Raw genomic sequence first — 52,291 nt, 5'->3', positions numbered from 1 at the left:
TACACAGCATGTTTGTTACAATGAATGTTTTATTATATCTTTCAGAGTGGAATCCTCGGGGATGATAATATTGATGTTAAAGAAGAGTATAAAGAGGAGGATGAGGAGTATGGAGTGATGGAGGAGTTTTCAGAAGGACACAAGGATATGATGGAGCCACCTAATACCAGGAACCCACCAGAGAGATGTCCCCGTCCTCTGTATTCCCGGGATTCCACACAGGAAGGTCACACCATCCCTCACTATTGCAAGGTTGGTGGGGTGGAGAATCTAGAACATGGACTTGTAGAGACTATGGGCTCCAATCACAAAGCGGTATCTTCCCGTATCCCAGTATGTAGTAAGATGCTGCATTCTGTTTTTTAGTAGTGAATCCTGCGGGGAATTTACCACTGGTGTCCATAGCAACACTTGTAAATAGCTTGTTGTTAAGGAGAGGGCAGCCGCCAGTGTCCCCAACAACCAGTAAACAAGGAGCGGATGGCCGCCAAGTTCCCCACTGACAGCTGTGACAGGTCTGGTATGGATTTTGAGGGAATCCCCCAATGCCAAAACAATAAAAAAAAATGGCGTGGGTTTCTCTCCAAAATCAATACCAGCCCCTTAGTGAGTGCCCACCTTCCTCCTGAACCATATCAGACCACATACTCTCAACATGAGGTGGGTGCTTCAGGGCAGCGGCACTCTGCCACCCCAAAAGCACCTTGTCCCCATGTCGATGGGGAAAAGGGTCCCTTACCCACATCCCTGGCCAGTGGTTGTGGGGGGCTGTGGGTGGGGGACTTATTGAAATCTGGAAGCCTCCTTTAACATGGAGGCCCCCAGATGCCAGCCCCCCCACAATGTGAATGAGTATAGATTACATAGTACCCCTATTCATTTACCAAAAAAGGGTAAAAAAAAACTGTAAGAAAGTTTTGACAAAACAAAAATAAAGAACAATATCCCCCTGATGTAGATCCATCGATGATCCAATCACAATACTCGCTGTCATTGCTGGCTGGAAGAAAAAACAAAGCTCCACTCCTGCCATCTGACAGCTCCGCCGCCTTCCACTTCTGAAAACACGAAGGACTGCTACTACCCTGTGACATCACTGGGGAGCCTTGCCCTCTTGTGACATCACCAATACAACATGCCCTGGTCAATGACGTCACCGAGTGACACCGTCCCTTAGTATATTTAGTGGCAGGAGGCAGCAGAGCTGTCAGACAGAGGGGAGTCTTCATTGGGAGCGGAGCTTTTCTTTCTGAGTCAGCGGTGACAGCGAGCATCGTGATTGATGATGGATCTACACCTGCCTGCTGTCTATATAACAGAATACTTTGTTGGGGTGAATAATTAGGGGTACCACGTACCCCATACTCATTCACATGGGGTGAAGGATCTGAGGGCCTCCTTGTTAAATTTTGTAAGTCCTCTTCCCGCAAACCCCCACAGCCACTAGCCTGGGTTGTTGGGAAGAGTCCCTTGTCCCCATCAACATGGACAAGGTGCTTTGGGTGAGCAAAGCCCCCCCGCCCCAGAGCATGCACTCTATGTTAAGAGCATGTGGCCTGGTATGTTTAAGGAGGGGGGGTCACTTGCTCATCCCCCGTTTACTGACCTGCGAGGCTGCATGCTCAGATAGGGGTCTGGTATGTATTTCTTTCATTTTGGCAAGGGGTCCCCCTCAAAATTCATACCAGACCCGAGGGGGGGACCCCACGCCATTTTCTTAATTTTTCATTGCCGATAATTCTTTTTTTCAGATTTATCGGTTGGTTAGGACGCGGCACCCGCTCACTCCCTAACAACCATGTTGTTTACTGGTTGTTAACCACCTCCCGTCCGGCTGTTCTATATAAACGGCTGGATGGTGGCACTGCAGGGTAGGGTGGCTGTTTATAAATGGTCTCCCCACCCCCTGCTTGTGCGCACTCCCTGGGAGCATGCAGCACCACGATCCGGTGCCTGCTGTGTCCTCCGGACACAGTGAAACACCGGTCGTTGGATGGGACCTCTGTACGAGGTCCCGATCATCTGATCACTGATTGGCCAATCAGTGATCACATCCAGAGTAGTAAGCAAGATGACATTTGTGACTTCATTGCTTACTACGTGTGAAATCTGTGAATGATCACAGAGGTCACATGGTACAGGGCTATTCACAACAGCCTTGTACCATGTGACAAGCTGTGACCAATCACAGCTCACACAGTATTTCTCAATGGCTGCAAGAATGCAGACAGAGAGAAAGAGAAATGATTGCTTTTACATCCTATATGGGTGTAAAAAGCAATCAATGTAAAAAAAGAAAAAAAAAAATCTTCATCACCTCCCACAAGTAGTACAGTGTCACCATGGTGACACTGTACTGCTAGGGTGACAGTATGTAAAATAAATAAATAATAATATAAAAAAATAAAATAAAAATTAAAAAAAATTGTTTACAAATTATAATTTTTGGTTATAAACTAATTTGGCTTATTTTTTTTTTACTAAAAAGATACATTTTGGCCAAGATTTATGATGAAATATTATTTATTTGCAAAATTTTATAAGAAAAACACTTTTTTTTCAAAATTTTTGGACTTTTTCATTTACATTGCAAAAAAAATAAAAATCCCAGCGGTGAATAAATACCACAAAAATAAAGTTTTATCTGTCTAAAAAAAATGGTAAAAAATTCATATGGGTACAGTGTTGCATGACCGCGCAATTGTCATTCAAAGTGTGATAGCGCTGAAAGCTGAAAATTGTCCGGGGCAGGAAGGGGGTGAAAGTGTCCGGACTGGAAGGGGGTGAAAGTGTCCGGACTGGAAGGGGGTGAAATTGTCCGGACTGGAAGGGGGTGAAATTGTCCGGACTGGAAGGGGGTGAAATTGTCCGGACTGGAAGGGGGTGAAAGTGTCCGGACTGGAAGGGGGTGAAAGTGTCCGGACTGGAAGTGGTTAAGGATGCCAGTGGCCGCCCACTCTTTACCAAGCAGTACACATTTCCTGAATGCCGCATGTCTCCACCAAATTAATGACCGCATGCATTTCATTCTTTATTTCCTTCTGTGAATGTAACGCCTGTTCATGCGGTATTTACTGAGCGTGTTCAGTGTTTGTGGTCAATACCGCAACACGGGATAGGAAATGGACAGTTTCAGGATGGCATGCGGTATTTAGGGGAAATGTACCCACATATCACATGTGATCTGCTTCTGTGAAGGGAGACAATGTGTGGATTTTGTGTGTGATGTCACAATCATAAATCTTACATTTTACAGATGATATTTTCTCTCATTTCCTTGATTTAGAGTGGAGATCCAATCGATATAGAATTTGAGGTGAAAGCAGAAGAAGAAGAGGCGTATGTGAGGGATGATCAGCAGTCTATGGAGGAGGATGGAATAACGGGGACATTTATAGAGGAGGACACTCCTACAGAGATCAGCACAGGTGGGTCATGAACACTAAATCCATTCCTCCACCCATACTGCTCACTGATTGGTCCAGAGTAGGGCGGGGACTGGGTGATATCAGCCTGTAATCCCCTGGTCACTTTCCTGAGCTGTGTTCCCCGTCCTGTATTCCTGGATTTCTCTCGGATAATCTTCCTTCTCTGTGCTGCAGACACAATTTATGTATCTAGACTGGATTTATGGAGGTTCTGGGGTTCAGCTGGCAGAAAAATGTTGATTTTTACTCTAAGCATTGCATAATGTAGGCACCCAGGACATGTGACTGGGGTCTCCTGCCTTGTGCCTGACTCCTCCAGGGGACCTTCTCTGTTATCTGCTGGCTGTGCCGGGTGGAGGGATATGTCTGTAGTGTCTCAGACCCAAGTCACTGAGTGCAGTCTCAGGAGATGGGAGGCAGCGGTGTGGGACCAGTAATCTCCAGTAAACATTTAGATTAAAATTGATTACTGAATGCCAATATTATGAGTAGAGATGAGCGAAGTATTCAAAAATTCGATTCGGCTGATTCGGCGAATTTCAGGAAGAAATTCGATTCGATGCGAATTTATTCGCTACGAAATTAACTTATAAAAAGGGTTTCTAGGCTTCAGAGAGCCTTTAAATTAGTGCAGAACACTGTACCTTTAATTTAAATGCCCTTGGAGATGAGGAAGGAGAAGGATGAGAAGAAGGAGAAGGAGAAGGATGAGAAGAAGGAGAAGGATGAGAAGAAGGAGAAGGATGAGAAGAAGGAGAAGGATGAGAAGAAGGAGAAGGATGAGAAGAAGGAGAAGGATGAGAAGAAGGAGAAGGATGAGAAGAAGGATGAGAAGAAGGAGAAGGATGAGAAGAAGGAGAAGGATGAGAAGAAGGATGAGAAGAAGGAGAAGGATGAGAAGAAGGAGAAGGATGAGAAGAAGGAGAAGGATGAGTAGAAGGAGAAGGATGAGAAGAAGGAGAAGGATGAGAAGAAGGAGAAGGATGAGAAGAAGGAGAAGGATGAGAAGAAGGAGAAGGATGAGAAGAAGGATGAGAAGAAGGAGAAGGATGAGAAGAAGGAGAAGAAGGAGAAGGATGAGAAGGAGAAGGATGAGAAGAAGGAGAAGGAGAAGGATGAGAAGAAGGAGAAGGATGAGAAGAAGGAGAAGGATGAGAAGAAGGAGAAGGAGAAGGATGAGAAGAAGGAGAAGGAGAAGGATGAGAAGAAGGAGAAGGATGAGAAGAAGGAGAAGGATGAGAAGAAGGAGAAGGATGAGAAGAAGAAGAAGGATGAGAAGAAGGATGAGAAGAAGGAGAAGGATGAGAAGAAGGAGAAGGATGAGAAGAAGGAGAAGGATGAGAAGAAGGAGAAGGATGAGAAGAAGGAGAAGGATGAGAAGAAGGACAGTTCTGTGACAGTTTCTGTCTATTTCTGACAGTTCTGTGACATTCACTCCATACAGCGGTTGAAACATTGTATCTATTTGTTTCCATAAATGACATTCTGCAGATACACTTAGAGGAGCTCTGCAGATACACTTTTTGCCGGCTTGGAATTATTCTTATTTTCATCCTACTTCTTCTTCTTCTTCATCCTCATCCTCTTCTTCTTCTGAGGATGAGGATGAAGAAGAAGAAGAAGAAGTAGGATGAAAATAAGAATTCCAAACCGGCAAAAAGTGTATCTGCATAGTTCCTCTATTTCTGACAGTTCTCTGACAGCTCCTTCACATGTACAGCGGTTGAAACATCTGTTTCCGAATAAAAACATCTGTATCCTAAATGGAAACTAATAGATACAATGTTTCAACCTCTGTACATGTGAAGGAACTGTCAGAGAACTGTCAGAAATAGCGGAGCTCTCTGCAGGGACACTTTTGCCGGCTGATCGGAAAAATCCGATTCGCGCACCCGAAGTAGGCGAATCAAATTTTTCCTGAAATTCGTATCGAATTCCGGTTCGCCTGGTTCGATTCGCTCATCTCTAATTATGAGGCCTGACCTTTACACTATATAATTGATATTATACATTACATACTCCTGACCCCTGCACTATATACTCTATGTTGTACATTACATACTCCTGACTTCTTCTCTCCCCCTCCCCCCACTGCTATATATACACATAATATGGATTCTCTTATTACACCCATTTCCTCCCAGCTGGACATTTTATATCGGATGATGTGATTGGAGCACAGACTTTTACATGGTGGTAATGAGGGAGGAGTCAATACCCCAATGATGGTGGTCTTCAGGATCAGTCCAGTCTTCATCTTGGTTGTTCTCCCCCCATCCTCACTCTCTGACCTCTGGTGGGGCTCAGCCCCGCTGTTCTTCATGACTAAATCATGGACTAAATAAGGAAGTGCAGTACTTCTTGTGTTGGGAAGATGGCGATGAGTGATAGAGGGGGTGGGGACCCTCGTCCTATAAACCCCTCATCACTGTCCCTCCTATAAAAGACAGTTCTGGTTGTTTCCTCACTCTGACTAAGGTCCATGAATAAAGAAATGACCTGGTAGGAGATCAGAGGAGCCATTTCCTAGTTCCCTTGAGGGTGGAATTGTAAGCTCCTCAGAGACCAAGCTGCCTGATGTGGGCGGAGTCCTGGTTTGGGGGAACCAATCAGCTCCTGTCTAGTAATCCTCTTTGTCTTTGTATTTTAGTCCATGGCCGGGAGATGAGGAAAACCTCCGAGGATTGTCTCACTTTGTCTCCAGACTGGAAAGTAGAAGATGAGGACATCACACAGTATAGTCCAGGAGAAAACCTGGCTCCCTCCAATGTCCATCCGGCACCACCCAGTGTAGATGGACCATCAGATTCCTCGTATCCTGAGGAACCTCAGACTGTGCGGGACCGGGCCGGCCTTCCAACAGAGAAGAGCTTCTCCTGTACTGAGTGCGGGAAGGGTTTGCGTTCTAAACATGGTCTTAATGTGCATAAAAGATTTCACATGGGGGAGAAGCCGTATTCCTGTCCTGAGTGTGGAAACTGTTTTTCACATATGTCCAATCTTTACAGACATCAAAGATCTCACACGGGGGAGAAGCCATATTCCTGTCCTGAGTGCGAGAAATGTTTTTTAGAAAAGTTCAATCTTCACATACATCAGAGATCTCACAGGAGGGAAAAGCAATATTCCTGTCCTGAGTGTGGAAAATGTTTTTCAGTGAAGTCCAGTCTTTACAGACATCAGAGATCTCACACAGGAGAGAAGCCGTATTCCTGTCCTGAGTGCGGGAAATGTTTTTTAAGGAAGTCCAATCTTTACAGACACCAGAGATCTCACACAGGGGAGAAGCCGTATTCCTGTCCTGAGTGTGGGAAATGTTTTTCAGACAAGTCCTGTCTATACAAACATCAGAGATCTCACATGGAGGAGAAGCCGTATTCCTGTTCTGAGTGTGGGAAATGTTTTTCAGACAAGTCCTATCTTCACACACATCAGAGATCTCACACGGGGGAGAAGCCATATTCCTGTTCTGAGTGTGGGAAATGTTTTTCAGACAAGTCCTATCTTCACACACATCAGAGATCTCACACGGGGGAGAAGCCGTATTCCTGTCCTGAGTGTGGGAAATGTTTTTCACAGAAGTCCAGTCTTTCCAAACATCAGAGATCTCACACGGAGGAGAAGCCGTATTCCTGTCCTGAGTGTGAGAAATTTTTTGCAGACAAGTCTTATCTTCACACACATCAGAGATCTCACACGGGGGAGAAGCCGTATTCCTGTCCTGAGTGTGGGAAATGTTTTTCAGCAAAGTCCTATCTTCACGCACATAAGAGATCTCATACAGGGGAGAAGCCGTATTCCTGTCCTGAGTGTGGAAAATGTTTTTCATGGAAGTCCCATCTTTCCAGACATCAGAGATGTCACACGGGGGAGAAGCCACTTTCCTGTCCTAAGTGAGGGAAATGTTCCTCACTGAAGTCCTGTCTTCCTGTACATCAGGGGTCCCACACAACCCTGGAGGTGTATTAGTGCCTTGAGTGCGGGAAATGTCTTCTAGATGAATGTTGCTGGACATCCCAGCTCTCATGTGGGGAAGAAGCACACCCTGATATACACCTCAGATATACTCCATGGCTGACCTTCATCATGGAAGAAACAGTTGATAAGGAGATCAGAGGCCCCCAAAGACATGGATGAAGTGCAGTAAATGTCGGGGTGCAGAGTGGTCAGTAGATCCTGGAAATGAAGGACACAACTTCAGCCCTTCTTGGGTGTCGGAGTTGCGTTTCCTGATAATGATATAGCGGGTTACAGAGCTAGAAGCCGGGAGAGCCCAGATCTCGTTATCGGGGAACTTTACACAGACAACAAGAACTTCTGAAGTTGATGTCCTTCATTTCAAGGCTCTACAGAACAGTGGTGACCCCGAAGCGTCTCTCTGTCTTCAGTCCATCCTTCTCCCATCCCCCAACAGGACGGAAGGAGAACTATTATGTGTGGTTTGTAAAAGGGTTGGCCCAATAGATACCACCCCACTTAGAGAATAGATGAACTAATATGACCAGCATTCATTCAGCCATGTCACATGGTGTTACTATGATCATTGAATTATGTAAAGATTACTTGTGAGCCACTGGAGTGTGTTCTGGATTTTTATGCAAAAGAAATTTGTAGTGTATAAAATAAATTATAAAAAATATTAATATGGGCGCTGGCTTCCTTTCTCACCCTCATAAATGTGAGTCAAATATTGACAAAAATGAATATACTATAAGGTACTGCGCTCTATTTAGGACTAATGGTTGCTTACTCACTTGTGGTGGTGACTATGTCCTCTCTACAGTATAGTCAGGAACAGTTTATAATATGATGAAATGAGATAATAATACTAAAGAAACTAATATATTAATTATTGTGATAGTATCTGTGGAAAACAGAAGAAATAAATGTATTCACCTAATTAATTTTGAAAAATTCAAATTGTGTGCGCTACTTGAAAATATAAACTCATTAATTATAAATGATAAATTAGACAAAAATATATTATAATGATGAAAATATATTGTGAATATAAGTTTCAATGAAAAAAAAATGTTTCAAATGAAAAGAAAGTCTTAACCAACTTTGTGCAGAGTTCAATGAAATAGTTAGTGCGATGTGCTCTCTTCCCAAGCAGCCTGCTGATTTATGGGTGTAGTCTGTGTAGAGAAGATACTTCAGTGACAGGCAGACAGACCTCTCCCTCCTTGGAGCGCTCCTTATTCCTGCTCTCCGTTATTCCTCATTTCAGCCATGTAAGAAAAATGACATAGTGTCCTATCATAAACAGTGGATTTTATTAAGTGCCCAATATGCTCTCACATTTGAAAGGATAAATCACGCTTTGTATAAAAAGCCGCTGCAAGCGGTGATAACCAGCCTCTTTAGTGTGTCAGCACACACTGACAATACTCGCCGTGTGGGTAGTCGGATCACTGGTGACGTCTCTGCTCCTCCCCTACGCGTTACGTTACACGGACTCGTAGCTTCATCTGAGGGATGTAGTGAAACAAGCACCTTAGCTGGACTCCTTCAATAGCCATACGGTGCCATTTTCTTGAAGACGTAATATATTCTGCCATCTTTATGGGGTTGAGCTCTCTATTCCTAGGGAGATGACACTGACATGTTGTGCATTTAGATAATAATGATACAATTTAAACAATGTTGCATAATGGATACATTGTATGCCCCAGTGTCCTGCGGTTGATGTGTCCGTGAGTGTGATGGACACTACTAGGGAGGTCTGGTATAATAGATAAAACAAATTTAAAAACATAAATATACATTGTATTACTGTTTCATTATAACTATAAACTGCCCTAAACCACAGAGCCAATTTAATATCAGAGTAGGGTAGTCATATTACAAATAATAAATATATATAAAATAAAGATAAAAATAATATAATATATTATAAAAAACTAATTGTACAAATACAAGGAAACGCCCAATATAAATTCTAGTTATATTCCTGTATCCTGTTAAATGAATATATGATTGATAATAGATATTCTTATGTGATATACTAATATTTAATCAATTCCTAACCCACCATGGCCGGGAATCCCAGGAATAGAAAATCACAACAGAGAGAATGCAGAAAGAGAGGAAAAAGGGGAGGAAGAAAACACAAACAAAAAAAGGAGAAGAAATTAGAAGGGATTTAAAATTTAAGTGGAATATAGGAAGAAATATATGTACTGGACCAAGGTTTAAAATTTGCCCCAACAAAGGGACTCAACAAGTTTGAAACATATGTCAGTTTACAAAAATTGATTAGAAAATTACACATCAAAAAATATTCTGCTCAAAATCCGTTTGGAAATAGTAACCCAAACCAATCGTCTACATTCTTACACAGCAATTTAAGGAATAAATCCACCTTTTGTCCTAATTTTGATAGTTCATATATAAATACATTCAAAAAATTGGTTATTAAAGATCTGGATAGTCTTAAAATAAAAACATTTAAAGAATATCCCAATATAAAGAAAGGTTTTAAAAGCCTTAATGACAGAAATAATATTGTAGTCAGACCAGCTGACAAGGGGGGGGGGGGATTGTAGTTCTATTCAAAACATTTTATGAAGAATCTATGATTAATATGTTAAATGATAAAAGTACTTACCAGGTGCTGAACACTAACCCAACAAGAATATATAAAAAAGAATTAGAGAAACTAATAGAGTATGGCAATAAAAAACATATATTGAATGATAAAGAGACTAAATACCTTGTACTGTCTGTCTGCAAACTACCAATTATATACTCTGTACCCAAAATGCATAAAGACCCTATCAACCCTCCGATAAGACCCATTATTAATGGCATTGATTCGCTCACAGCACGGTTAGGGGAATACATAGACCAATATCTCCAGCCATTAGTGGAACAGACCAAAGCTTCTTTGAAGGACACAAGACACATCATTCAACTTACACAGAATTTATATATTAATGAAAATATCTTATTAAGCACGGCAGATGTGTCCTCGTTTTATACAAACATAGATCATGAAGGAGCAATTAAAGCAGCTAAATGGGCTCTTGAGAAATATTCTACTTTACACAAAAAACAACAAAAATTTCTTATAAAATGCCTTATGTTTTGTCTCAACTGCAACTACTTTTGGTATCAAAACACGTACTATTTACAAATAAAGGGGGTAGCTATGGGTGCTCTGTTCACCCCTAGTATAGCTAACCTCTACATGGCTAAGTGGGAGGAGGAAAGTGTATTTTGTAATCAAAGACAAGAATTATTATTATATTATAGATTTCTAGATGACATAATACTAATATGGAATGGAGATAAGTCATTGTCTGATTTTTACTAGAATTTAAATATCAATGATCAAAATATAGCACTCAGCTGGAATATTAGCAGCAAGGAGATTAACTTTTTGGACATATGGTTAGTTAAGAAAGGATCGCAAATACACACTAAGAATCATTTTAAAAAAAAACAGGAATGCATACATTCCAACCCACAGTTGCCACTACAAGCCATAAATCAAAGTATACCGAGAGGTCAATTTATGCACTTAAGACGCAACTGTACAAATATGGTGGATTATCAGGAACAAAGTACTATTGTAGTTAAAAGATTTATTGATAAAGGGTATAAGAGTGAAATAATAGAACAAGAAAGAAAGAAAATTGAAGCACTAGATAGAAATCAACTGATTGAAAATAAGCAAACTACTAATAATAGCAAAATAAACAATTTAGCTATGATAATGCCATACAACAAGCAATTTAGAGACATACAATATATAATCAGCAAACACTGGGATATACTTAAGTTGGACAAAGATTTGAAGAATTTAGTTCCAGATAAACCTCGATTTATTTATCAAAAAGCACCCAACATTTGAGACAAGGTTGTAAAGAATATTATTAATCCGCCTAATATGAAGAAGAGTTCACTTTTTTCAAAGGACTAGGATTCTATAAATGTGGCAGATGTTTCAGCTGTGTAAGAGTTAATAGCAACCCTAGACATAGATCAGAATTCACAAATCCCACCAATGGTAAAACATAGAAGATTAAACTGTTTATTTCTTGTGATACAAAGGGAGGAATATATGCCCTCAAATGTCCTTGTAACAAAATTTACATAGAACGAAAAGGCCACTTAAAGAACGAATAAAAGAACACGTCTCAAATATCCTCAAAGGGTATAAATATCACAATGTACCATTACAACACAAAGTGTTGAAGGCCTTGAATTTTGGGGTATTGAAAGGCACAATGAACACTGGAGAGGAGACAATTTGGTTAGAGTAATTAGGAAAAAAGAATCTCACTGGATTTATGAGATGAATTGTCTGGCCCCCAAGGGCCTAAATAAAGAATTCGACCTCTTGTGCTTTCTAAGTGATTATTAAATAATATTTAGTCAGTCAATACATGTATATAGCCAGGGTATAGATCCAGTAATGTCTTAATGCACAGTACATTATTATTCCTATTGGTTACTCATGAGAGAGTCAGTACCCATGAGGTGTATTTATGTTAATAATAAATATGTGCGACGTGCGTTTGATGCATGCCATACATATAGTATGCAGATTAAATAGTTCAATAATATAGATCAATTGTTAACCATTAGTATGGGTATGGAATTAAACATATATGAGATACTGAGGAGAACACATATTATGTGTTCAATACATGCATATTATTATTATTATTATTCCCAGTGGTCACTCATGAATGAGGTGTATATATGCAAATATGTGTGACATGCGTTTGTTTTGATGCATGCCACACATGTACTATGCAGATTAATTAATATAGATTAATTGTTAACCAGTAGTATGGGTATGAAATTAAATATATGAGGTACTGAGGAGAACACATTTTATAGGAGTGGATATATTGGTGGGTTAGGAATTGATTAAATATTAGTATATCAAATAAGAATATCTATTATCAATCATATATTCATTTAACAGGATACAGGAATATAACTAGAATTTATATTGGGTTTTTCCTTCTATTTGTACAATTAGTTTTTTATAATATATTATTTTAATTTTATTTTCATCTTTATTTTATATATATTTTATTATTTGTAATATGACTACCCTACTCTGATATTAAATTGGCTCTGTGGTTTAGGGCAGTTTATAGTTATAATGAAACAGTAATACAATGTATATTTATGTTTTTAAATTTGTTTTATCTATTATACCAGACCTCCCTAGTAGTGTCCATCACACTCACGGACACATCAACCGCAGGACACTGGGGCATACAATGTATCCATTATGCAACATTGTTTAACCCCTTGCCTACCAGGCACTTATACCCCCTTCCTTACCAGGCCAATTTTCAGCTTTCAGCGCTGCCGCACTTTGATTGACAATTGCGCGGTCATGCAACATTGTACCCATATGAAATTTTGATCATTTTTTTCTCACAAATAGAGATTTCTTTTGGTGGTATTTAATTGCCACTGGGCGCTTTACTTTTTGCGCTATAAATTAAAAAAAGTGCAAAAAATTTGAAAAAAAAAAAAAAGTTTGTTTCTTTTATAAAATTTTTCAAACAGGTATTTTTTCTCCTTCACTGATTTGCGTTGATGAGGCGGCACTGATGGGCACTGATAGGCGGCACTGATAGGCAGCACTAAAGGGCACTGATAGGCAGTACTAATGAGGTGGCACGGATAGGCGGCACTGATAGACAGCACTAATTAGGGGTCACGGATAGGCGGCACTAATATGCAGCACTGATAGGCGGCACTGATAGGTGACACTGATGATGGGTACTGATAGACGGCACTGACTGGCATCACTTCTGGGCACTGACTGGCGGCACTGACTGGCACAACCCCTGGGCACTGACTGGTGGCACTGACTGGCAGCACTGTTGGGCTGCACTGGTGGGCGTCACTGGTGGGTGGCACTGGTGGGCACAGGTGGGTGGCACTGGTGGGCACAGGTGGGTGGGCACAGGTGGGTGGCACTGCTGGGCACAGGTAGGTGGCACTTCTGGGCACAGGTAGGTGGCACTGCAGAGTAGCACAGATGGGTGCACTGCTGGGCACAGGTGGGGGCACTGCTGGGCACAGGTGGGCGGGGCTAGTGGGCGCACTGCTGGGCGGAACTTGCGGGTGTCACTGCTGGGCACCGATCATCAGGGCACTGATCATCAGTGCCCTGATGATCGGTGCCGATCCCCGCTCTGACAACTGCCGGTTCTCGGCAGTACTTTCCTCACGATCTGACAGCGTGAGGAAAGTGCAGCCGAGAACCGGCACTTGCATTTCCCTGTGATCAGCATGTCATTGGACACCGCTGATCACGTGGTAAAAGGCCGGTGGGATCGGCCTTTCACCACATCACGTGATCAGCTGTGTCCGTAGGACACAGCGATCACGGAGATCGCCGGGTGCGCGCCCCCTGGGAGGAGAGCGCGTTCTGGGAGGACGTCATATGACGTCCACTCAGAACTGGCCGGCCGCGGTGAAGCCGTCATTCGGCTATGCGCGGTCGGCAAGAGGTTAAATTGTATCATTATTATCTAAACGCACAACATGTCAGCGGCATCTCCCTAGGTATAGAGAGATCAACCCCATAAAGATGGCAGAATATATTACGTCTTCAAGAAAATGGCACCGTATGGCTATTTAACCACTTGAGCTCCTGAGGATTTACCGCCCTTAATGACCACGCCTCTTTTTGCTACTTGGCACTGCACTAATTCAAGTGATAATTGCGCGGTCATGCAATGCTGCACCTAAACAAAATTTACATCCTTTTTTTTTCACACAAATAGAGCTTTCTTTTGGTGGTATTTGATCATCTGTGCGCTTTTTATTTTTCACGCTATAAACAAAAAAAGACCAAAATATTTGAAGAAAAACAATATTTTTTACTTTCAGCTATAAAAAATATATAGTAAACTCAAAGTTAGTTATAAATTTAGGCCAAAATGTATTCTGCTCCATGTTTTTGGTAACAAAAATCCCAATAAGTGTATATTGATTGCTTTGTGTGAAAGTTATAGCGTCTACAAACTATGGGAGAGATACTGCAATTTATTTATTTATGCATTTTTTGCTATACAGCGCTGCGCTAGTTTAATGGACAATTGCGCGGTCATGCAATATGGTACATAAAAGAAATTGATGTCCTTTTTTTAACACAAATAGAGCTTTCTTTTGGTGGTATTTGATCACCTGTGCACTTTTTATTTTTGGCGCTATAACCAGATAAAGTTTTGAATAAAAACATTTAAAAAAAAAAAAACAATATTTTTTCATTTTGGTCATAAAAAATATCTAAAAAAACTAAAATTTCATCATAAATTTAGGCCAAAATGTATTCTGCTACATGTTTTTGGTTACAAAAATCCCAATAAGTGTATATTGATTGCTTTGTGTGAAAGTTATATCATCTACAAACTATGGGATAGATAATGGAATTTACACAGCTTTTACTTTCTGACTGCCATCACATTTCCTGAGGTGCTAAAATACTAGAGGAGTACAAACACCCCCAAATGACCCCTTTTCGGAAATTAGACACCCTAAGCTATCTGCTGAGAGGCATATTGAGTCCATGGAAGATTTATTTTTTCCCACAAGTTTCTGGAAAATGACAAAAACTTTTTTTTTTTTACACAAAGTTGTCATTTAAATGATTTATTTCTCGCACAAGTCATGAGTATATGTGGAATTTCACCCCAAAATACATTCTGCTACTTCTACCGAGTATGGGGGTACCACATGTGAGAGACTTTTTGGGAGCCTAGCCACATGCAGGAGCCTGAAATCCAATGACCACTTTGAAAGCCTGAAGGTGCGTAACTTCCTCATTACCTACCACAGTTTCGAAGGCCTTGACATGCCAGGATAGCCCCAAACCCCCCAAAATTACCACTTTCTGGAAAGTAGACACCCCAAGGAATTTAAAAAGAGGCATGGTGAGTATTTTGCAGATCTCATTTTTTTCTCACAAGGTTTTGAAATATAAAAAAAATAGAAAAAATATGTTTTTGTTTTTTTTCTTCATTTTCCAAAAACTTGTGGCAACAAATGAGATCTGCAAAATACTTACCGTGCTTTCTATCAAATTCCTTGGGGTGTCTACTTTCCAAAAAGGGGTCATTTGGGGGGGGTTAGGTGTTATCCTGGCATTTCATGGCCTCCGAAACTGTGATAGGAAGTCTGGAAGTGTAATGAGGAAATAAAGCCCTTTAAAAGCCTGAAGGTGCTTATTGGATTTTGGGGTCCTGTATTTGGCTAGACTGCCAAAACGTCTCTCACGTGTGGTACCCCCATACTCGGGAGAAATAGCAAAATGTGTTTTGGGGAGTAATTCCACATATACCCATGGCATGTGTGAGCAATAAATCATGTAAATGACAATTTTGTGTAAAAAAAAAAAAAAAATTGTTTGTCAAACACCCTAGTGAATAAAATGGTGGGTGCTGCAATTTTTTATGTCACATACTACTAAATTTTTTTATGTCACATTGTACTCGCGCAGCAATTTTTCAAACACAATTGTTTTTAAAAAATACACTTTTTTTACTTTTAATGCACAAAAACACAATATATTGGCCAATTGTTTGGTAAAATATAAAATATGATGGTATGCTGAGTAAATAGATACCAACCATGACATTCTTTAAAACTGCACATGCCCCTTGCAATGGTGACAAACTGCATACATTTTTAATATCCATAGGCAATGCTTTAAAAGCCTTTACAAGCTACCATTTTAGATTTACAGAGGAGGTCTAGTGTTAGAATTACTGTCCTTCATCTGATGTTCGTGGTGATACCTCACATGCATGGTGCAACTGCTGTTTACATACTGGCACAGGGTCATCGCTCGCAAACGCAGATGCGGGGGGGGTGAGGGTACTTTTTTGTAAGTTATTTTGATTTTTTTAATTATTTTTACACTGTCCCTTTCATTTTTTTTATCACTTTTAATGCTATCACAGAAATTGCAAATATTCCCGATAACTTCAATGGGCATTGTCATATATTCTTTTTTGAGAAATCTGGGGTCTATCAGATTCTGGATATCTCCTCTGCCCTTACATTATCTAATCAAACCAAGATCGGTGATCAGATGCTTTCCCAATTTACAAATGGCGCTGTTTATATCCTGCAAAACTGAAGTGATGAAATGCTCGTATCTTCCGATTTCTTAGACTATAGAGATGATTGGCACCACTCTGGTCTCCAATCAGCTTTATGGTCAGCTGGCAGAAACACCGGCTGCATTCTCAGGTTCCCCCGATGGCACGGGACTGCCAAAGAAGGCCGTGGAAGGCAGCAGGGGAGAGGGGCATCATCTCCTGATGTTTGTTAAAGAAAACATGCAGCTAATTAGCCACTAGGATTGCTTTTACATGAAAACCAATCACTGGCTAAAAAAATTGATACCAGGATGAGGCCTGCAGCTGTAGGCATTATCCTGGTATAACCAAAGTCCAGTGATATACCAGTACATCGCTGGTCCTTGTTGGGTATATATACTATGTTCTTTTATTTTTGTATGCAACCTGTGGACTGAATGAAAAAAAGAGAAGAAATTTCTGCCAGAAAAAGTGTGTGGTATGCCCACCATTAGAATATACCGCCCTGCATCCACCCACTTCTAATGGCGGGCACACATTAGGTCACATGGTGCCACATGCCTCAATTCCAAGATTGTACAAATGTCTAAATAGTGGCATGCTTGAATAAAAATTATCCACGTATAAGTGGTACCCCATATGGAAAAAGGATGACACCAAGTCCCAAACTATCTTGCCACTGCTCCCCATGTAGTCTGGGCATCCAAGGGGCTCCACGTGACTATCTTTTCCTTCGTACATCTGAAACTTATAAGTATAGCCTGTTGTCCTCTCACAGGTCTTCTACATCTTGACCCCATATCTGGCACGCTTGCTGGGGAGAAATTGTTTGAATGCAAGGCGGCCAGAAAAATTAATGAGGGACTCATCAACGCAGATGTTTTGCTGGGGAGTATAGACATCTGCAAATTTTTGGTTATGGTGATTTGCGAGGGGCTGAATTTTGTGGAGCCGGTCAAATTCAGGGTCACCTCAAGGACAACTCAGTGTATTGTCATTGAAATGCATAAAACACATTATACTCTCATATCTATGCCTGGCCATGGCAGCAGAGAACACGGGCATATGATGAATCGGGTCTGTAGACCAATACAACCGCAAATCATTTTTTTTTAGTAATGCCCATGTTCAGGGTTAGGCCCAAAAATGTTTTAATCCGGAAACCGTATTGAGTTTCCATGCGACTAGTCTGGCAAGGTTTGAATTTGGGTTGGTGGCGATAAATAGTTCTGCATATAAATTGTTTTGATCCACAATCAATGCATACAGATCTTCTGAGAAAAACAGCTAAAAAAATCAAGGGGAGTTGTCAGGGTCCTGTCCGCGGCAGGAGTTCTGGAAGATCTGGAATTTCAGCCAATACTCTGCATGGCCACAGAAGTACACATCAGCCTCAGTCTGGTGCCAGACGGCCTTTATAAGGAGGCTCATCACTTCCTCTGGTTGCTGGATGATCTCTAGCTCCCCGTGCCCTGTTCCTGTATTTCTGATTTGTGATCTCCTGTTACCGACTCGGTTTGCTCCTGGACCTGTCTACTCTGATTTACCCCTGACCTGACCTCGGCTTGGCTTACGGATACTCTCTCTCTCACTCCTCTGTGAATGACCTTGGCTTTCCCATCTGACTACGTCCGCTCTGATTCCCACTTCGTACCTGACCTTGGCTTGAACCGACTACTCCGTAAACATCCAAATCCCAGAAGGGCTTGCATACCACGCACAGGCACCTCCTGTCTGCAGACCTATCTCCGTGCACCAGCTGTGCTTCTGAGTGGACCACCAACCAGCACTCCTACAGGCGACCTGTGCCACTTTGGGCCTGACTCCCGCTGTCCCACTTTCAGGGGAGTCCGGAACTTATCCGCAAGATAAGCCCTCTCTCCATAGGCCTCCATCACCAGGTACATGATAGGAGTAGTTACATTTGCTGTTTCCACCTGAATTCTGAGTTGGGCAGTGAATGGGAGAAGTACGGGTGCTGCAGAATTTGTGGGCTGCTAATCGGGATTTGCAAGCACATCTGGAAGGACACCATGGGTTCTACAGGCCTGTGTGCAACTTTGGTTGTGCTCGCCACTGCACCAGCTTGTACTGTACTTATGGGACTCGCCACATCACCAAGTGATACTGCAGTGCTGGTATGTGAAAGACCAGGATGTACTAGGCCGCTGGTGCTTGCCAGTTCACCAAAAGGTAGCGTGGCACTAGTACTGGCACTCTGCTGCACATGAGAGTCATCAAAATTTACCGGCAAGTGCTAGCAGAGATCAGGCCTGATTCTGCCAACACTGTGGTTTTGTGTGCAATGTATCAAGTGACAGTGACCTACTGACACTGCACTTGCTGGGGGAGAAGGGGGGTGAGTGTAAGGGCTAAACGCAGGTGCCAGGGCTGATCCCGCTAACGCTGCATTTTTGGGGACACTATACTAATGTGAACGCTGGTATAGTGCTGATCTGATCAAAAATATTGATCCGTTCAGACACTATATTAGCAATGGAGGTTTATTGTGCATGAGCGTCTTCCTAGCAATCAAGGGGTTAAATGTGATGACTGGTGTACTAACGGGCAATCTGATGCCATCTGGGAGGGGCATGAAAACCACGGGAGCACGAATCATGTGTATATATATATATATATATATGTGATTTTGCGCACTTGTGCTGCCCTGTAGCAGTATTTCTGCTATAGGGCGGTCAGGAAGCCGTTACAGAAGCGGTTTGTTTTACGGCGCTTCATTAATTTAACTGACAATTGCACGGTCATGCAATGCTGCACCAAAATGAAATTTACTTCATTTTTTTTCCACATGAATTGGGTTTTTGTTTTGGTGGTATTTGATTGCCTGTGAAGTTTATATTTTTTGCGCTATAAAAAAAAAAGACTGACAATTTTGAGGAAAAAAAACTATATTTTGGACTGTTTGCTATAAAAAATGTCCAGTAAAAAAATTTAAAAATTAAATTTTGTCAAATTTGGGCCAAAATGTATTCTGCTCCTTGTCTTTGCTAAAAAAAAAATCCCAATACGTGTAAATTAATTGGTTTACGTGAAAGTTATAGCGTTTAGAAATGGCGGTATAGATACTGGATTGTTTTTTATTTTTATACTAATAGCTGCGATCAGCGACTTATGGCGGGACTGCGGCGGACATTCTGACGGGGGGGGGGGGAAATTACTTGGGATCACTGACATCCTGAGTGACACCAATACAGTGATCAGTGCAAATTAAAAAGCACTGACACTGTACTAATGGCACTGGGGAGGAGGGGGTTAACATTTTTAGGCAATCAAAGGGTTAACTGTGTGAGGGGAGTGTTTTACTAGTGGGCGGGGAGAGGTGTGCTTCACAGGGACACACTGATCTGGAAAACTGAAAGCTGCTCTCCGGAACAGTGTGCTGGAAACTGACAGGGATGAGAGCTGCATTGAAAACAATGCAGCCTTCCTGCCTGTGAGTGTTTGCCGGGCTCTGGCGAGTAATCACTGGTCAGGACCCGCTGATTGACACCCGTGGCCATGATCGGTGCCGCAGGTAGGACGGTTGCATGCCGCGCGCGCCCCTAGCAAGTAAATAGGACGACGGTTATAAACGTGATCCTGCACACAGAGGCCACTTTGTGGCAGTATATGTACTGTGGGCCGTCCCCTAGTGGAGTGATCAGTGATAATCCCATACACTGTCACTGGACTAATGACACTGGCTGGGAAGGGGTTAACATGTAGGACCATGAAGAGGATCCATGTGTGTAATTATGTGTAACGTGTGTACAGCGTGCTGCCTTTACTAACTCATCTCTCATTGAAGGAGAGAAACTTGCTGAATCTGGGCTTTACTTCCCTTAGCCCCTCCCCACAGAACCAGCCCAGGGTTGATGGCCCTCCTCCCCCGCTTTCACCTCTGTGGTCCCCCCCTCTTCAAAGAAGAAGAAACCTGCTACTCCACGTTAGGTCCCTTGAGGACCCTGCTGGCTACTAGTTGATTTCTATTGGGCGGGGACCTCTACACGGTCTTGTTATGGGACATTGGCCTCCACCCTTGTTCTTCTTTGAATTGTTATTGCAAATATTATGTTTTTTAATTTTATTGCTTTTTACCTGTTTACTGACTAGATTGGATATATGTCAGGTATTCTATTTCTCTGGGGTTAGGAACCTTTCTTATACATGTCTTTTACAGACCCCATGGTGCCGGGAAGCGTCTATGTGCTCTTCCTAATTGGGAGACTCTCCCCACTGCTATGCTTTGGTGGAGACTCTTCCAGTCCTTGACCTTGTGTCTGGGTTATTTGGTGTTTTACTGTTTTATGCTGCATATCGTTGTTTTACCACTTGAACTGATGCCAGCCATTTTCTGGGCTCGGTGTCTTTTGTCTCTCCCCTATTTCTTCCTTTTTTTCCCTCACTTTTTTAATTGTTTTTCTTTGAGGGTCATCTCGGGAATTTTCATTTGGTCCTGGATTCTCGATCTCCCCTACGGGGATGTGTGGGTCTCCCCATCGCTGTCTTGCATTTTTCTATGTCCACCTTAAGACCTAATAGTGGCATTGTTCCCTTACTCTCCCATAATGTGCAGGTTTGGGATCCCCCTCTAAGCATCTCAAGGTTTTTTCTCATTATCCTCGCCGACTCTTCTCCACCTTCAACTCTCTACTCTCGCCACCCCCACCTCCACCCAGCACCTCACTCACTGCCCTTGAGATTGCCAATCACTTCAAAAACAAGATTGACACAATTCGCAAGGACATCGCCGCAACTCACACACTCTCTCAACCCGTCCCCTCTCACACAGCTTCCCCCTCATCCCCCCTCTCCCTCGACATAACCCGCAGGGACTTCATCGCTGCTTAAACTCCCTCCAACCCCGTTCCCCCTCACTCAGCTACCCCCTCATCACCCCTCTCCCACGGCCCCACCACTGCTCTGACCTCCACTTCCACCCCACCCTGCATTCCTCATACTGAAGCCCCCCCAACACTTCACACCTTTGACCTTACTACCATCGAGGAAGTCTCCAAGATCCTCTCTGATGCCCGCCTCACCACATGCCCTCTCGACCCTATCCCCTCACAACTCCTATGACCTCCCTCCCCCTCCATCCTACGCTCCCTCATCCACATCTTTAATCTCTCCCTCTCCTCCGGCACTTTCCCCTCCCCTCTGAAACATGCACATATAACCCCCATACTTAAAAAGCCCTCCCTGGACCCCAATGACCCGAACAACCTCAGACCCATCTCCCTGCTCCCATTTACATCTAAACTCCTCGAGCGCCTAGTCTACACCCGCCTATGATCTCACCTCAATGACAACAACCTCCTTGATCCCCTACAGTCCGGCTTCCGTCCCCTACACTCCACCGAAACTGCCTTACTAAAACTCTCCAACGACCTGCTAACCGCCAAAGCTAATGGCCACTACTCAGTGCTCCTACTCCTTGACCTCTCTGCGGCCTTCAACACAGTCGACCACCCCCTCCTCCTCAAAAAACTACACTCCCTCGGCCTCAGAGATTCTGCTCTCTCCTGGCTCTCATCCTACCTATCACAACGCTCTTTCAGCGTTACCTATAATGCTACCACCTTCCCCTCGCTCCCCCTCTGTTGGGGTCCCTCAAGGCTCTGTCCTCGGACCCCTTCTCTTCTTCATCTACACCTCCTCCCTTGGCCAACTCATACACTCTCACGGCTTCAACTACCACCTCTATGCCGACGACACACAAATCTATCTCTCAACCCCCCACCTCACCACCTCGGTCTCTGCCCGAATCACACACCTACTGAGCGACATATCAGACTGGATGTCGCTCCACTTCCTTAAACTGAACCTCTCCAAAGCCGAGTTTCTTGTCTTCCCCCCAGCCCAGACACCACCCCCTATTGACTTCTCCATCACATCCAACAACGCCACCATCAAACCCGCCCCGCAGGCCAGAGTAGTTGGTGTCATTCTGGACTCCAACCTATCCTTCCAGCCCCAAGTCCAATCTTTAACAAACTCGTGCAGACTCCACCTCCGCAACATCGCCAAAATCCGCACGTTCCTAACCCCAGAAACCACTAAACAGCTCATCCACTCCCTCATCATATGATGACTCGACTACTGCAGCTCCCTCCTCACTGGCCTGCCTCACCACAGGCTATCCCCGCTTCAGTCCATCCTGAATACGGCTGCCAGACTCATTCACCTTTCCAACCGCTCTATTTCTGCCACCCCCCTCTGCCAATCCCTCCACTGGCATCCGATTGTGCAACGGATCAAATTCAAAATCCTAACACTGACGTACAAAGCTGTCCACCATACTGCCCCGAACTACATCACCGACCTAATATCCAAGTACCGCCCAGCACGCACACTCCGCTCCTCACAAGACCTCCTTCTCTCTAGTTCCCTGGTCTCCTCCTCCCATGCCCGCCTCCAGGACTTCTCCAGGGTGTCACCCATCCTCTGGAACTCCCTGCCCCAACCCATCAGATTATCACCTACTCTCCTCACCTTTAGGCGCACCCTGAAAACCCATCTCTTCAGGGAAGCCTACCCCATCCCCTGCCGACCTCCTCCACTCTTCCCACCACTCCATCCCCCACCTCCTAGATTGTAAGCTCGAAAGAGCAGGGCCCTCGATCCCCTCATGTTTTGCATTGTATTGGTATTGTTCTGTCACATGTTCTGTCCCCCTTTGTAATGTACAGCGCTGAGCAAACTATTGGCGCTTTATAAATACTGTATAATAATAATAATAATTATAAGTCCCTGGAAGCTGATATAGTTGCTCTGCAGGAAACCCATTTTGTCTCCTCTTTCACACCACGTTATATTCATAGAGATTTCCCTGTGTGCTTTTTGCTAATGCATCTTAGAAAGAATGAGGGGTAGCGCTCTGTTTGGCCCGGCGGTTATCCTTTACTGAATCTAAAGTGATACGAGACAAGGAAAGGCGATATCTATTGGTTAAAGGCCACTTGGGGGGAACCTTAGTGACTTTCCTGATTTACTACGCCCCTAATGTGAATCAATTAGACTTTTTTCGATCCCTGTTTCAATCTTTAGCTCCGGAACTGGAAGGCGATGTCATTTTAGTGGGGGATTCGAATTTGGCTTTAGATCAAACGCTTGATAAATCTCATGCAACCAAACTTGCATCCCCCGAAACAAAGTCACAAATTTGCTCAACCTTTATATCGCTATAATTTGGTGGATGCATGGAGAGAGGCCAATCCTACTTCTAGAGACTACTCTCATTTCTCTAGAGCTCACAACCATAAAGCTTCTATCAGAGGTTTTTGTATCCAACGAGCCTCTAGACTGAAACAATCTCGTGAAGAGTTGATCTCTGCCAAAACTAAAGAATATGAGGCTTTACTGGCCCAACGTAAAATGACTCCAACCCCCGACTTGTTACTTAAGATACAACAGGCTCGTTTGGAGCTTAATCTTTGTCTCGCCACAAAAACGGAAAAACAGCTACGATGGAGGAATCATAAATTCTTCACATGGCGAGACAAACAGGAGTGTTGAGAGAGACTTGTTGGAGGGCTGCCCATGTGCTGGGAGCTGCCAAGTAGCCAGAGATGAACTGGGCTAAACTTGGGGATGATGGAGTCATGAGATGTTTGCCTAAGGATTGGAACCCTGTCTGTTACATACTGGAGTGACAGTCCAGGGAGTGACAACACTGGAGTGAGAGTCCGGGGAGGGACTACAACACTGGAGTGACAGTCCAGGGAGTGACAACACTGGAGTGACAGTCCAGGGAGTGACTACAACACTGGAGTGACAGTCCAGGGAGTGACTACAACACTGGAGTGACAGTCCAGGGAGCGACTACAACGCTGGAGTGACAGTCCAGGGAGCGACTACAACGCTGGAGTGACAGTCCAGGGAGCGACTACAACGCTGGAGTGACAGTCCAGGGAGCGACTACAACGCTGGAGTGACAGTCCGGGGAGCGACTACAACGCTGGAGTGACAGTCCGGGGAGCGACTACAACGCTGGAGTGACAGTCCGGGGAGCGACTACAACGCTGGAGTGACAGTCCGGGGAGCGACTACAACGCTGGAGTGACAGTCCGGGGAGCGACTACAACACTGGAGTGACAGTCCGGGGAGCGACTACAACACTGGAGTGAGAGTTCGGGGAGCGACTACAACACTGGAGTGACAGTCCGGGGAGCGACTACAACACTGGAGTGACAGTCCGGGGAGCGACTACAACGCTGGAGTGACAGTCCGGGGAGCGACTACAACACTGGAGTGACAGTCCGGGGAGCGACTACAACACTGGAGTGAGAGTTCGGGGAGCGACTACAACACTGGAGTGACAGTCCGGGGAGCGACTACAACACTGGAGTGACAGTCCGGGGAGCGACTACAACACTGGAGTGACAGTCCGGGGAGCGACTACAACACTGGAGTGACAGTCCGGGGAGCGACTACAACACTGGAGCGACAGTCCGGGGAGCGACTACAACACTGGAGTGACAGTCCGGGGAGCGACTACAACACTGGAGCGACAGTCCGGGGAGCGACTACAACACTGGAGCGACAGTCCGGGGAGCGACTACAACACTGGAGCGACAGTCCGGGGAGCGACTACAACACTGGAGTGACAGTCCGGGGAGCGACTACAACACTGGAGCGACAGTCCGGGGAGCGACTACAACACTGGAGTGACAGTCCAGGGAGCGACTACAACACTGGAGTGACAGTCCGGGGAGCGACTACAACACTGGAGTGACAGTCCAGGGAGCGACTACAACACTGGAGTGACAGTCCGGGGAGCGACTACAACACTGGAGTGACAGTCCGGGGAGCGACTACAACACTGGAGTGACAGTCCGGGGAGCGACTACAACACTGGAGTGACAGTCCGGGGAGCGACTACAACACTGGAGTGACAGTCCGGGGAGCGACTACAACACTGGAGTGACAGTCCAGGGTGTACTCTTTAAAGGCTCGCTATTACTCTAATGAGGGTAATTGTATGCATTTCAGCTATTTAGAAGTGTTCACAATTTATATCATTTTATTTATTTATTTCCTTTATTTTATTTATTTATTTTAATTTTATTTATTTTTTTGTTTTATGAGTGTACACTGATTGTTCACATTTATATATATTTATAGTGTACACGGAGTGATTTCACGATTCACGTGTTGCTCACGATTTGAATCTTGTTTTTATTTTGTGCATATTTTGTTAAGTATATATTTTTGTTGGTAAAGTTATACCAGATGATATTGAAGGTAATACACTATTTTTAGTTTTTCCATTTTTTTTGAGGTACACATCTTATCTGGATTTATGGGGAGGTTGAAGTTGGACACGGAGGATTCATTTATTTGGACTATAATTTTGGATTTTAAACATTGACTGGCACAAATAAGATTTTTGTATAATGTCTGATAGTTACTAGATTTTGGATCCACATGTTTAACCTTATGTACAGGGTGATGGGGGTTAATGTTGGTAGGGCCCCGGAATCGGCCCTCTTCCATAAATGTCCACTTACAGTACCAAAAGAAGACCCTTAACCACTTGCCAACTGCATATAGCCAAATGATGGCTTCACTGTGGCCGGCCAGTTCTGGGAGTGTCATATGACGTCCTCCCAGAACACGCCCTCCCGCATGCCCTTGGAGGCATGCACTCTGTGATCTCCATGATCGCTGTGTCCTACGGACACAGCTGATCATGTGATGTGGTAAAAGGCCAATCATAGCGGCCTATAACCACGTGATCAGCTGTGTCCAATGACACAGCAGATCACCGGGAAATGTAGTTGCCAGTTATTGGCTGCACTTTCCTCACACTGTCACAGCATGAGGAAAGTACTGCTGATAACTAGCAATTGTACCCTCCCCTCTCCTTCCCTTCCCTCCCCTCCCCTCTTCTCTCCTCTACCCTGTCCCCTGCGCTCCCCTCCTTTCCCCTCTCCTCTCCTCTCCCCTCCTCTCCCCTCTCCTCTCCCCTCCCCTCTCCCATCCCCATCCCCTCCCCTCTCCCTTCTCCTCTCCCCTTCCCTCTCCCTTCTCCTCTCCCCTTCCCTCTCCTCTTCCCTTCCCTCTCATCCTCCTCCCCCTCCTCTCTTCTCTTCTCCTCTCCTCTCCTCCTCCCCTCTTCTCTCCTCTCCTCCTCCCCCTCTCCTCTCCCCTGCCCTCCCCTCTCCTCTCCCCTCCCCTGTCCCTTCTCCTCCCCTCTCCTCCTCCTCTCCTCTCCTCTCCTCTTCTCCTCTTCTATCCTCCTCCCCTCTCCTCCTCCTCTCCTCCTCCTCTCCTCTCATTACTGTTACCCTCTTTTCTTCCTTTCTGCTGTCTCTTTTATTTTCCCATGTTCTGGTGCTAGTTGAGTTCCATGTTGTATGTGTTGTGCACTATGTGTGGTGTGTATGATGAATGCTCTGTGTGATCCATATGTCTCCTATTATTGCTTCCCCTGTACAAGGTGGACTTAATGCTGGGAATGTTCTATGTGACGTCTCCAGTCATTATTGCACACATTTCCTGCTTCCCTGCGGGATGTCTGTTGTTTATTCATCCGCCTGTTTGTTGGGGATATTTCATACCTTATATTATAACATGACACTTGTCTGTTACATTTTCTGTAACTTGAAAAATTTCAATAAAAATATTAGAAAATAAATAGTTGGTTGCATAAGAGCTAGATTTATTTTTTCTCAGTTATTTTTTAGTTATTTTTGATCTTTCATGGAAACCACAGGAATGGATATTTTAATGTTTCTCGGGGCTGCAGTTCCTCTGAACTCCACAAGGTGGTGATCTCACTTCTATCCAGAAAGGAAGTTATTATAGAACACAGACAGGAAGTGATGTCAGGTAAAGACAGGAAGTCATCTGCAATAAAGACAGGAAGTTCCATACCATAAGAAGAAGTGAGGAGACAGTGGTCAAAGTAGCAGCAGAGGAGGTAATAAGATGTTATTTTATATTTACACCCAGTAACTCCCCATCATGTCCATCCTCCTCCTCCATAGTCATGTCCGTCCTCTTCCTCCATAGTCACATCTGTCCTCTTCCTCCATAGTCACGTCCATCCTCTTCCTCCATAGTCACATCCGTCCTCTTCCTCCATAGTCACGTCCGTCCTCTTCCTCCATAGTCACGTCCGTCCTCTTCCTCCATAGTCACGTCCGTCCTCTTCCTCCATAGTCACGTCCGTCCTCTTCCTCCATAGTCACGTCTGTCCTCTTCCTCCATAGTCACGTCCGTCCTCTTCCTCCATAGTCACGTCCGTCCTCTTCCTCCATAGTCACGTCCCTCCTCTTCCTCCATAGTCACGTCCCTCCTCTTCCTCCATAGTCACGTCCCTCCTCTTCCTCCATCATCATGTCCGTCCTCTTCCTCCATCATCATGTCCGTCCTCTTCCTCCATAGTCATGTCCGTCCTCTTCCTCCATAGTCACGTCTGTCCTCTTCCTCCATAGTCACGTCCGTCCTCTTCCTCCATAGTCACTGTGATGTCTTTTATCTCCAGCAGATGATGATACACACATATATAGTGTGGGAACCCAGATGAACCCCTTCAGGGGCAGAACATTCCCCCACTTCCGGGGCCGGAACATTCTCCTCATTGTGGAGATAAATTCTAGTAATATGGTCCTCTAAACAAACAGCACTGACAATAAATAGACAAGACAAGGACCATCCTGACCATACATGGCCTACAAAGGGCAATGATGACACTACACAGGCAGCCAATGGGCAATCATTACACTATGCAGCCAACACAATGATGGAGTGCCGGGGTCAGGAGTATGGAGCATAGAGCCCCTTACATTGCTGGGAAGGAGGAAGAAAACATTCCCCAGCCGGCCATGAAGAACATGTTCCATCATTGGTGTCAGAGGGAGAGAAATACTGAGGGGTCTGAGGGAAGTAGTGGAGCTGAGGGGTCTCTCAGGGATTACTGAGGATGAGAGACTTTGGGGCCCCTTAGGGGGCAGTGGAGTTCAAGGGTTTTGAGGGGGTAGAGTAGCTGAAGGGATCTGGGTCTTTGATAGGGTTGGCGGGGAGCAGGGCTCTGAGGAAAGAGAAGTTTTTCAGGCTCAGGGGGACACTGAGGCAGGGAGGGGGGCTCTTGGTCTCTAATTGTCCTCTTACCTGCACTTACTTTCCAGACCTTCTTACAGAACTCCTACCAGGAAAGGAAGACAACCTTCACCTTCTTACCATCTCACTGGTCAAATAATGTATTCCAAGATACCAAATGGAATGCAGAAGGACAATCCTTCACCCCTTGGTGGGCACCTGTTCTTTGAGGAGGTCTGTTGGTGCATTGTTTACTAAAAGGTAGTCAGGGGTCAGTGCTGAACATCTTCAGGAGACACTCCAATACCTTCCCATGACACAGGCTCTGGCAGTGCCCGGTGCTGGAATTCAGAGCCCCAGGAACCCACCGCCACTCTGTACAATGTCCTGGATATTACAGTATACTTGGGAACCAAACAGCTCCCCCCTGCTGTCCTCCTTCTACCCACACTAGGCTGTCATTGGAGGGAAGAGAATAGGCTCCTTCCTCACAGCTCTATACTCAACCAGCACCATCCTCCTGCTATCCCATCCAATCCCTTCTCTTACTGCAGAGAGTGACAGTGACATCACTCCTGTCAGTCAGCAGGCTGCCACAGATTGGAACCTTGCAGCCGGAGTTCTGCCAATTGTCCTGATTAGGCAGCAACTCTGGCCAAAAGTCATCAAGTTCCCCTTCCTGGACATCATGATGAGCCGACATTGACCTCACAGCACTGCCTCAGAGCAAACAAGTCATAGGAAGGATCAGATTTATCATTCCTTGTCTGCAGATCTAAAACTCTTCAAAAATAGTTCAGAGACCAAACAAACCCAACAGAGAAAAGGGGATTTCTGATCTGGCAGGACAAGAGGGTCCTGGGACCTCCAAAATGTAGCAAATGCTAAACAGTCCAGACTACTGTCTTCCCATGGGGGAAGTAGTTCTCCAATGTCCAGCAACCCTCCTATTCCCCCCTCACATCCACATCCTATTATTGTGTGACCAATACCATCCAAATCATTCTTACTTTCATTTCCCAAAGTTATCCGTCTACAAGGAGACCTGTATAGATCACATGATGGCACCAATGAGGATGGAGGAGGACCGGAGTCACATGACTGAGAAGATACTAAACCTCACCCTGGAGATCATCTACCTGCTGACCGGAGAGGTGAGGAGGATTCTGGGAGGTCACATGACATCACTCTTATCTGTATTAATAAAACACAGACCTGACCGGAGAGGTGAGGAGGATTCTGGGAGGTCACATGACATCACTCTTATCTCTATTAATAAAACACAGACCTGACCGGAGAGGTGAGGAGGATTCTGGGAGGTCACATGACATCATTCTCATCTCTATTAATAAAACACAGACCTGATCGGAGAGGTGAGGAGGATTCTGGGAGGTCACATGACATCACTCAACTTTTTTAATAAAACACAGACCTGACCGGAGAGGTGGGCAGGATTCTGGGAGGTCACATGACATCACTCGTATCCCTTATTGAAACACAGACCTGGCTGGAGAGGTGAGGAGGATTCTGGGAAGTCACATGACATCACTCGTATCCCTTAATGAAACACAGACCTGACTGTAGAGGTGAGGAGGATTCTGGGAGGTCACATGACATCACTCACATTTCTATTAATAAAACACAGACCTGACCGGAGAGGTGAGGAGGATTCTGGGAAGTCACATGACATCACTCTCATCTCTATTAATAAAACACAGACCTGACCGGAGAGATGAGGATTCTAGGAGGTCACATGACATCCCTTTGATCTGTATTAAAAAAAACACAGACATGTCCGGAGAGGTGAGGAGGATTCTGGGAGGTCACATGACATCACTCTTATCTCTATTAATAATACACAGTGTGACGATTGTGATATCAAATCTCTGCCCCTCTCACCAGACTCGTGACCAAAGGACTAGCCAATCTAAAACCGCGATGTCAGGTGCGTAACAGTGCCACGCCCAGCTGCACCCTGCACATTGATTTTCCAGCTAATTGGACCACAAATCTATGTACCGGCATCTTGAGCACGATAGTTACTGGGTCAGGTTAATTACGCAATTAACCCTTCACACTGCCACCACCTCCTTTTTGTACAGAGAAAGAGGAAACTCGGCAATATCAGCAATAACACTAGGGTGGTTGAAATAATCATCTGTATACCACTGTCACTGCAGACAGGTTATACAGAGGGTTAAACACATACAGTAGCGCTCTTCAGTGGCAGGAAGAAGTTGCATTAAAGAGCTTTAGAAACAGTTCAACACTTTCAGAAAGTAAGTTTTATTACTAAAAGGTCAAAAGGGTGCAATAAAAATATTTACAGAAAAAAGATGTAACCAATATATATATAAATATATAGAGAGCAATAACACAGCAAAGAGATAACAGAAGTTTATGTAGATAAGTACTAGCCAAAAAGCCTTGGGTTATGCAGTTTCAAGTCTCATGAGCCAATTTCTTGGCTCTACTGCTAGTCTCGATGTTAAAAGCAGGAGACTCTTCTCTTCTCTCATCCACACTCCAAGCATAACAGCCTTTTTCTAGCAAATCCCAGCAGGGTGTCTCTTTGGAGTAGTAACCAATGGTCTCCTTTTGGGGAGGGGTGTTGGGTGGAGACCTAAGTTACAAGCAGAATCTCTCCTAGCTTATATTTTGGCTCATAACTTTTCCTAGGTACATTTGCCGGCCTGGTCACTAGTATATTAATACTCAGCCACATCTGCAGAATGGTTAGAGATGAAACATGAAATATGCACTTAAATGGTTCAAGAGATATACTTTTCTGCTTTTCTCTGTAGGTCAGCTAAGTGGTGTCACATACCAGGAGAATGGCCTCAATCTGAGCCTTCCGCATATAGGCTCCATGTTTAGGTAGTTATGTCCTACGTGAAGATATCAACTTATAAGTAAAGTGAGTTTTTAAAAGTAAGTCTGTGTTTACGACCCCTTGGAAGGTCTTTTGAAGTTCAGTGACCCTTCTCATCACTCAGGCCACATGTCACCCCACAGCGAGGGAGGGGGATGAGAGATCTACAAGATGGAGGGGGTAGCCTGCTTTGGGAGTTAGAAATGGTATAACATAGAAAATTATTAACAAAACGGAGGGCCGCGTCAGTCTCTGTGTGCACGATTCCTACACACAGACCTGACCGGAGAGGTGAGGAGGATTCTGGGAGGTCACATGACATCACACAGACCTGACCGGAGAGGTGAGGAGGATTCTGGGAGGTCACATGACATCACACAGACCTGACCTGACCGGAGAGGTGAGGAGGATTCTGGGATTCTAACATGATATTCTTATTGGTTCCTCAATACAGAGATTTCCTCTTCTGAAGTCAGGTGATCATATGACCATCACAGTGCCTCCATGTGACTCCCTAAACCCTGAGAGACACAACATGCAGAAGATTCTAGAAGTCACCAAGAAGATGATGGAGCTGCTGACAGGAGAGGTGAGCGGTGCTGGGAATTCTGGGACATTCTCCAGTAACAGACAAGGGATGTGTCTGGATGGTGACTGTATCATTGTGTGTGTCAGGTTCCTATAAGGTGTCAGGGTGTCACTGTCTATTTCTCCATGGAGGAGTGGGAGTATTTAGAAGGACACAAGGATCTCTACAAGGACGTCATGATGGACAATCAGCCGCCCCTCACATCACCGGGTAAGAGGAGACTTTATTGTAAAGGAGAGAGCAGTACGGAGGATCCACCTAGATCCCCCATCATCTGATAAACACATAGAAACAATGGATTCAGTCAGTGTGTGTGTTTCCTACAGATGGATCCAGTCATGGGAACCCACCAGAGAGATGTCCCCGTCCTCTGTATTCCCGGGATTCCACACAGGAAGGTCACACCATCCCTCACCATCATCAGGTAGATGAGGAACAATCACTGATAGTATCATTAGGATCTGTACATTATCTGCATTGTTACCATTGATGGCATTTTTATTATATATTCAGAGTGGAATCCTGAGAGAATTTGAGGTTGAAGAAGAAGAGGCGTATGTGAGGGATGATCAGCAGTCTATGGAGGAGGATGGAATAACGGGGACATTTATAGAGGAGGACACTCCTACAGAGATCAGCACAGGTGGGTCATGAACACTAAATCCATTCCTCCACCCATACTGCTCACTGATTGGTCCAGAGTAGGGCGGGGACTGGGTGATATCAGCCTGTAATCCCCTGGTCACTTTCCTGAGCTGTGTTCCCCGTCCTGTATTCCTGGATTTCTCTCGGATAATCTTCCTTCTCTGTGCTGCAGACACAATTTATGTATCTAGACTGGATTTATGGAGGTTCTGGGGTTCAGCTGGCAGCAAAATGTTCATTTTCATCATAGATGTTACTAGACCTAGGCACCTGGGGTGTGTGCTATTGATCTTCTGCTCCATGCCCGGATCTAGTAAGATCTCTGACAGGACAATTCTCCCAGGGTTCCTTGCTCTGTTATCTGCTGGCTGTGCCGGGTGGAGGGATATGTCTGTAGTGTCTCAGACCCAAGTCACTGAGTGCAGTCTCAGGAGATGGGAGGCAGCGGTGTGGGATCTCTGCAACTTGTCTACAGTAGACATTTAAAGTGGTTGTAATCCCTCCATATACTCAGTGCAGTGACTGGCCTCAGGTGATACACAGAGATAAAACAAATCCTACATATGTTGCACCTTTTTATCTGCAGCAATCTCTTCTCTACAACTGTTCAAAGCCCAGAATGTATACAGCTTGTCTGAGAAGTCAGAAAAAAAGAGACAGAGAGATAAAGTCACATTCTGCAGAGTTCAGTGAGGTGAGCTCTAAAGGTGATTGGAGGGAAGGTACACACAGCACACAGGAACAGAGCTGAGGCTGTCAATCACAGGCTGTGTGCTGGAGCTTCTCCCCTTTCACATTTTTTCTCTTGGTGTCAGGAAGACTTGTCAGAAGTGATTCATGCTGATCGCAGAGGAAGGAGACAGCAGAAAGAAATGACTCTTAGTGCTCTGGAGTGAGACAAGTACACACTGTAGAGGGATATGTTTGTTCATATTCCATGTCTGAGGGTTACAACCACTGTAAGTGATCTCTGATTACTAAACACCAATTTGATGTGATCCTTACACTATTTATTAGTGTGGCCCCCTTGTCCTGAATAGAGGTACTATGTGGGTTTAGTTTGTGGCTGGGCTGTACTTGGCTCAGGCTGATTGTATAGTTCTTCACTTGGTTTCTCCCTAAGTTTAGGTTGTCTTGTGATGTCTCACTGTGGCCAGTAGAAGTCACTGCTATCACTGGACATAGGATGAGGTGGCGGCTGCATTCCTTTTCTTTGGCTTTTTTCCCTGTTTTCTCCTGGTGATCTGGCCAGTAACACACCTTCTGTATTAGAGTGCCCCCGCTGTGGAGGCAGCAGCATGGTCAGTCTGGGGGGAGGGGAGTGTTAGATGTATTAGCAGATTTAAAACAGTAACTAATTGAAGCCAAACTCCAGCTCACACTTCATAATCAGTTTCATCAAACAGTTTTTTTCTTTTGGGATAAAAGTTTTACATGAATAAATGAAAGCTGATCATTGTAAGACCCCTGTCAGTGGTAAATGGTCTGCCTCATCCCTGGAACTGATACATTCTGCTGCAGAGTTTTTATAAAACAGATTTACTGGCTAGATCACCAGATGAATATAGAAGAAAACGAATACTGTTTAGTCCTAACTTTTGTATCCTGTATGATAAGTTGTACATTACATACAGCGAAGGAAATGTGTATTTGCTCCCCGGCTGATGGTGAATGTTCGCCCCGCACACAGAAATGATCGGTCTAACAATGGAATGTTCGCCCCTCACACAGAAATTATCGGTCTAACAATGGAATGTTCGCCCCTCACACAGAAATGATCGGTCTAACAATGGAATGTTTGCCCCTCACACAGAAATGATCGGTCTAACAATGGAATGTTCGGTGTAACACTGAGAGACAGAATACAACAACAAATTCAGCAGAAATGCGTCTAACAAATGATGACTGATCTGCATGTTCATGAGGGAAAGAAGGATTTGATCCCCTATCATTCAGCAGGATTTCTGGCTCCCAGGTGTCTTTCATACAGCTAATAAGCTGAGATTAGAAGCAGTCTCTTAAAGGGAGTGCTGCTAATCTCATTGTGTTACCTGTATAAAGACACCTGTCCACAGGAGCAATCAAACCATCAGATTCCAAACTCTCCACCATGGCAAAGACCAAAGAGCTGTCCAAGGATGTCAGGGACAAGATGGTAGACCTACACAAGGCTGGACTGGGCTACCAAACTATGGCCAAGCAGCTTGGTGAGAAGGTGACAACAGTTGGTGCAATCATTCACAAATGGAAGAAACACAAAACAAGTGTCAGTCTCCCTAGGTCTGGTGCACCATGCAAGATCTCACCTCGTGGAGTGTCAATGATCATGAGAACAGTGAGGAATCATCCCAGAACTACACGTGAGGATCTTGTCAATGATCTCCAGGCAGCTGGGACCACAGTCACCAAGAAAACAATTGGTAACACACTACGCCGACAAGGACTGAAATCCTGCAGTGCCCGCAAGGTCCCTCTGCTCAAGAAAGCCCATGTCCAGGCCCGTCTGAAGTCTGCCACTGAACATCTGAATGATGCAGAGGAGGACTGGTGGGAAGTGTTGTGGTCAGAGGAGACCAAAATCCAGCTCTTTGGCATCAACTCAACTCATTGTTTGGAGGAGGAGGAATGCTGCCTATGACCCCAAGAACACCATCCCAACTGTGAAACATGGTGGTGGAAACATTCTGCTTTGGGACAGGACAACTGCACCGCATCAAAGGGACGATGGATGGGGCAATGTACAGTCTAATCTTGGGTGAGAACCTTCTTCCCTCAGCCAGGGCATTGAAAATGGGTGGTGGATGGGTGTTCCAGCATGACAATGACCCAAAACACATGGCCAAGGCAACAAAGGAGGGGCTCAAGAAGAAGCACATTAAGGCCCTGGAGTGGCCTAGCCAGTCTCCAGACCTTCATCCGATTGAAAATCTGTGGAGGGAGCTGAAAGTTCGAGTTGTCAAACGTCATACACCAAACCTTAATGACTTGGAGAGGATCTGCCAAGAGGAGTGGGCCAAAATCCCTCCTGAGATGTGTGCGAACCTGGGGGCCAACTCCAGGAAACGTCTGACCTCTGTGATTGCCAACAAGGGATTTGCCACCAAGTACTAAGTCATGTTTTGTGAAGGGGATCCAATCCTTCTTTCCCTCATGAACATGCAGATCAGTCATCATTTGTTAGACGCATTTCTGCTGAATTTGTTGTATTCTGTCTCTCGGTGTTACACCGAACATTCAATTGTTAGACCGATCATTTCTGTGTGAGGGGCGACCATTCAACATCAGCAGGGGAGCAAATACACATTTCCTTCACTTTAGGCCTTAATTATTTTCCACCCATTTCCTCCCAGCTGGACATTTTATATCGGATGATGTGATTGGAGCACAGACTTTTACATGGTGATAATAATGTGATAACATCCTCCAACTTTGGACCCTTAAACAGAAAGTGATAATGAGGGAGGAGTCAATACCCCAATGATGGTGGTCTTCAGGATCAGTCCAGTCTTCATCTTGGTTGTTCTCCCCCCATCCTCACTCTCTGACCTCTGGTGGGGCTCAGCCCCGCTGTTCTTCATGACTAAATCATGGACTAAATAAGGAAGTGCAGTACTTCTTGTGTTGGGAAGATGGCGATGAGTGATAGAGGGGGTGGGGACCCTCATCCTATAATCCCCTCATCACTGTCCCTCCTATAAAAGACAGTTCTGGTTGTTTCCTCACTCTCTGACTAAGGTCCATGAATAAAGAAATGACCTGGTAGGAGATCAGAGGAGCCATTTCCTAGTTCCCTTGAGGGTGGAATTGTAAACTCCTCAGAGACCAAGCTGCCTGATGTGGGCGGAGTCCTGGTTTGGGGGAACCAATCAGCTCCTGTCTAGTAATCCTCTTTGTCTTTGTATTTTAGTCCATGGCCGGGAGATGAGGAAAACCTCCGAGGATTGTCTCACTTTGTCTCCAGACTGTGAAGTAGAAGATGAGGACATCACACAGTATAGTCCAGGAGAAAACCCGGCTCCCTCCAATGTCCATCCGGCACCACCCAGTGTAGATGGACCATCGGATTCCTCATATCCTGAGGAACCTCAGACTGTGCGGGACCAGGCCGGCCTTCCAATAGGGAAGAGCTTCTCCTGTACTGAGTGCGGGAAATGTTTCTGTTATAAATCCCATCTTAATGTGCATAAAAGAACTCACAGGGGGGAGAAGCCGTATTCCTGTCCTGAGTGCGGGAAATGTTTCCGTTTTAAATGTCGTCTTAATGAGCATAAAACATCTCACACAGGAGAGAAGCCACATTCCTGTCCTGAGTGCGGGAAATGTTTTTCACAGAAGTGCAATCTTTCCAGACATCAGAGATCTCACAAGGGGGAGAAGCCATTTTCTTGTCCTGAGTGTGGGAAAAGTTTTGTAGCAAAATCAGATCTTGTTAAGCATCAAAGATCTCACACAGGGAAAAGACCTTATATCTGTCCTAAGTGTAGAAAATGTTTCTCAGAGAAGTCTGATCTTTACAGACATCAGAGATCTCACACAGGGGAAAAGCCATATTCCTGTGCAGAGTGTGGGAAATGTTTTTCAGACAAGTCCAGTCTTTACAGACATCATAGATCTCACACGGGGGAGAAGCCATATGCCTGTCCTGAGTGCGGGAAATGTTTTTCAATGAGGTTCCATGTTTACAGTCATCAGAGAACTCACACAGGGGAGAAGCCACTTTCCTGTTCTGAGTGCGGGAAATGTTTTTCTGATAAGTCCAGTCTTCGTATTCATCAGAGATTGCACACGGGGGAGAAACCATTTTCCTGTCCTGAATGTGGGAAATGTTTTTCAGAGAAGTCTAATCTTCACGCACATCAAAGATCTCACACGGGGGAGAAGCCATATGCTTGTCCTGAGTGTGGGAAATGTTTTTCACAGAAATCCAATCTTTACACACATCAGAGATCTCACACGGGGGAGAAGCCGTATTCCTGTCCTGAGTGTGGGAAATGTTTTTCAGTGAAGTCCAATCTTTACAAACATCAGAGATGTCACACGGGGGAGAAGCCACTTTCCTGTCCTGAGTGAGGGAAATGTTCCTCACTGAAGTCCTGTCTTCCTGCACATCAGGGGTCCCACACAACCCTGGAGGTGTATTAGTGCCTTGAGTGCGGGAAATGTCTTCTAGATGAATGTTGCTGGACATCCCAGCTCTCATGTGGGGAAGAAGCACACCCTGATATACACCTCAGATATACTCCATGGCTGATCTTCATCATGGAAGAAACAGTTCATAAGGAGATCAGAGGTCCCCAAAGACATGGATGAAGTGTGGGACCGGGTTGGCTATTGATAGCAGCTCAGTGGTTAGCCCTTCTGCCTGGCAGTACTCGGGTCATTAGTTTGAATCCCAACCATGGCACCACCTGCCTGGAGTTTGCATGTTCTCCCTGTGCCTGCATGGGTCTCCTCCAGGTACTCTGGTTTCTTCCCACATGCCAAAGACATGCTGGTAGGTATATTGTCCCCTAGTATGTGTATGTATGAATGTGAGTTAGGGACCTTAGATTGTACGCTCCTCGGGGGCGGGGACTGATGGGAATGAACAATTTATGTATAAATGGACAGTGCTATAGAAGTACCTGTAATAAATATGGAGTCATCGCCTCTCATTGGCTGAGTATATTTATGGTGGAAGCTTTCACAAACACTTAGAGGTTTAGTAAAAAAAAAAAAAGTTAGAAGGAATGTGAGTGACATTCGCCCGGCCATGACGAATATTAGGCATACTTTATTTCACACTCTGATTCCTTTGGCTCCATCTAGTGGCCATAATGTGGTATTGTGCCATTAGTGATTGCTGTATTTCAGGAAAAATCCACTATTATGTCCAATCGATGGAGGGCAATGTTATTACCAGGCTGCAGCTAGGGGGAGCTCTAATGTCACCCCAGCAGAGTGATCCCATCTAGCCCACATTAACCCTCTCACTGCCAGAGCTGTTTCTGCATGATTTTGCACACATGAGAAAATGCAGATTTTGGTCCTGAAGATGAGATAAACCCCCAAACATCTATTCTGTGACATCAGAGGCCCTGGAGAATAAAATGGTGGTGATTGTTAAGGTGTTCCCCGTACACAGATTCCCCTTCATATCCGCCTTTATTTCCTCCTTTCCCCCATTTTCTATGTTGGGATCTTTTCTACAATACTTTGTTATAATAATGGAACACGTTGCGTATTGTATTGTACACCAATAATAATGACTCCGCCCCCACATTCCAGACAAGGGATCTTCCTGACCAATCAGATTTCTGCCTTTACTATTTCCTGATTATTTTTGTAATCTTGTTGAAAGTGAAATTACAATAAAAAATGTATTGAATGAAAACAAAATCCTGTGTGTGTGCAATGATGACAAAGCTGTGTATCCAGAAACGGCTGGTCGGTGACACTTCCATATACAGCCCAATGAAGTGACAAGGAAGCCCTAGAACCCTTTGGAGGAACCCTGGCTGAGAAAGGCTGGACTAGGCAGTCACATATCTCTGCCCCCCTTGCAGGGTTCCCAACCCTCCGGGACTTTTATTACTGACACAACATGAACATTTACTGACGGAGGACATGTTTTTCCTGACATCCTGAAAAATGAAAGACGCCTGTTAGGATTATTATTATTATACAGTATTTATATAGCAGCAAAGGGTTTGCTCAGCGCTGTACAGTAGCGGGGGGGACAGAACATGAGACAAGACAGTGACAATACACTACACGAGGGGTGCGAGGGCCCTGCTCTTTCGAGCTTACAATCTAGGAGGGAGGAGAAGGTGGTACAGGAGGAGATGGCTGTGGGGGATGGAGTGGTGGGAGGAGTGGAGGAGGTTAGTTCTTAGGTGAGGTCGGGTGTTAGGTGAGGGTGGGGTAGGCTTCCCTGAAGAGGAGGGTAGGCCACAGTCTCATGGATTGGGGTGGAGAGTTCCAGAGGATGGGGGAAGGCCTGGAGAAGTCCTCAAAAAACAAAATCTCAACATAGTATATTACCTTTTAAATCCCAGAACTAAAGTGCCACACGTGTATCATGCAAAAAAAACACTCCAGTGTCACAGCACTCATGTGAAAAAAAAAAAATATTAATAAATATCACTGCAAACAAAGTCCTTGTTGACAAAGTCCGGAAGAGACGAAACGCGTCCAGGGCACGTGACGTTCCCGGAAGTGCTGCGGCAGCCATTTTGGATTCTGGAATCCCTGTGTGTTGGAGGTCTGGAGAGTAACGGTGCACTTCAGGTGTCCCCCAGAGCTACAAAGTGATAGTGCTGGATAGGAGTAGCAAGGGGGAATTACCTGGTGATCGGGAGACCCTCTACACACGGAAAGGGGATCGTATACTGGGCATGAGGAGTTGGATGCTGTCTTGCTGATCTTATCGTTTTTATATGTAAGTGGCTACAATAAATGTTATATATGATTATAATTCACATACTGATTCCTGGTCTGTTTGTGAGGTCCTGAGGAACAAGAGGACACCAATCTAAGGACACTCTGTACATATGTGGTTGATTACAAGCTGGAATCTGTTTGTTTTAGGGTAATTATGCACTTTATATATAGTTTGCAGTGATATTTATCAATATTTTTTTTTTTTTCACATGAGTGCTGTGACACTGGAGTGTTTTTTTGCATGATACACGTGTGGCACTTTAGTTCTGGGATTTAAAAGGTAATATACTATGTTGAGATTTTGTTTTTTGAGGTATTTGAAGAGCACCTGTGATTGATTTGCATCTTCTTCAGTGGAGTAGGAAGCGTCTTCCTATCAAGAAATTGATCTTTGTTTGGACACATTATTTGGACACTTTGCATATTGGGACTTTATTTTATTTTTGTTCTTTTATATATATTTTTTATATTTTTTATTTTTGGGTAATCTCTTTGGGTCTTGATTTTTCACTATAATTGTGGGTTTTTGGGTTTAAGTCAATGAATATATGTTTTATTAGTACTTCAGGGGAAGGATATTACATTACATTACATTACATTACATTGAGTTTATATAGCGCCAAAGGGTTTGCTCAGCGCTGTACAATAGAGGGGGGGACAATACATGAAACATTACAGCAGCTACGAACAGCACACGAGGGGTAAGAGGGCCCTACTCTTTCGAGCTTACAATCTGGGAGGGAGGGGGTAGTGGTACAGGAGGAAGTGGCTGTGGGGGATGGAGTGGTAGGAGGAATGAAGGAGAGCAGCAGTTAGGTGAGGGTGGGGTAGGCTTCCCTGAAGAGGTGGGTTTTCAGGGAGCGCCTGAAGGTGAGGAGGGAAGGTGACAGTCTGATGGATTGGGGTAGTGAGTTCCAGAGGATGGGGGAGGACCTGGAGAAGTCTTGCAGACGTGCGTGTGAGGAGGAGACCAGGGAGCAAGATAGAAGGAGGTCCTGTGAAGAGCGAAGGGTACGGGTAGGGTGGTACTTGGGAATCAGGTCGGTGAGGTAGTTAGGGGCAGTGTTGTGAATGGCTTTGTAGGTCAGAGTGAGTAGTTTGAATTTGATGCGTTGGGCGATAGGGAGCCAGTGGAGGGAGAGGCAGAGGGGGGTGGCAGAGGTGGAGCGGCTGGTGAGGTGGATGAGTCTGGCAGCTGAGTTCAGGATGGTCTGAAGCGGGGAGAGTTTGCACTGGGGTAGGCCGGTGAGGAGGGAGTTGCAGTAGTCAAGGCGTGAGATAATCAGGGAGTGTACGAGTAGTTTAGTGGTGTCTGGGGTAAGGAAGGTGCGTATTTTGGCGATATTGCGGAGGTGGAGCCTGCATGTGTTTGTCAGTGATTTGACATGAGGTTGGAAGGAGAGGTTAGAGTCCAGAATGACCCCAAGGACTTTGGCTTGCGGGGCGGGATTGATGGTGGTAATGTTAGTAGTGATGGATAGGATGGGGGGGGGGGCGCGGGCAGGAGGGAAGACGAGAAGCTCGGTTTTGGAGAGGTTGAGTTTGAGGAAATGGAGCGACATCCAGTCAGAGATGTCGTTTAGGAGGTGAGTGATGCGGGCGGAGAAAGTGGAGGTGAGGTGAGGGGTGGAGAGGTAAATTTGAGTGTCATCAGCATAGAGATGGTAGTTGAAGCCGTGGGAGGGGATCTATATATAGAGGAAGAACGTGTGAGGGGATCTATATATAGAGGAAGAACGTGTGAGGGGATCTGGTTTTGCGCCATAAGCGCTCCAGCGCGCGACTGCATCGTTTGAGGCATTTTGTGTGGTCATTTTGCCAGGGTTGAAGCGGTCGGGGTCTAATGTTACGCGTGGTTAGGGGTGCCAGGGAGTCGAGGGCAGTGAGTATTGATATGACAGGCATATATTGATATGACTTTAAGGGATTTCTGAGGATTTTATATATATACGTGTGCTGATTTATACTTATTCTGGAGAAGTCCTGCAATTGGGCGTGGGAGGAGGAGACCAGGGAGCTAGAGAGCAGGAGGTCCTGTGAGGAGCGGAGGGCACGGGTAGGGTAGTATTTGGGTATCAGGTCAGTTATGTAGTTTGGGGCGGCGTTGTGAATGGCCTTGTAGGTCAGGGTTAGCAGCTTGAACTTGATGCGTTGGGCAATCGGGAGCCAATGAAGGGATTGGCAGAGGGGGGAGGCAGATGTGGAGCGGTTGGTGAGGTGGATGAGTCTTGCCGCTGAGTTCAGGATAGACTGGAGTGGGGATAGCGTTCGTTTGGGTAGGCCAGTGAGGAGAGAGTTGCAGTAGTCCAGGCGTGAGATGATGAGGGAGTGTACGAGTTGTTTGGTGGTGTCTGGGGTGAGGAATGTGCGTATCTTGGAGATGTTTCGGAGGTGGAGTCTGCATGATCTAGATAGCAGTTGGATGTGGGGTAGGAAGGAGAGGTGGGAGTCCAGGGTGACACCCAGGACTTTGGCGTGTGGGGTGGGAGTGATGGTGGCGTTGTTAGTAGTGATGGAGAAGATGGGGGGGGGGGGCACGGGGTGGGGGGGAAGACCAGGAGCTCGGTTTTGGATAGGTTAAGTTTGAGGAAATGGAGCGACATCCAGTCTGATATGTCGTTTAGGAGGTGGGCGATGCGGGCAGAGAGTGAGGGGGTGAGGTGGGGGGTGGAGAGGTAAATGTGGGTGTCGTCGGCATAGAGGTGGTAATTGAAGCCGTGGGAGTGAATAAGTTTGCCAAGGGAGGAGGTATAGATGGAGAAGAGGAGGGGCCCAAGCACAGAGCCTTGGGGGAGGGAGGGGGAGGTGGCAGTGTTGTAGGTGACGCTGAAGGAGCGTTGGGAAAGGTAGGAGGAGAACCAGGAGAGAGCAGCGTCCTTGATGCCAAGGGAGTGCAGTTTGGCAAGGAGGAGAGGGTGGTCAACAGTGTCGAAGGCCACGGAGAGGTTGAGGAGCAGAAGGATAGAATAGTGGCCATTGGCTTTGGCGGTTAGCAGGTCATTGGTGATTTTAAGTAGGGCGGTTTCGGTGGCAGTGCAAGGGACGGAAGCTGGACTGTAGGGGGTCAAGGAGGTTGTTATCAGTGAGGTGGGCGCTTAGGCGATTGTAGGCCAGTCGCTCAAGGAGCTTGGAAGTGAAGGGCAACAAGGAGATGGGTCTAAGGTTGTTAAGGTTGGTGGGGTCAAGGGAGGGTTTTTTGAGTATGGGGGTGATGTGTGCGTGCTTTAGAAGGGAGGGGAAGGTGCCAGTGGAGAGGGAGAGATTGAAGATATGAGTGAGGGAGCGAATGATGGAAGGGGGGTGAATGGAGGAGCTGTGAGGGGACAGGGTCCAGGGGGCAGGTGGTAGGGAGGGCTTCAGTGAAGACCTTAGAGACCTCCTCAGAGGTAGTTGGGCTGAGGGAGCTGAGTGTTGGGGAGGTGATGATGTGCGGGGCATTAGGTATAGTGGGGGGTAGTGCGGCTATGAGGTCAGGGGAGGGGAGGGTTGAGGGGTTGAAGGAGGGCGGGAGGCTGGGTGGAGAGGTGGATTGCAAGTTGACAATGTCCTTACGGATTGCGTCAATCTTGTTTTGGAAGTGATTGGCAATCTCGTGGGCGGTGAGTGAGGTGCTCGGTGGGGGGGGGGGGAGAGAGCAGGGATTTGAAAGTAGAGAAGAGCCGGTGAGGACAGGTGGAGAGGGTGTTGATAAGGGTTATGAAATAGGCTTGCTTGGCGGCGTGGAGGGAGGTGGTGTAGGCGAGGTAGGCGGCTTTATAGAGGAAGAACGCGTGAGGGGATCTGGTTTTGCGCCATAAGCGCTCCAGCGCGCGACTGCATCGTTTGAGGCATTTTGTGTGGTCATTTTGCCAGGGTTGAAGCGGTCGGGGTCTAATGTTACGCGTGGTTAGGGGTGCCAGGGAGTCGAGGGCAGTGAGTCGTTGTATGCAGTAGTGGCCAGGTCAGGGCATGACAGAGGGAGGATACTGTCATACAGACGGTCAGCTGCTGGGTGGAGATGGGTCAGGAGGTTGCGGGTGATGGTTAGACGCTTCGGGGGGGAGTTGAGGGAGGGGGAGATGGAGAATGTGAGGAGGTGGTGGTCAGAGAGGGGGAAGGGGGAATTAGTGAAGTCGTGGGGGGTGCAGAGGTGGGAGAAAATGAGGTCCAGGGTGTTTCCGTTGGAGTGGGTGGAGGACTGAGTGTGCTGTGTGAGCGCGAAGGAGGAGGTTAGAAGGAGGAGTTGGGAAGTCGCTGGGCTGTTGGCGTTGATCGGGATATTGAAGTCGCCTAGGATGATGGCCGGTAGCTCAGAGAGGAAGAAGGGAAGCCAGGCGGCAAAGTCGTCTAGGAAGGGGGATGCGGAACCAGGAGGCTGATAGATTACCGCAATCCTTAGGGGGGGTGGGAGAGAAGAGCCGGATGCAGTGGGCCTCAAAGGAGGAGAAGGATAGGGAGGGGGGGTTAGGGAGGACCTGGAAGGTGCTCAGCGGTGGTAGGAGCATACCGACCCCTCTGCCTCCGCTCAGTCTAGGTGAATGGGTCCAGACGAGGCCTCCATAGGAGAGGTCAGCAGGGGAGGTGGAGTCGGTGGCTTGGATCCAGGTTTTGGTGACCGCTAGGAGGGTGAGGGAGTGGGAGATAAAGAGGTTGTGGATGGAGGAGAGCTTGTTGCAAACCGAACGGGCGTTCAGGAGTGCAACCGAGAAGGGAGGGGTGGATGTGGGGAGGAGGGGGGCAGATATGAGATTGAGGGGGTTGCGGTGGTTGGTGTGAGTAGGGGGGTGCCGGGAAGGGGAGTGGGGAGATGGAGGGCCAGGGTTCGGGGAGATGTCACCAGCAGTTAAGAGAAGGAGGAGGGTGAGGAAGGTGGCATGGGAACGGGAGGACGTGAGGATGGGGAGAGTCTGTTATGCCATGACGGAGTTCATCAGTGTCCAATCGTAGGAGGGGAGAGGGAGTGGTGGGCGGCTGGGGCCGCAGCTGGCTGGTTGCAGTCTGTGGGTGCTGTAGGCCGGCGTTCATGGGTGTTGTGGCACGGCATCGGTGGGCACTGTGGTGCGGCGGCTGGACGAGCCGTAGGACGCGGTGATTGGAGGTGTTGTAGGCCCGGCGTCAGGGGTGCTGGAGTCCCAGCGTTGAGTGCACAGCTTCAGGAGGTGATGAGGGCCCGGCATCAGGAGGTGTTGGGTCGCCGGAGTTTCACCAGAGGGACAGCGCGCCGGAGGGCGGGGTGGTGGGCTGGTGGTCCCTGGTGGGGTGGTGGGCTTGCGATCCCAGGTGGGATAGTAGCCTGAGGTCCTTGGTGGTTTGCAGTCCCTGGTGGGTAGTGGGTGCCCCTGTTTGAGTGATGGATATTGAATCCATATAACAGGACATGTGATCACTGACAATCCCCAGAACAAGCCATCTGCCTGGTTTACACCTAATAATTCAATCCATGGGGAACACAAATCAGCCCAATGCCCATCACATGAAAACCAAGTTCTGCTCGGCATGTCATGGAGAGTAATGGGCACGGTCAGATGGGAGGGGCTTAGAAGAGGATGATGTCACAGACCCGCCCCCTGATCACCTACCTCTAAATGAAGAAAGCAGCTGATTGGGTGAGTACACAATGCTGTGACCTCCATGCTTAGCTTCACAGTGCGGCAATTTTACCTTCACATGCCGAGTCTCACAGGTGGCACCGCCTGTCATACCATTGTGCTGAAATGTCATTGCAGCAACTCAGAATGGTCCTCAGTAGTTTGTGTGACCCCCATGTGCTTGTATTCATGCCTGACAACATCGGGGGAGGTTCCTAATGAGACCACGGATGGTGTCCTAGGGGATTTCCTCCCAGATCTAGATCACAGCATCACTGAGCTCCTGGACAGTCTGAGGTGCAACCTGGAGGCGTCGGATGGACCGAAACATGACATCCCTGAGGTGTTCTATTGGATTTAGGTCAGGTGAGCGTGTGGGCCAATCAATGGTATCAATTCCCTCATCCTCCAGGAACTGCCTGAATACTCTCCCCACATGATGCTGGGTATTGTAGTGCAGCAGGAGGAACCCAGGACCCACTGCACCAGGAGGAACCCAGGACCCCCTGCACCAGGAGGAACCCAGGATCCATTGCACCAGGAGGAACCCAGGATCCACTGCACCAGGAGGAACCCAGGACTCACTGCACCAGTGTAGGGTCTGGCAACGGGTCCAAGGATTTCATCCCGATACCTAATGACAGTCAGGGTGCCATTGTCTAGCCTGTAGAGGTCTGTGTGTCCCTCCATGGATATGCCTCCCCAGACCATCACTGACCCACCAACAAAACGGTCATGCTGAACCATGTCACAGGCAGCAGAACGTTCTCCACGGCTTCTCCAGACCCTTTCATGTCTGTCACATGAGCTCAGGGTGAGCCTGCTCTCATCTGTGAAAAGCACAGGGCGCCAGTGGTGGACCTGCCAATTCTGGGGTTCAATGGCAAATGCCAATCCAGCTCTATGGTGTCGGGCAGTGAGCACAGGGCCCACTAGAGGATGTCGGGCCCTCAGGCCACCCTCATGAAGTCTGTTTCTGATTGTTTGGTCAGAGACATTCACACCAGTAGCCTGCTGGAGATCATTTTGTAGGGCTCTGGCAGGTCTCATCCTGTTCCTCCTTGCACAAAGGAGCAGATACCGGTCCTGTTGATGGGTTAAGGACCTTCTATGGTCCTGTCCAGCTCTCCTAGAGGAACTGCCTGTCTCCTGGAATCTCCTCCATGCTCTTGTCTCCTGGAATCTCCTCTGTGCTCTTGTCTCCTGGAATCTCCTCCATGCTCTGTGCTGGGAGACACAGCAAACCTTCTGGCAATGCCATGTATTGATGTGCCATCCTGGAGGAGTTGGACTGCCTGTGCAACCTCTGTAGGGTCCAGGTATGGCCTCATGCTACCAGTAGTGACACTGACCCGAGCCAAATGCCAAACTAGTGAAAAACAGTCAGAAAAGATGAGAAGGGAAAAAATGTCAGTGGCCTCTACCTGTAAAATCATTCCTGTTTTGGGGGTTGTCTCACTGTTGCCCATCTAAAGCACCTGTTGGTAATTTCATTAACACCAATTGAGTACTGACGTGATACTTTTTTTATTTGCACTAACATACAATTTTGAGGACAAGCTTTTGGGTATGTCCCCTTATTCAGGGTCCAAGCAGTACTATTACAAAGTTTTAGCAGAATGTTAGAAGAGATGTGGGGATGAGAAAAAAAACAAATAAAAAAACAGAAAGACTAGAGATAAGACACAGTAAAGAAAGCAAAGACTGGGGGGGGGGGAATAACACTCACAGAGGGAGTCATAAAACTGTGGGATAATGATTGAGGAATCCCAGGTCCAAATTAAGGCCGTTATCTCTTGTGTCAAATAGAATTATCATTCTTAGTTCAAAACCTGGAATCCAATCATGATGAACACCAAAGCAGCTGAAACTGATGAACAACCCCCTCTGCTACTTACCTGACCAGATCAATATCCCGGGAGTTACATTGACTATGCTATACTCTGATTACAAAGTCTGCCTTTAATTGTTTTGAGCAGCGTATATCCGGGGGGTGGGGGGAACAGGGGATAAAAAGAGTAGTCTGTCTGTATATCTAGGGGGAGATCACAGCAGATAAAAAGAGGGGTCCAAATGTATTTCTGGGGGTGATCACAGGGATAGAGGGGTCTGTCTGTATATCTAGGGGGAGATCACAGCGGAGAAAAAGAGGGGTCCAAATGTATTTCTGGGGGTGATCACAGGGATAGAGGGGTCTGTCTGTATATCTAGGAGGAGATCACAGCGGTGAAAAAGAGGGGTCCAAATGTATTTCTGGGGGTGATCACAGGGATAGAGGGGTCTGTCTGTATATCTAGGGGGACATCACAGTGGAAAAAAAGAGGGGTCCAAATGTATATCCAGAGGAAGAGATCAAAGAGGATAAAAGAGAAGTCCAAATGTCACCAAACCCTAATAATGTGGTCAGAGTGTCAGTTGTAAATATGAAGAGTTGCCATCATTCAGATGGTTATCAGTAGAGATGAGCGAAGTATTCAAAAATTCGATTCGGCTGATTCGGCGAATTTCAGGAAGAAATTCGATTCGATGCGAATTTATTCGCTACGAAGATAACTTATAAAAAGGGTTTCTAGGCTTCAGAGAGCCTTTAAATTAGTGCAGAACACTGTACCTTTAATTTAAATGCCCTTGGAGATGAGGAAGGAGAAGGAGAAGGAGAAGGATGAGAAGAAGGAGAAGGAGAAGGATGAGAAGAAGGAGAAGGAGAAGGATGAGAAGAAGGAGAAGGAGAAGGATGAGAAGAAGGAGAAGGATGAGAAGAAGGAGAAGGAGAAGGATGAGAAGAAGGAGAAGGAGAAGGATGAGAAGAAGGAGAAGGATGAGAAGAAGGAGAAGGATGAGAAGAAGGAGAAGGATGAGAAGAAAGAGAAGGATGAGAAGAAGGAGAAGGAGAAGGAGAAGGATGAGAAGAAGGAGAAGGATGAGAAGATGGAGAAGGAGAAGGATGAGAAGAAGGAGAAGGAGAAGGATGAGAAGAAGGAGAAGGAGAAGGATGAGAAGAAGGAGAAGGAGAAGGACGAGAAGAAGGAGAAGGATGAGAAGAAGGAGAAGGATGAGAAGCAGGATGAGAAGAAGGAGAAGGATGAGAAGAAGGATGAGAAGAAGGAGAAGGATGAGAAGAAGGAGAAGGATGAGAAGAAGGATGAGAAGAAGGATGAGAAGAAGGAGAAGGATGAGAAGAAGGATGAGAAGAAGGAGAAGGAGAAGGATGAGAAGAAGGAGAAGGATGAGAAGAAGGAGAAGGAGAAGAAGGAGAAGGATGAGAAGAAGGAGAAGGAGAAGGATGAGAAGAAGGAGAAGGATGAGAAGAGGGGGAAGGAGAAGGAGAAGGATGAGAAGAAGGATGAGAAGAAGGAGAAGGATGAGAAGAAGGATTAGAAGAAGGAGAAGGATGAGAAGAAGGAGAAGGATGAGAAGAAGGAGAAGGATGAGAAGAAGGAGAAGGATGAGAAGAAGGAGAAGGATGAGAAGAAGGATGAGAAGAAGGAGAAGGATGAGAAGAAGGAGAAGGATGAGAAGAAGGATGAGAAGAAGGAGAAGGATGAGAAGAAGGAGAAGGATGAGAAGAAGGATGAGAAGAAGGAGAAGGATGAGAAGAAGAAGGATGAGAAGAAGGAGAAGGATGAGAAGAAGAAGGATGAGAAGAAGGAGAAGGATGAGAAGAAGGAGAAGGATGAGAAGAAGGAGAAGGAGAAGGATGAGAAGAAGGAGAAGGATGAGAAGAAGGAGAAGGATGAGAAGAAGGATGAGAAGAAGGAGAAGGATGAGAAGAAGGATGAGAAGAAGGAGAAGGATGAGAAGAAGAAGGATGAGAAGAAGGAGAAGGATGAGAAGAAGAAGAAGGATGAGAAGAAGGAGAAGGATGAGAAGAAGGAGAAGGATGAGAAGAAGGAGAAGGATGAGAAGAAGAAGAAGGATGAGAAGAAGAAGAAGGATGAGAAGAAGAAGAAGGATGAGAAGAAGGAGAATTCCAAGCCGGCAAAAAGTGTATCTGCAGAGCTCCGCTATTTCTTAGGCTATTTCTGACAGTTCTGGGACACTCACTCCATACAGCGGTTGAAACATTGTATCTATTTGTTTCCATAAATGACATTCTGCAGATACACTTAGAGGAGCTCTGCAGATACACTTTTTGCCGGCTTGGAATTATTCTTATTTTCATCCTACTTCTTCTTCTTCTTCTTCATCCTCATCCTCTTCTTCTTCTTCTGAGGATGAGGATGAAGAAGAAGAAGAAGTAGGATGAAAATAAGAATTCCAAACCGGCAAAAAGTGTATGTGCAGAGTTCCTCTATTTCTGACAGTTCTCTGACAGCTCCTTCACATGTACAGCGGTTGAAACATCTGTATCCTAAATGGAAACTAATAGATACAATGTTTCAACCGCTGTACATGTGAAGGAACTGTCAGAGAAATGTCAGAAATAGCGGAGCTCTCTGCAGGGACACTTTTGCCGGCTGATCGGGAAAAATTCGATTCGCGCACCCGAAGTAGGCAAATTTTCGGATTCGACGCAAATCGAATTTTTCCTGCAATTCGTATCGAATTCCGGTTCGCCTGGTTCGATTCGCTCATCTCTAGTTATCAGGACACAGCAGCTCCACATAAAATGAATGAACAATCATCACCAGGCAGAGTATCAGCTCAGTCTTCTGGTGCTAATAGCCGGTCCTTTATTGGGTATATATGGACAAATGAGAGGTTCCCCAGTATATAGGAAGGACAGACTACCTGTGGGAGGTCAGATCACATTTCTAGCGGGAGCTTACAGGGCTGATGGCCTCCCTACAATACAAGGAGCCAATCAGGTCATATGCTGACAGAAGCATGCTGACAGGAGGAGAGAGCAGAGTGATGAGATGAGTTCATTACTCTGCTGCTTCTCCTTTCAGTGTCTATTCACAGGTGGTAGCAAGCCCAGGATGACCTGGGCTCAGATGAAGTGGGTTGAATGATGCTGGCTAACAGACAAAGGACATGTAGTGGCAGTAATAAATAAGTCTTGCTGGGGAAATGCCGTGAAATAGAAGATAACGGGAAATGTAAAATGTGACTGTTGGCCCCAGAACAAGAATAGAGGGCAGATGGGAACACTTGTTCTGGGGCAACTATCTTAGAGTGCCCATACACAGTGAGATCAAACTGAACGATCAATGTCTGATTCAACAAAGCCATCTAGCCAGACAAAGATGGCGGAGCGCTGAGCGAAAGGTTTCCATTGACCCAAGCTGATTGGTTGTGTGGGAAGGAAAATAATCAATTGTACCGCATGAATCAATGGCATTATTGTACCTGTAGATCAACAAGGGTGTGCAGAGATGCCAGGAACCTCCCTCAGTGATCATTGTTTGATGAATGAAGAAGAATATAAATCAGATGTGATTTTCCATCACAATGAGACGACCCGTCACTGTCTGTCACTCGTTATTCAGCCGTGTCGGCTTTGTCTCTGTTCATACATTTCCCATTCAATCCTTTAGTCAGATCAGACATTGACCAATCAGTTGTATGGAGCCACGTACGGCCGCCATAGGAGGGATGTTCTGCTGATTGGGTCAGTTTGTTCATTCTCCTCTGACGTCTGTCCTGATGAACCAATCACAGCAGAGTGCACTACATGGCCTGCAATGCACCTAAATGTAGAATAAAACACATCTGCCTTCCCCACACACTCATATGTTCCCAGTTATCACATACACACTGCAAGCAAACTGATTGGCTCTTTACGCTGCCTCTCCCTTTCCCAATCTGAGCTCTGCTGTAAAGGAACTGCACATGCGTTGGGTGCACGATCACGCGTGTTCCAGGTAAAATGTGCCGCTCTCTGGTAGATGCATAGGACTGCATTTCATTCCTAATGGTAATGGCCCCCCCACGCATCAATAAATGTGATGGTTTCATGTGTAAAACCCCGTGGTTCCGTGTGACGTGTTATAAAACAAGGTTTGAGGACTTCTTCACTGCATTTCTCATGAGGACAGCAGCCCCATCAAATGAATGGACTGTATCCAGGACGTGCGCACGCATCAAACGCAAACATGTGACCTGGATTTACACTGATTGCATTTATAAGAAATACAAACACATGATGATGTACTAAAACCCCACTCCGGGGACACAAAACCTGCCGTGGGGCCCCCTGCACTACATGGGTTACTCTGGGGGTGCCAGAATACAGGGAATCAGTGACCTCATTCTCTGTGACAGCAGCCTCGCTCTAGTGGTCGGACCGGGTCACTGCAGCCGTCTCCTCCAAGCTGCTCATGTATGCTCGCCCCATTCACATCCAATGTATGGTTTATAGCCCCGCACTGTACTGATGATGCCTACTGAGGGACCGCCCACAGGGTGGAGCTACAGGGGTAAGAGGACAGTGCCAGAGAGGGGGTTATGGTAAGTAACCCCATTGGTTGCCCCTTGGTCTCACCCCTAGACATATTGAGTACTAACCCTTGTATTATGTGTATGGGGGGCACTGCAAGGATAGATTTGGGGGCTTTAATGAATACACAGCTGCTGTAGAATGTCTGTAGTGGGTGAGAGGCTTCCTATTCGTCTTTTCAGCCTATCCAGCTACAAGCATCTCAAGGCTTTGAAATCCACCATTCGTGAACCTTCCTGGCAGCCATATA

At 45.8% G+C, this 52,291-nt stretch overlaps 1 pseudogene; it reads left to right on the top strand.

Annotated features, from left to right (window-relative positions):
* The first annotated feature begins 6,082 nt into the window (after nt 1-6,082).
* On the top strand, nt 6,083-39,048 carry LOC149441813 (uncharacterized; annotated as a pseudogene).
* The last annotated feature ends 13,243 nt before the right edge of the window (nt 39,049-52,291 follow it).

This window comes from Staurois parvus, unplaced genomic scaffold (assembly GCF_062004578.1).
Source record: "Staurois parvus isolate SC_StPar_1 unplaced genomic scaffold, SC_StPar_1.0 ptg000942l, whole genome shotgun sequence".
Taxonomy (NCBI): Eukaryota; Metazoa; Chordata; class Amphibia; order Anura; family Ranidae; genus Staurois; species Staurois parvus.
Note: the sequence above shows the minus strand (reverse complement) of the source record. Positions and strands in the feature narration are given on the sequence as shown.